The following is a 72,089-nucleotide window of genomic DNA, read 5'->3' as shown; positions in this document are numbered from 1 at the left end:
ACACTTTACCGCACTGACGGAGACTGAAAACTCAGAATTGTGATGGAGGTGCAATACCGAGCTTCTTTTATGAACACTGTCAAGCTGAGAGAATGGACATTTGGTACAATGATAGACATGGTGGGATTGGCAAAGCATCTTTAACTGACAGGAGATAGGGTCTGGCTGAGTTTAAGGGAGTTGGTTCTCTAACCTTTTAAAAATAATTAAAGAATTGTTTCAGTTTCAAAGAGGGTATGTTAAAGTTACAGTAAGCAGACAAACGCGCTGTAGGAGCCCGTTTATTCATGAACGGTGGGTCACACTGCAGATGCTAACACAATCTGGTGTACTTTCCTGTTTTTCAGTTCTCTGGGCTCGGAATTACCATTTGCAAACACAGCAAAGTATCTGTGATCAAAGCTGAGCGTGGAAAGCTCTGACAGTTCAGGAGATAGATGTTTAAATAAAAATAATTTTTAAAAGATCAACAAACATAGACAGAATAATTGCACTTTCTTAATCTCTGATTAATTAATATATCCTTCTACATCTGTCCAAGCAAGGAGCAAGATAAAATCTGTCAATGGCTGGAAGAGGGCCAGATGAAATTCAACACAAATAAGGAAGGTAGAAATGGCAGCACATGCATTGTATGAACGGTGTGCAACTAACGACAGGGGACTGGAGTGATCGAGTGACATTAGTAGATTCAATGCTTAACAGCCTGACTTTGGATGGTACTGGGGTGGAAGGGGCAAAAAATGGGATTAGGACCACTCGTTGGATGCCCACCCACTTTTACAGCTGTCAGATTATCCGTGTCACTTCCGCTGGATGTAATTTATGCCAACAGGCTACGAAAAGAAAGAAAGAAAGATCTTGCATTTATATAGCACCTTTCACGACCTCAGGACGTCCCAAAGTGCTTTACATAGAGTTACATCGAGCCTGCAGCACAGAAACAGGTCATTCTTTTTTTTATTCGATCATGGGATGTGGGCGTCACTGGCGAAGCCAGCATTCATTGCCCATCCCTAATTGCCCTTGAGAAGGTGGTGGTGAGCTATCTTCTTCAACCGCTGCAGTCCGTGTGGTGAAGGTTCTCCCACAGTGCTGTTAGGAAGGGAGTTCCAGGATTTTGACCCAGCAACGATGAAGGAACGGCGATAGATTTCCAAGTCGGGATGGTGTGTCACTTGGAGGGGAACGTGCAGGTGGTATTGTTCCCATGTGCCTGCTGCCCTTGTCCTTCTAGGTGGTAGAGGTCGCGGGTTTGGGAGGTGCTGTTGGAAAAGCCTTGGCGAGTTGCTGCAGTGCATCCTGTGGATGGTACACACTGCAGCTACAGTGCGCCGGTGGTGAAGGGAGTGAATGTTTAGGGTGGTGGAAGGGGTGCCAATCAAGCGGGCTGCTTTGTCCTGGATGGTGTCGAGCTTCTTGAGTGTTGTTGGAGCTGCACTCATCCAAGCAAGTGGAGACTATTCCATCACACTTCTGACTTGTGCCTTGTAGATGGTGGAAAGGCTTTGGGGAATCAGGAGGTGAGTCACTCTCCGCAGAATACCCCGCCTCTGACCTGCTCTTGCAGCCACAGTATTTATATGGCTGGTCCAGTTAAGTTTATGGTCATTGGTGACACCCAGGATGTTGATGGTGAGGGATTTGGCGATGGTAATGCCGTTGAATGTCAAGGGGTGGTGGTTAGACTCTATCTTGTTGGAGATGTTTGTAAACAATTTTACAACACCAAGTTATAGTCCAACAATTTTATTTTAAAATCCACAAGCTTTCGGAGGCTTCCTCCTTCTTTAAAATAAAATTGTTGGACTATAACTTGGTGTTGTAAAATTGTTTACAATTGTCAACCCCAGTCCATCACCGGCATCTCCACATTGTTGGAGATGGTCATTGCCTGGAACTTGTCTGGCGCGAATGTTACTTGCCACTTATCTGCCCAAGCCTGGATGTTGTCCAGGTCTTGCTGCATGCGGGTACAGACTGCTTCATTATCTGAAGGGTTGCGAATGCAACTGAACACTGCAATCATCTGCGAACATCCCCATTTCTGACCATATGATGGAGGGAAGGTCATTGATGAAGCAGCTGAAGATGGTTGGGCCCAGGACACTGCCCTGAGGAACTCCTGCAGCAATGTCTTGGGGCTGAGATGATTGGCCTCCAACAACCACTACCATCTTCCTTTGTGCTAGGTATGACGCCAGCCACTGGAGAGTTTTCCCCCTGATTCCCATTGACTTCAATTTTACTGGGGCTCCTTGGTGCCACACTCGGTCAAATGCTGCCTTGATGTCAAGGGCAGTCACTTTCACCTCACCTCTGGAATTCGGCTCTTTTGTCCATGTTTGGACCAAGGCTGTAATGAGGTCTGGAGCCGAGTGGTCCTGGCGGAACCCAAACTGAGCATCGGTGAGCAGGTTATTGGTGAGTAAGTGACGCTTGATAGCACTGTCGACGACACCTTCCATCACTTTGCTGATGATTGAGAGTAGACTGATGGGGCGGTGATTGTCCGGATTTGATTTGTCCTGCTTTTTGTGGACAGGACATACCTGGACAATTTTCCACATTGTTGGGTAAATGCCAAGTTTGTAGCTGTACTGGAACAGTTTGGCTAGAGGCGTGGCTAGTTCCGGAGCACAAGTCTTTAGCACTACAGCTGGGATGTTGTCGGGGCCCATAGCCTTTGCTGTATCCAATGCACTCAGCCGTTTCTTGATATCACGTGGAGTGAATCGAATTGGCTGAAGACTGGCTTCAGTGATGGTGGAGATATCAGGAGGAGGCCGAGATGGATCATCCACTCGGCACTTCTGGCTGAAGATGGTTGCAAACACTTCAGCCTTGTCTTTTGCACTCACGTGCTGGACTCCGCCATCATTGAGGATGGGGATGTTTACAAAGCCTCCTCCTCCCATTAATTGTTTAGTTGTCCACCACCATTCACGACTGGATGTGGCAGGACTGCAGAGCTTTGATCTGATCCATTGGTTGTGGAATCGCTTAGCTCTGTCTGTAGCATGTTGCTTCCGCTGTTTAGCATGCATGTAGTCCTGAGTTGTAGCTTCACCAGGTTGGCACCACATTTTTAGGTACGCCTGGTGCTGCTCCTGGCATGCTCTTCTACACTCCTCATTGAACCAGTGTTTTTTTTGTGTTGATAAATAGTTCTTCACATTCTGTTATGAAATGGTTGTGTCCTCTATTGAAATAGAGGGCTATGTAGAAAACCCCAAATGTTTCACTGAGATAAAACAGATCAGGCCTGAATTATAAAGAAATAGCAAATTAAAGAATCGAGGATTTTGCTGTTCTTCCTGAACTGGGTATGACTGACTCAGTTTTAAATTGGTTTGAAAAGTCAGAAAGCCTTCTTCGTGTGTTAGTGACACCTCCTCACGCAACTCAATTTCCATGAGCCCAAGGCATGAATCACAATTTTTAAAGTAGTAATAATCTAATCAATAAAAGTTTCCCCATGTGTTTAATTTTAGGGCAACAGTCAATTCATCACAGTTTTAACAAATATTTTAATAAACCCAACCAGCCACATATAACCTGCCAGTTTCATATTTCTACGACTGACATAATGATGATTTGAAAAGATATGTTGCTGTTTTTATAATTTGAATAAGCCTCTTTAAATATACCTGAGTGCATTTATTTAATTTGGATAATTTTGACTTTGGGCGATAGTGTAAAATGGGCAATATTCGATCAGCCGCCCGTTATAGATTGCTCCTGATTTTCATTTCCATTGATGTATAATGGGCGCCTGATCCGATATCACCCATTTTATTCTATTGCCCAAAATGACCCTCATGTGTCTAAAGTTTAGCCAATCTTTGATTTATTTCCATATATCTGATGTCCTGAAACAGTTATATTTGTTACTATTGACCAGAACTCAGTCCTTCACTTCCAAACAGTTCTTGACTCCAATTACCACTGAGATAAAAAAAAATGATTTTATAGTAATTTCAATATTGTGCAACAGTAACAGGCACCTGAAGTTCAGTTCCCTAAACAGACCAGTCACATTCCAGTGCGGAAGACCTGGTCACTATGGCAATGTAGTGCTGGTGGGATTACACCAACAGGGGGTAAAGGAGCCGCCATTTTCATCTTATAGACAGATAGTGCATTGACAATGTGTGCACTGTGACCCTGAACATTATTAAACTAATGGGGAGGGGAGATAGAAACATAGAAACATAGAAAATAGGAGCAGGAGTAGGCCAGTCGGCCCTTCGAGCCTGATCCACCATTCAATATGATCACGGCTGATCCTCTATCTCAATACCATATTCCCGCTCGCTCCCCAGGCCCCATGATGCCTTTTGTGTCTAGAATGAGATGTACTCATGTCCAGAGTTGTGGGTTTGGTGTAAATGAAAGAAAGACTTGCATTTATATCATACCTTTCATGACCTCAAGACATCCCAACGTGCTTTACAGCCAATGAAGTACTTTTGAAGTGTTGTCACTGTTGTAATGTAGAAAATGTGGCAGTCAAATTGCGCCAAGCAAGCTCCCACAAACAGCAGTGTTATAATGACTAGATAATCTGTTGTTTTCTGGTGTTGGTTAAGGGATAAATGTTGGCCAGGATACAGGGGAGAACTCCCCTGCACTCGTTCGAAACAGTGCCATGGGATCTTTTATGCCCACCTGAGAGGGCAGATGGGGTCTCGGTTTAATGTCTTATCTGAAAAACGTTAAAAATGTGACACAATAGTTTTTTTTCCGTGAATGGAGATTTAAGGTTATAAGAGATATAGGATACTATAATATTTTTTGAACTTCAGTACATGTCAGATGGATTGCAATGATCTTCCAATTTAGGACAACACTATGTTTCCATGTAAACAAGCATAAAGAGAAAACAACCATGTTTAAAATGATTTAAAGAAATTGGGAAAGATTGACCAATCTGCATCTCTTATATGTTTAAAAACACTGAATGGTCACTGCAGTCTGAAGGTAATACTGAGGAGGTCTGCGACAAAATGCAGGAAGACATTAATAAACTTGCAGAATGGGTGTGTAATTGGCAAATGAATTTCAATATAGATAAGTGTGAGGTGGTACATTTTGGTAGGAAGAATAAGGAGGCCACATACTGCTTGGATAATGGGGTTAGAGGAACAAAGGGATCTGCGGGTACAGATACACAAATCATTAAAAGTAGCAATGCAGGTTAATAAGGCCATTAAAAAAAAGCAAACCAAGCTCTGGGGTTCATTTCTAGAGGGATAGAATTGAAAAGCAGGGAAGTTATGTTAAACTTGTATAGAACCTTAGTTAGACCACACTTGGAGTGCTGTGCACAGTTCTGGTCTCCATATTATAAAAAAGATATAGAGGTACTGGAGAAGGTGCAAAAAAGATTTACTAAGATGATACCAGAACTGAGAGATCATGCCTATCAGGAAAGATTAAACTAGCTGGGGTCTTTCCTCCAGAAAAGAGAAGGGTGACCTGATAGAGGACTTTAAGATTATGAAAGAGTTTGATAGGATAGACATAGAGAAGATGTTTCCACTTGCAGGGGAAACCAGAACTAGGGGCCATAAATATAAGATAGTCTAGGAAATTCAGGAGAAACTTCTTTATCCAGAGAGTGGTTAGAATGTGGAACTCACTACCACAAGGAGTAGTTGTGGCGACTAGCATAGATGCATTTAAGGGGAAGCCAGATGAGCACACGAGGGAGAAGGGAATAGAAGGATATGCTGATAGGGTTAGATGAAGAAGGGTGGGAGGAGGCTCACCTGGAGCATAAACACCAGCACAGACCAGTTGGGCCAAATGGCCTGTTTCTGTGCTGTACGTTCTATGTAATTCTATGTTTTTCAACCGTAGGTCATACTGTGAGCATAATGTTATGTGACAGGGCAACTTAATGCCAAAATTAGTAACTCATCTTTGGAATCATGCAATAGAATAAAAATCCTAAAGAAACGGCAGAGCAACTTGAAAAAAATCTGCAAGGTGCTTGACCTCCCTGAGGAAATAATCCCAGTGTGGCTCTCCCCAACACAGACACCACACACTGACCATCCACCTCCCTAGTGAGGCAAAATTTGCAGCCGAGGCAAAAATATCACACCCCAGCAGCCCTGTCACCTCCCTTCGAGGCAACATTCCCTCTCAGGTAACTTCCCACTCTATTTTTCCCACATCCCCTTCCCTCCCTTTCTCTGAAAGCTTCAGAATGCTCTGAAGATTTCTATATTTTAGAAAACGGGAGGAGGAGAAAAAACAATGAAGATAATTTAATTCCAACAGAGCAGAGACCCTTAACAACAGAAACCCATGAGAGATGGGCAGAAGGCACTTAATCTGATAAAGCAGTTATTAAATATTACAAGCGATTTCCCTCAAGCAAGCCCCAATTATATGAGGCTAGGGCGCTCCTCTTTACACTCTGAACATCTTTATTTAATTCAATTTATATATAGATTAAATCTCTGAAAGTCTTGTTGGGCATTTAGAAAATTAGATCACTAACTGCCTTCAGCATAGCTTTCATGAATTAGAATCATTTTTACAGGACATTAAACTCAATTATCTGTTTTCTGGGGCATTAACACTAATGGGATCAAACAAGCATAAAATGCAAAACAATTGTCCTATGGAGTGAATGGCAGTTAATGAAGATGAGAAATACATTTTCCTGATGAGATTTTACTTGCTGTTCCCCATCTCCTTCCAATAGTGGTCACAACAAGAACTATGGCACAGCAGAAGCCTGGATGGAATTCTTCAGTGAGGACACCTCAATGGAACTTGCCTCACCCTGACTGATTGTCCCATTGGGCAGAACTCCTTTAGTTCAGGTAAACTTAATATCCCATCAGCGTAGCTACTTCTAACGCTTCATGTCTTGGGTCCTGACAGCTTGGCTCCCGTAGTCAGTGTTTGTTGGAACTATTGAGGGAGTGTATCTTCCACCCCAGTGCCCTTCTCTTTATGTTTCCTCTTCCTATTCAGGACCACATTGGTTCACCATTCCACCAGAATCTGGTTCAGCCGATCCTCCAGATGGGCTCTTGTAGATGCCAAAACGATTAGCAATGGAAGAAAGAAAGACTTACATTTATATAGCATCTTTCACGACCTCAGGACGTCTCAAGGCGCTTTACAGTCAATGAAGTACTTTTGAAGTGTAGTCACTGTTGCAATGTAGGAAACAAAGATATCATGGGACCTTTCGCTACTTTGACACTTTCTGCCAGTGATAATTCATTTCTTTTTCTTTTATATGACCGAAACCAGAGAGAATAAGCAAAGCTTGCAAAGGTTGTTCTGAACACTACAAACCTGAAAGAGCACTCCAATATTTAATATGCAAAAACAGTTGACATCTTGACAGATTCCTGTGTGATCATTTGCATACCTCTATCAACATGAATAGAACTGTTGAAGAGAGTGACTAAGCATCTATGAGCGTCCACAATTCACACACAATGATTTGCACACTTCTACCAGTAGGATTCATCTGGCAGTGTACTGACAAACATAGCTAAAGCAAAGAAACAGATTATTGCTTTAATGGCAATAGCCTTAGGCCGACCTCCCAAAATGGAGTGCACGTAAATTACCATCAAGTTGGTCCATAGCACAAGTCTATTATTTCACATAAATTAAGGGAATCGTTTTTGATCTGGGTCACCCTTATAAAGTGGACATGCCACTTATCTGCATCCCACGTCTACTGCATTGCCTGTTCAGAAATTTGAATAACAAGTTAATGTGATTACAGCATATAATTCATAACAAAATTCAGAAACACATTGTACAAGTATGGAATGAGAAAAACTCATTTGTCCCACCTCGCCTGCTCCTTTCACAAGCCCTGCATAATCAGTTCATTAAAATGAGGGTAGCAGTGATTACTCGAGTCCTTTCACTTGCTCTTTGGATACTGGGCTAGCACTTCTTCTCATAGTATTCCTTTCCTTTCTTTCATTGGACAGCAGAAAAAGGAGGCAGGGCAGTGGTGAACTCCAGCCAATTTTCCACAGCCACTTAATCCGTAAATAGACACTTGGTGCAGTAGGTTTGCTGAGGGCCATTTCATCTAATTTGGTTCCCAGTCCTCAAATGAGAGTCAGCTTGGCAGTTGCATCAAACAGTTACATTAAGTAGTTGACCTAGAAATGTCATTGTTTATTTCATGGTGTTTTTGGGTTACACTACTGCGACTACTCACACTTCCTTAAAGCTGCACCCCATCTGTCATAGGTGGGTATTAGCCAAGGGAACTGTTGACCGGAGGTCACCGGTTATGGTTATTGGCTTAGTTTGGAATAAACTCAGTAGTTTCTGCAGCCCCTGGCCAACAGAACTATAATTGAGCTCTGTCTAAACAGGACCTATGGGTATCTCACTGGCCACCTTTATAGATCTATTATATATCCCTGTATATCAGAGACTTAAGCACATAATCTGGGTGACACTTCAGTGCAGTACTGAGGGAGTGCTGCCCTGTGGGAGGTGCCGTCTTTCAGTTGGGACGTTAAACTGAGGCCCTCTCAGGTGGAGATAAAAGATCCTGTGGCATTATTTCAAAGAAGAGCAGGGGAGTTTTCCCGGTGCCCTGGCCAATATTTATCCCTTAACCAATACCCCCCAAAAAAAGAGATTATCTGGTCAATACCACGTTGCTGTTTGTGAGACCTTGCTGTGTGCAAATTGTCTGCCACGTTTACTACATTACAACAGTGACTACATTTCAAAAACACTTCATTGGCTGTAAAACGCTTTGGGATGTCCTGAGGTCGCAAAAGGCACTATAAAAATGCAAATCTTTCTTTTTTCTGTTACTGGAGGAGGAAGGGCAGGATCACAAGAGACCATGCAGTATAAGCCAGCCTAGGCATCCAAGATAATTTCACTATCAGGCGAAAATAAAGACCGAGGTTGATGGTCAGAAAGAGAGAGGTAGAAATCCAAATTTAAGACTGATGTCTGGAAGTTCCCTTTCACGCAGAGTGTTCAACAATTGGAATGGGCTTGCAAGTGGGTAGTGGAGGTAGAAGTCTTGGAATTATATAAGAAACAGCTGAATGCTGTGATAGGGAGACTGCAGATTTATCGAGATGGATGAGATGGGCCGAAAGGCCTTTTTGTGATCTTGTGATCATAAATCCATTAAAAAAATATGTGGCCATTTGTTTTTCATAATGAGGTACGTTAAAATTGGTTAAACGAAAATAAGCATCCAGATGAGTGATGCCAGGCAGCAGTGAGTCCATCAACTCACCATTCTTCACGAGCATCAGCAGGTTATTTAATCGTGAGGGTAGGGCATCACAGCAGCACTGTTCTTACCCAACATCCAAGTGCATACACTTTCCAGCAGAAGTTACTGGATAGCAATTACCAGCTGTCTTTTCTCTTGCTTAGCTCTGGGGAGCTGAAGCTGGTTGGAACAACCCTGACTGCCAACCTAGCTGATATCAGCTAACACTGTCCAAAGATTTTAATCAAAGGCTTTGAGTTTTGTTCAAGAATCAATGAAGTTTTTAAGTCCTGGCGTACAGATTAGATTTTACTGTATTGAAGTCAACATTATGAGAAGATCATCAGTCATCTTTATTAACCATCTGCCACTCAAATTACAGTGAAAACTGGCAGAAGTGACTCACTGGAACAGGCTTCAACCTTAGACATCAGCCGCATGAGCAACTATTGGACATTTCACATCATCAAACCAATATACAGCTGTCCCTCTGAGTAAGTTAGTAGACTTAAGTAACCTGGAAAAAAAATTAGCTAACCACTCTTCCATTTTCAAAAAAAAAAATCCCCCCCATATTCATGGATCCAGGCTGCAAGCCCCTCCATCAGCTTTAGGGTAAACTTCCCGTTTGGGTGCCTCACAGGCAAAGGAAAGTGAGATGGGATGGGAGGGCTGGACACAGCCCTCTGGCAGGGGCAGGCCCAAATATCCATACCAAGGGGCTGGAATTAGGGAAAAACCCCTTCGGGCAGAATGTAAAATGATAAATGAATGTAACGCAATGTACTGTATCTGTAACCTGTAATGACTGTAATGATATGAGGCACCTTAGGGTGCCATGAACTGTATGTACAATGTATGGTGCATAACTGTATTGATTGTACCGGGACCGTTGAATTTGTACTGTATGTACCATTGCAAATTGTATGACCCGTATTGTATTGTTTGAAGTGTGACTTGAATTGTATTGTATGTACCTTTACAAATTTTATGAATAAAGTATATTTTGAAATTTTAAAAAAAGGTGCGGGCCCAGTTATGCCAATTTGGGGAATCCCCAAAAATCCCAGGTTGCGTTGTGGAGCAGAGACTGACGCAACAGATATTTGACCCATTTCCTCTCCCCCCTGCCTTGGAATTGATTGTTCTCTAGGCACAATGTAGTGGAAAATCTGCCCTATTGTTTTTAATCACCGTTATTGACTCCTGTGCTTAATTAAGGTAGAGAGAATGTAGGAGAAGGAAAGGAAGAAACACAACGTGGAAGATGCATTAGAGCTGGCCGTATGTGTAGTAGAAGGTCATACTACCTATTCCGCCCCGTGAAATGCATATTTACATATGCAAACATACACATATGACCATCTCAGCAAGAGAAAGCCCAGTGAACTCCCATTGACCTTCAATGGCACCACCATTGCCAAGTCCCCCACCATCAACATCTTGGAAGTCACCAGTGACCAGAAGCTTTTTTAACTTTACCAGCTGTATCTACAGCATGGCTACAAGAGCGGGACAGAGGCTGGGTACTATGTGACAAATGGCTCACCTCCTGCCCCTTCAAAGCATTCCCACCATCTACAAGGTTCAAGTCAGGAGTGTGATGGAATATTCAGCACTCATCTAGATGTGTGCAGCTGCAACAACACCCAAGATGCTCAACAACATCCATGACAAAGCAATTTGCTTGATCAGTGCCCCTGCCACTGAACTCAATGTCCACCCCCTCCACCATCAGTGCACTGTGGCTGCAGTATGTACAATCTACAGGATGCACTGTAGCAACTCTTAAGGTTACTTTGACAGTATCTCCCTCCCCTATGACCTTCTCCACTGAGAAGGAGAAGAACAGCAATGTTGTGGGAACACCATCAGCTCCAAATTCTCCTCCAAGTACGGACCATCCTCATTTGGATGTATATCGTTGTTCTTTCATCGTTGCTGGATCAATATCCTGGAATTCTGTACCTAACATCATTGTGGGAGCACCATCACCACAAGGGCTATAGCAGTTCAATGAGGCCATCACCACCTTTTCAGGACAACGGGCAATAAATGTGGCTTTGCTCGCATCCCGCACAGCATGCTTGCACGTATACACATTCATACTTTATCAGTGTAGAATGTGGCCCAATCTTTGAAACTTCAAGTCTACATTACTTGTGTTTGGTTTAATGTGGTACCCTCATGGCCATTACTATAAGAAGCACGAACCTTACTTCTTTATATCAGAATTAGTTGAACATCTGTTCACAGCCTCCTGGATTAAATCATTAGCTATTTATTGAGTTTCTCTCTGAGCTGCTCTGACAGTTTAGAAGTTTCAGAACACAGGGAATTAGAGGCACTGCACAGGCCTTTGAGAGCGATGGAGGGTGGTTTTAATAAGTGACACTGACAAATGAGTCAGTCTGAGAAACACAAACTGTCACAGCAATAAACCAATGTGTGGAGCCAGATGGGACTTTTCTTCCCCCAAGTCTGTTTCAATATCTTATGTACTGGGACTTGAATCTGTCCCATTAAGGGTGTTATAATTAGAACTCTCTCACTCTAAGTTTCCAAGGGCACAAGTTTCCTTATCTAGCTTTTATGAATTGCTGCTCAACTTTACAAGATTCTAAATGAATTGGCGCCACATCACAGTACCGGGTGGGTGGACCCAAACACCAACATCGCTGCAGTCCCCATTCCACAATCCTGACACTCACAGTATTTTTGGAGGCCTCGCTAAGGGTGTGTGCAGGTCTCATTATCCCCTCAAATTTAATGCAGTTGAAGTTAAACTGGTCGCACAATGAATCCCCCTTATTTTCGGGCCTCTTCACTCTTTATGCAGTGCTGGCCTGTATAAAACAGGTGCTTCTTGGCTTCCATGCTGTTCACTAGCAAACTTGGATTCTTGAAGCTGGGACTAATTTTTATTTTTGCAAGTTGGTTTTGCTGTCTTGTTTTACTCATCATATTGCTACATTTAAATGTTTGCTTTTATATTACTATTTTCTTCAAAATTTTTGCTGCACAGGACTCCTTTTGCTTAGACCTGTAGCCAAAGCACTGTAGCTACCAGCAGCTGCAGACCTGAGCTCTAACTGCACTGCTCAGCATGGGTGTCCCACTGGGCCTGCCAAAGGCTATCATGGATTTGGAGGAGGAATTGGAGTTCAGGTAGAGGGAAAAAAAGGCAGGTGCGCTTGCACCTTGGGGGTCAGGCACCCACTTAACATGGGCCAAGGAACCAAGGTTTCAGACCCAGATACACCTACATGGACAAGTCTAAGGACACCTGCTTTCTCTATCTCTGTTTCATGAGGGAGGCTGTCACTGACTGCTATTTACTGGAGAGCTGACCTGTAGACAACATCTGGCCCTGCCCATTGCTGTGAAGTTCACCACATTGAACGTTTACATGACCGGATGCTTTCAAACAACGAGTCCTGACATTTGCCACATTAATCAGACTTCGATCCACCGATACATCATGCAGAACACAGAACTTGTTTACCAGGGAAACAGTTCTGACCATGTCCCCATGGAATGGAAGCAAGAGCACGACAGGGTGCAGCAGTTTTACCAGGTGGCAGGATTCAAACCTGAGGTTCATTTCTAGATCAATAGAATACAAAAGCAAGGAGGTAATATTAAATTTATGTAGAACCGTAGCTATTCCACACGTGGAGCATTTTGTGCGCAGTTCTGGTCTTTATACTACAAAAAGGATATTGAAGCACTGGAGAAAGTGCAGAAAAGATTTGCAAGGATGTTGCCAGAATTGAGAGGATGCAATTATCAGGAAAGATTGAGCAGGCTGGGGCTCTTTTCTCTGGAACGGGGAAGACTAAGAGGAGACCTGATAGAGGTCTTTACACTTATGAAGGGGTTCGATAGACTAGATGTGGAGAAACTGTTTCCAGTAATTGGTGAGTCCAGGACAAGTGGGTATAAAAACAAGATAGACACTAATAGATCAAATAAAGAATTTAGGAGGAATTTCTATGTGGTGAGAATGTGGAACTCGCTGCCACATGGGGCACGATTTTAAAAGGGAAAAATGGGTGGGTCGGGGGGTTGGGTGGGGGGCAATTACAATCGCTGTTTTTGGGAGCAGGCAGACATCCAGGCTGGAACCCGCACATTTTTGAATGAGACTCAGGCAAATCTGTGTGCGTGCGTACAGCAGTCACCAGGAAGTCTAGCCCCCACTTAAATCTGGTGGGCTGATAATCAAAGGAGCAAATGTACCTCATTGAGGTACTGAAGGTAGTTTATTTTTTGTGTATTGGATAGTTAAAAAGATTTTAATGTTACCTGGACGGCTTTCTCACGGCTTGTCATTCACACCTAGTAAAACCAGGCGGGAAGGGCCGGATCAGTGAAAAATAAACTAAATTAATTAAATAAAATTTCATTTCCCATTGGAAACAAATTAAATAAACATACCTTAAAAATGATGTTGCCTGGACACCCCCCCCAACTCTAATCCCGATGTCCAATGTCTCCCCTCTGATCCCGATGTCCGATGTCTCCCCTCTGATCCCGATGTCCGATGTCTCCCCTCTGATCCCGATGTCCGATGTCTCCCCTCTGATCCCGATGTCCGATGTCTCCCCTCTGATCCTGATGTCCGATGTCTCCCCTCTGATCCCGATGTCCGATGTCTCCCCTCTGATCCTGATGTCCGATGTCTCCCCTCTGATCCCGATGTCCGATGTCTCCCCTCTGATCCCAATGTCCGATGTCTCTACTCTAATCTTTTCTCCCCCCTTCCCATCTCTATCCTAACTGCCAATGAGGTCTCTCTCTCTCTCTCTCTCTTCCTCCGCCCGCCAACTCGGATGTGCAGCTCCTATTGGCAGCCAGCCTGTCAATCAGGAACCTGGAAAAGGGTTTGATTGGCCTCATTTGGGTTGCGACCATTGCAACCCACCTACTTCCCTTCTGGGTTTGGCGCCTGCAAATCACGCCCCCCACCCCGGACTCTTCCTAACGGCATATTAAAATTGTGCCCATGATGTGGTTGAGGCAGAGAGCAATGATGTCTTTAAGGGAAGACTTGATGCGTACACGAGGGAGAAGGGAATAGAGGGCTATGGAGTGGGGGAGGGGGGGCAGCATGGGAAAAGGTAATTAGAGTGGGATGCTGCTCGTGTGGGGAATAAACACTAGCATAGACCAGTTGGGCCGAATGGCCTGTTTCTGTGCTGTGGATTCCATGTAATTCAATGATTCCTTAAAGTGCAGAGCAACACTTGTAGCCATGAAGCCCAACAACCCCATGACATTGATGAACTGAAAAGGCTTTTGTTCCATCAGAGTACAAATGGTGTCAGACCGCAAGAACAGAATATCATAGGTGAATGCGCGAAACCCCAGAAACAGCCACAAGGCTCTGATTTTGTGCCAGTCCACTGTGCCAGGACCATTTCAAGAAGCAGGCAGACTGGGCAGATGGTTGCTAGGGAACCAGGTCCCCCCCCACTGGAACCCTGCCTATTAACACCAATGAGGAAGTCCTGAAGACAGGTTGACAGGAAATACAATATGGCTAATGCCTCTACCCAAAATCTGATGGAGCATATAATAGTCATGTTGAAACAGAGATTCCACTACCTGGACAAATCAGTTGGGTTCCATTCTACAGTCCTGAGAAGTTGTCCAAAATGATTAACACCAGGTGTATCCCGCATTACTTTCCTATACAGAGAGGTGAAACTCTTCAGTCAGGGGAACAGGAAGATAAGCCTAAAGCCTTGTTGGAGAAATGGTTGAAAAAGACAAAGACAAAATGGGTGAGGCTGATATTCAGCCAGCACAACTGGTGCGTTATTCACTGATTAACAGGACTTTCAATTAAAAGCTGTACTTGTGGCTCTGCATTAACAGTCCGATTGTTCTTTCTGTGATATGTAGATCCCATTAATAACTGCTGATCCCTGTTGCCTTTGCTGTCATCCCACCTGTAACATTCAGACAATAAATCCTTCTAAGTGCCATCTCGTCGAGAGGAACAAACATGGTGGAAGTCTGCTGTTTTTCCATGAAGATCTCATGAATCGCACATGGCGATTCGTCTCTTTCTGCTGAGTCATGAGATCACCCTATAACTACGGCAAGCATAACAGCCCCTGCCATGGCTGGCTGCTTCTGTACCCCACTTGTCTCTTCAGCAATTCTCTGAGGGGAACAGCTGGGTTAGATGTCTGGGTCATCACCCTGAGAGGTAAATGACTCATCCATGACTCTTCCAGCCATGGCCCAGCTTCTGGGTGCCCTTTGTAATGAACAGGGATCTATGTGGAGAAACTCCCTTGGCCACCTCCAAGGGGAGTGAAGCCCACCATCAAGGTCCTCTCAAGCTGATCCCCTGGCTTCTCAAGACCAGAAGTCAGAGTCTCTTGAAAATCGGAATCTCAGGTCTCAATAACGACAGACACCATATTGACTGGCAAATCTTCTCTGCACTTGGACCCTCTGTCCACGGTGACTCTCCTGCCATAGAGTGGCCACTTGGTGGACTACAGATTTCCAAAGCCCTCTTGTACATGTGCACAGATGTCAGAGCTGCACTGCTGCATATTTTTAAAAAATTCGTTCATGGGATGTGGGCGTCGCTGGCAAGGCCGGCATTTATTGCCCATCCCTAATTGCCCCTGAGAAGGTGGTGGTGAGCCGCCTTCTTGAACCGTTGCAATCCGTGTGATGAAAGTTCTCCCACAGTGCTGTTAGGTAGGGAGTTCCAGGATTTTGACCCAGCGACAATGAAGGAATGGCAATATATTTCCAAGTCAGGGTGGTGTTTGACTTGGAGGGGAATGTGCAGGTGGTGTTGTTCCCATGTACCTGCTGCTCTTGTCCTTCTAGGTGGTAGAGGTCGCGGGTTTGGGAAGTGCTGTCGAAGAAGTCTTGTCGAGTCGCTGCAGTGTATCCTGTGGATTGTACACACTGCAGCCACTGTGCGCCGGTGGTGAAGGGAGTGAATGTTTAGGGTGGTGGATGAGGTGCCAATCAAGCGGGCTGCTTTGACCTGGATGGTGTTGAGCTTCTTGAGTGTTGTTGGAGCTGCACTCATCCAGGCAAGTGGAGAGTATTCTATCACACGCCTGACTTGTGCCTTGTAGATGGTGGAAAGGCTTTGGGGAGTCAGGAGGTGAGTCACTCCCCGCAGAATACCCAGCATCTGACCTGCTCTTGTAGCCACAGTATTTATATGGCTGGTCCAGTTAAGTTTCTGGTCGATGGTGACCCCCAGGATGTTGATGGTGGGGGATTCGGTGATGGTAATGCCATTGAATGTCAAGGGGAGGTGATTAGACTCTCTCTTGTTGGAGATAGTCATTGCCTGGCACTTGTCTGGCGTGAATGTTACTTGCCACTTATGAGCCCAAGCTTGGATGTTGTCCAGGTCTTGCTGCATGCGGGCTCAGACTGCTTCATTATTTGAGGGGTTGTGAATGGAACTGAACACTGTGCAATCATCAGCGAACATCCCCATTTCTGACCTTATGATGGAGGGAAGGTCATTGATGAAGCAGCTGAAGATGGTTGGGCCAGGATACTGCCCTGAGGAACTCTTGCAGCAATGCCCTGGGGCTGAGATGATTGGCCTCCAACAACCACTGCCATCTTCCTTTGTGCTAGGTATCTCCAGCCATTGGAGAGTTTTCCCCCTGATTCCCATTGACTTCAATTTTACTACGGCTCCTTGGTGCCACACTCAGTCAAATGCTGCCTTGATGTCAAGGGCAGTCACTCTCATCTTACCTCTGGAATTCAGCTCTTTTGTCCATGTTTGGACCAAGGCTGTAATGAGGTCTGGAGCCGAGTGGTCCTGGCGGAACCGATATACCATTTAGGAAGCTCCAAGATGATTGATCAGTTGGTGATGCAGATGACATAATTTGTGCCCCAAATGTGCAACAACATTAAAAACATTTGCTGAACAATTTGCAGCGATAACAATGCCACTTTAAGTAGTATGATCTACGACCTTTAACCTTTCACTTAACGCATTAATACTTCAGAAAGATTTATGGATCCGGCTTAAACAGCGTTATCACCAGGAGCGTAATTTATTTTATTTAATGAACCTCTTTTATTCTGATTTAATGATGCGGTTAATTGTATCTTCAGCGTTTTGTTATTAAGTTTGTGGATGTAAGTGATTAAAATGCTGAGTTTATTTGGTTTGACGGTTACTGGGTCAGGGTCTTTAGGCAAGTTCAGTGTTCATTCTTTTTTAGCTGGTCAGGTAAACCCGAGGTATTGAAATAAACTATTTATCGATACCTCCATTGATTCCATTGGAGAATCAATGTCCTGACGAACACAACCTAACTGGTTATTGTTTTAAGATTAGTTGCCATGGTCTACTCTGACAAAGTGCTGGGATCACTGCATTGCTCTATGAGTACAGGGCTGGTAATACCATCCTCGCTGCTTAAACTACTGGGATCACTGCATTGCACGGTGGCTACCAGCATAACTGTACCAGTTACTAGTTTTCCTGCACTGCAATGTGCGTAAGAGGAAGTGTAACAAGTTTAGGGTCTGCTTTATATATTCTCTCAGGTACAGGGGTGCTCCCAAAGTAGTCTGAGCGTCTTATGTTCAGGAAGGCGCCATACTGTCCAATATCTAAATATATTTCGAAGAAGAGCAGGGGAGTTCTCCCCGGTGTCCTGGCCAATATTTACTTCTCAACCAACATCACCAAACAGATCATCTAGTCATTATCACAATGCTGTTTGTGGGACCTTGCTGTGCGCAAATTGGCTGACACGTTTCTTATATTACAACACTGACTACGCCTCAAAAGTACTTCATTGAATGTAAAGCAGTTTGGGATGTCCTAAGGTCATGAAAGACGCTATATAAAAGCAAGTTCTTTCTTTTTTTCTTTCTCTATTGTATATTCCAACCCATCTTTTATCCTGTGTATATTAGACTCTTTGATACATGCAATTCTTTATATAACGCACTCCAGAATATGTTACTGATTTTTTAAAAATGGGTCGAGAGTGATTCTCTTTTTAAACTAGCTCTGGAAAATCTGTTTTGAGACCCCCCCCCCCCCCAACCCCACTCTGCCTGAATAAGCTGCAGTTTATTTCCTCTGTAATGCTTTTTCTCTTCACCTGGCATTTATTTGGCTAAGTGTCACAGTGACCCCAACAAAAAGCCACTATATAAAGAACTACACATTAAGCCAAACTAAACACTGACCACCTGTTTAAAATTAGCTTTGCCTTACTGGCATAAATTCATTTTAACAATTCCTACTAGACAATTCCTCATGTGAGGAACTTAGCGTTCATCCTCATTTATTCCCTGACTGATGTTTCTCAATTGTGGTTGTGTAACTTTTCTAAAGTTTTGTGAGTCATTCAACTCAATGTTATTGATTTCAAGTTTATAAAAATAAGCCGATCACCTCTACCAATAGCACAGTTGGTAAATGTGTTGCCCTGTGTTGAGCTGAATTGTGCAGACCAGGACAACCCCCAGTCTGATCTCAGGTGTCCAATGGTAGGGGTGCTTGGCTTGTGGGCAATGAAGAAGAAACATCAGGCAGCGTTCCCATTGATGATCACTACTGTAACTGTGGACATTAAATAGCATTCCATTATGATTCCCCCCTCACATTGTATAGTCAGCCAACATTCACTATCTAGGCTCACACACGAAGATTAGCCACTTAGGTGATCTCCAAGCCAGCAGTGATAGAACCATAGACAACATAAGTCAACGCCTTTGAGAGAGAAAGAGAGAAAACTGGAGGGGGAGAAAAGAGACAATTGTGAAGTTGCAAGCCCAAAACAAATCTGCTAACCAGAAATGGCAAGTGCTTTTCATGAAAATAAGAGCCCCTTCTTACAGCAGGAGTGCAGAGGAAGAGGCTATCAGCAAAAGTTGCTCTTTATTTCTTAACAGGTTTCTTCTTTTTAGATCATGCATCCTCAGAATTGAGTAAAGTGTGAGGAATTGTACTGTTCAAAGAGAAGCAGCCAGCCAGTACAGCAACTTGCATTTATAAAGTGCAATTAACGTAGTAAAATGCCCCAAGATGCTTCACAGGGGCATTATCAGACAAAATTTGGCACCGAGCCACAGAACAGGTGACCAAAAGCCTGGTCAAAGAGATAGGTTTTAAGGAGCGTCTTAAAGGAGGAAAGAGAGGTAGAGATGTGGAGAGGTTTAGGGAGGGAATTCCAGAGCTTAGGGTCTAGGCAGCTGAAGGTACGGCCGCCAATGGTGGAGCGATTAAAATCGGGGAAGCACAAGAGGCCAGAATTGGAGGAATGCAGCGATTTCGGAGGGTTGTAGGGCTGGAGGAAGTCTTCCCAATATTTTTTCACATATTAATTCACTAAGTTTCTCCCCATAACTTATTTTTAGGTTCCCTTTTACCGCTAGTATTTTATCCTCTTCCTCCACTGTGAAAATGGATACAAAGTACGCAATTAACAAGTTTGCCATTTCTTTATTGTCCATTATAGTCTCACCTGCATCTGTCTTTAATGGGCCAGCATTCCCCATTACCACTCTCTTTCTCTTAATATATTTATAAAAACTTTTGCTGTTAGCTTAGATATCGCTTGCAAGTTTTCTTCATGTTCCCTTTTTGTGCCTCTTATTACTTTTTTTGTATCCCTTTGTTTTTTTTTGTAGCCTTCCAGTCTCCTCCATCTCCCAGTCTCCTCCATCTCCCAGTCTCCTCCATCTCCCAACATCTATTCTTTGTTTCCATGCAACATCTAATCTTTGGTGTTCCCTTGCTGCTTCTCATCTGTACCAAGGTAAATTTTGGTTCCTTACAGCATTCCTTCCCTCTGGTTAAAATCTGAGTAACAGCTATTGAGGACTTTTTTTCCCTGAAAGTTGACTTGGCATGTTCCAAAATGTCAAAAAAAACATTGCTTCCAGAAATATTCCACAGAAATCCTGATGTAAGTAGAATCCTGATCTGATCCTGATCCAAGTATAATCCAGATTCAAGTTCAATCCTGATCCATGGATAATACAGATTCAAATATAATCCTAGGCTGATCCAGATCCAAGTATAACCCTGATCCCAGTATAATCCTGATCGGATCCTGATTTAAATAAAATCCTAATATAAGTATAATTGGTTTGGCTGTGTTGGTAGCACGCTCTAGTTTGATATTCCAAAGCAGTACTGGAGTAGCGCTGTAATGGCAGAGACACTACCCTTTGGAAAAGATGTTGAACTAAGGCCCTGTTAGGCTGTTTTGGTGGGTCAGGTAGGTTAAAGATCTCATGGCACTTTCTGAAGAAAAGAAATATGGCTCCCTCAGCCAAAATTTTAAAAAATGGATTAACTGCTCATTCATCTAATTCTTGTTTGAGGGATCCTGCTGTGTGCAAAATGTTATATATAATGGAGCTCTTAAAGGGGAACAGATTTTGAATGTATTTTTGTCAAAATGTTTACAGTATCTTTTTAATACAGTGTTTTTATTAGGTTTTTTCACTCTTCATGAAACTTTTATTAACAAATAGTTTTGGAATCATTTTGGGGGAACAATTTTTATTTACTATTTATGATAACTTTGCTGAAACATCTTTTCAAAAATAGTCCATTACGACACTGAAAAGCAGGCTGTAAGTGAATCATTTATAAGATTTCAGCAGAACAGGGATAGATGAGGGCGCCTGAAAAGAAATTCTTCTGATGCCAACTTTTACAGAAGCTGAGGGAGTCATAGGGCATCTCGGTGAAGGTTGCAAGTCCCATGATGGATGGCAAGTCAAGGTCAAGTTAATGATTGCAGTTGGTTTGTATGTGCTCTCAATACAATGTCGCTGTTGAAGTAGCACAAGAGTAAAGGGAGATCAGCAGGGAATCTTAATCAAGGCAGGACCGTAGCAGAAACGTGCCCATAATTCAGCACAAATTGGCAATCTTACCGAGAGAGGCCACAGCTGTGGCTGGTGTAGATATATTTACACTGGTGCAGTAAGGGATGTCTTCTAGAAGTTGTGGTTAAAGCACATTGGTGGGACAAAGTAAAGGGAGATTAACCCTTCACCTTGCCTATGTCATACCTGACCTGGGGGGGGTGATCAAAAGTGACGAAATAATTCATTTCCCAGCATTTTCATGAGCACCAGAATTCACTGAAGACATTTTAAAACAAAGCTATACATGTTCACAAGTATTCAGTTGTACACATGTAAAAGATAAAAGGTGTCATAACTCTCATCAGTATAATAAAAATCTACAATGCAGCATTGACCTGCTATAACTAAATAATCTAAATATAACTACTGTGGATAAAAAATCATCTAGTAGCAGATCATTATTAGACACCAACCTTTTCTTCACCTGGACTCCTTGAATCTCTAACATCTTCCAGTTCTGATGAAATGTCATCGACCTGAAACGTTAACTCTGTTTCTCTCTCCACAGATGCTGCCTGACCTGCTGAGTGTTTCCAGCATTTTCTGTTTTTATTTCAGGTTTCCAGCATCCGCAGTATTTTGCTTTTGTCCTTGAATCTAATATTGGATTCATTAAAATTGGACACAGATGTTTGAATAGACTCTTAACAGAATCCTAGATCCAGCTGTGATTCCAGGCAGCCTGTTAAAGCTCAGAGTACAATTTCTAATACGCATTTTCAGATTTAAAAAAAAGCAGATTGGACATATCGTATAAGATCTAAATCTTGAATTACTTTGCCTCCTTATAAAATAAATTATGTTACAGGGACTTAACCTTTAGTGCAGCAAAAAGACATGAATTCCAATTGTGCTCCCACTGCCCCGCTCACACTCATTCACATTAAAATGAAAAATTATTCTGATAAACCAACAGCTCTGAATTGTAGCTCAGACTCCATAAATTATATAAAACATGTTATTTACAAATGTATATCATTACTTGAATCATATTTGAAAAATATTTGGTAAAGAAAATCTTGAGCTGTGAAGCAACACTAAAGTAGTTCTTAAAATGTATTTAAAATGGATGAATGTGTATAAAGCAGAATTAAATTAATGTAAAGCGAAGATATGTAATGCTTTATCTAATTAGCCAACTTTTTTGAATTGCCCCTTTCTAATTTATTTTGAAATTCTAGGAATGAAAAGCATGCCACCAGTACCAATTGGACAATATTCTGTTGAATAATTATTTGGACTGCATTTAGAATTACGGCCTTTATAGAAATAAATGGAAACCAACTCATTGGCAGAGGAATTTTACTCAGAAGTGTTAACCAGTTCATGGGCTGGGTGTTCCTTCATTGTGTCCTAATTTGATACCTAGGTCGCAGCTCAGTGGTCCGTCCGGTTTTATTCTTCTTATTCTTTGTAGCGGTATCCAATTTCATGGAGGGGGCCTAAAACAGACTCTAGGCCCGTCATTTACGCATGCAGCAAGACCTGGACAACATCCAGGCTTGGGCTCATAAGTGGCAAGTAACATTCGCGCCAGATAAGTGCCAGGCAATGACCATGTCCAACAAGAGAGTCTAACCACCTCCCCTTAACATTCAACAGCATTACCATCGCCGAATCCCCCACCATCAACATCCTGGGGGTCACCACTGACCAGAAACTTAACTGGACCAGCCATATAAATACTGTGGCTATGAGAGCAGGTCAGAGGCTGGGTATTCTGCGGAGAGTGACTCACCTCCTGACTCCCCAAAGCCTTTCCACCATCGACAAGGCACAAGTCAGGAGTGTGATGGAATACTCTCCACTTGCCTGGATGAGTGCAGCTCCAACAACACTCAAGAAGCTCGACACCATCCAGGACCAAGCAGCCCGCTTGATTGGCACCCCATCTACCACCCTAAACATTCACTCCCTTCACCACCGGCGCACAGTGGCTGCAGTGTGTACCATCCACAGGATGCACTGCAGCAACTCGCCAAGGCTTCTTCGAAAGCTCCTCCCAAACCCGCGACCTCTACCACCTAGAAGGACAAGAGCAGCAGGCACATGGGAACAACACCACCTGCACATTCCCCTCCAAGTCACACACCATCCCGACTTGGAAATATATCGCTGTTGCTTCATCGTCGCTGGGTCAAAATCCTGGAACTCCCTTCCTAACAGCACTGATGGAGAACCGTCACCACACGGACTGTAGCGGTTCAAGAAGGCGGCTCACCACCACCTTCTCAAGGGCAATTAGGGATGGACAATAAATGCCGGCCTCGCCAGCGACGTCCACATCCCATGAACAAATTTTTAAAAAGGAGCTGAGACCTCTTTTAGGCAGCCGCCAGGAACCCCTGAAAAATAGCTTGACCCAATATCGGGTTCGATATCTTTCACGTGTACTTTGAACATGGGACATTGGTCCCCGAAATTGACCCTTGTGTCTGTTTTATGCCAATTTCTACCCCCCGCAGTGTGTAAACGTATAGGACTAGCTCCCTGTATTTAGTCCACTGTAACAGGGCCTTAACCCAAAGTAGTGCATTTCCAATTGATCCTTCAGCCATCTGAAATATTAATCTGTTTCAGTTTTTTGTGCACCCTGTGCATTCCAGATGGACACTTACCCTCCTCTCTCTTTCTCTTCTGTATCTGATCCCGCATCCAGTCTTTTCTTTAAAGCTTCCTAGATAAACTGAATATTCTGGAGAGTCACCTGTTTTCCAGGGGGAGAGGCTTAAAATGCATAAAATCGCATGCTTTAAAGTTGAATTTTATCAAATTCTTGCAGAAGAGACCATCATGTCTCCAGAGTAAGCAGAGTTTAGATTCAGCCCACCTCTAGTGTCTGACTGTGCCCACTGTGTGCACTTTGTTTAAATGTTTTGTACCCCTGAAAGTTAAGCAGAGGGAAAGGATTTTAAATTGGAAGCGTGATGGTCAAAGAAATAAATACTGTGGAGCACCAGCAGAGACTGGCCTTTGGCAGTGTGTGCTCAAAGCAATCTCCATAGGATTCATCAGACAGATAAGAGCCAACTTGGCTGATTTTTTCCTTTGAGAGAGACTAAGATGCAAGAACTTTTACATAAAATTCTGTGACTAACATTGTTCAAATCGTGAGATTATTGTTCCAATTACCTTCCAGTTGTTCACAGCTTCATAAATCTTATTGGTTATTCAGTTCAACTGTTACTGGGGAACAAGAAATTCTCTTTTCCCAGTAACAGCTTGACCCGAATGACCAAGAAGATTTATGAAGCTATTGGCCAAGCTTTTATTAAGTCCCTTTTATGCTAGTAATTTTTTATTGTTGGGAAATTTAGGGGGCGGGTAGGACACCACCAAGTGTAGGTGGGAAGAGAAGGTGAGATAAATCAAGAAGTACTTGTTGGGTTTTAAAAGTCTGCAGATTGTTGGAGGAAGTGAAGACTGGGGAAGACAAGGAGTCACACAATTTCAACATCTTGGTAAAGAAAGAATAGGAGACGGTACAATGAATCTCGATTTCAATGTAGTGAGAATGCAGGAAGGAAAAAGAGCATGTAGGTTTGCATATTTGGAGCTTTGAATAAATAAGGGAGCAACAATTGCCATAGTAGCATTAATAAAATAGGGAAAGGCAAGAAAGATTGCAAGGAGGTTGGGTTAATCCCGAAATCAATCATAACATGGTCTGCATTACTCTGCATTTGCATGAGTCCCAAGCAGAGAAACCTACCTCACTTCCACAAAGTGTAACCAGCGACAACCTGGGACGTGGTGTTCCACAGGGATCACTGCTGGGACCACTGTTGTCACAATTTACATTAACGATTTGGACTCGGGAATCAGAAGTACAATTTCAAAATTTGCGGACGACACGAAATCGGGGAGTATGGTTAATGCAAAGGAAGAATGCGTCAAAATGCAAGAAGACATCAATAAACTTACAGAATGGGTGTGTAATTGGCAATGGGTTTCAATATAAGGTAAGTGTGAGGTGATACATTTTGGTAGGAAGAATAAGGAGGCCATAAACTGCTTGAGATAAGAAATTGAACAGGATAGAGGAGAAAAGGGATCATGGGGTACAGACACACAAATCATTAAAAGTAGCGACGCAGGTTAATAAGGCCATAAAAATGGCAAACCAAACACTGGGTTCATTTCTAGAGGGGTAGAATTAAAAAGCAGGGAAGTTATGTTAAACTTGTATGGAACCTTGGATAGACCACACTTGGAGTACTGTGCACAGTTCTGGTTTCCATGTTATAAAAAGGATATAGAGGCATTGGAGAAGGTGCAAAAATGATTCACAAGGATGATACCAGAAATGAGAGGATATACTTGTCAGGAAAGACTAAACAAGTTGGGGCTCTTTTCTCTAGAAAGTAAAAGGCTGATATTTTCTCTAGAAAATAAAAGACCTGATATATGTCTTTAAGATAACGAAAGGGCTTGTGGGGGAGTCCAAAACTAGAGGTCATCAATATAAGATAGTCACTAATAAATCCAATAGGGAATTCAGAAGCAACTCCTTTACCCAGAGAGTGGTTAGAATGTGGAACTCGCTACCACAAGGAGTAGTTGAGGCGAATAGCATAGATGCATTTAAGGGGAAGCTAGATAAACACATGAGGGAGAAAGGAATAGAAAGATATGCTGATAGGGTTAGATGAAGCGGGGAGGGAGGAGGCTCGTGTGGAACATAAATGCTGGCATAGACCAGTTGGGTCGAATGGCCAGTTTCTGCTCTGTAGACTCAATGCATCTTGATGTAAGATAAATAATTGATGAGAGCACAGGAAGATTCATAGAATTTGAAAAATCCCAGCAGTGCATCGCTCAGAACTGAGAGCAGTGCCCACTTATAGAACAGAAAGGTAAAAGCAAATTTTTATTTAATTATTTAACTTAATCATACAAGGACTCACTTATTGGCCAAAAGGCCATTTCTCACTCCAGACTTTCTTATGTTTTTATACCAATGGATAAATCAGAGGTCTGCTGGAGTTCAATACATACACCACCAAATCTGGTTCAGCAAATGACACGTGGAGATCTGTATGCAATGGACAGAACTGCAGGTAACAACAATGCCTGGGGCAAAGTTCTACAAGGCAGGAAAACCAGCATGTGACACTTCTCTCACCCCCTCCCACATAGGCTTTCCACCCTCCATATTTTTTTTTTATTCGTTCACGGGATGTGGGCGTCGCTGGCAAGGCCGGCATTTATTGCCCATCCCTAATTGCCCTCGAGAAGGTGGTGGTGAGCCGCCTTCTTGAACCGCTGCAGTCCGTGTGGTGACGGTTCTCCCACAGTGCTGTTAGGAAGGGAGTTCCAGGATTTTGACCCAGCGACAATGAAGGAACGGCGATATATTTCCAAGTTGGGATGGTGTGTGACTTGGAGGGGAACGTGCAGGTGGTGTTATTCCCATGCGCCTGCTGCCCTTGTCCTTCTAGGTGGTAGAGGTCGCAGGTTTGGGAGGTGCTGTCGAAGAAGCCTTGGCGAGTTGCTGCAGTGCATCCTATGGATGGTGCACACTGCAGCCACAGTGCGCCGGTGGTGAAGGGAGTGAATGTTAAGGGTGGTGGATGGGGTGCCAATCAAGCGGGCTGCTTTGTCCTGGATGGTGTCGAGCTTCTTGAGTGTTGTTGGAGCTGCACTCATCCAGGCAAGTGGAGAGTATTCCATCACACTCCTGACTTGTGCCTTGTAGATGGTGGAAAGGCTTTGGGGAGTCAGGAGGTGAGTCACTCGCCGCAGAATACCCAGCCTCTGACCTGCTCTCGTAGCCACAGTATTTATATGGCTGGTCCAGTTAAGTTTCTGGTCAATGGTGACCCCCAGGATGTTGATGGTGGGGGATTCGGCGATGGTAATGCCGTTGAATGTCAAGGGGAGGTGGTTAGACTCTCTCTTGTTGGAGATGGTCATTGCCTGGCACTTATCTGGCGCGAATGTTACTTGCCACTTATCAGCCCAAGCCTGGATGTTGTCCAGGTCTTGCTGCATGCAGGCTCGGACTGCTTCATTATCTGAGGGGTTGCGAATGGAACTGAACACTGTGCAGTCATCAGCGAACATCCCCATTTCTGACCTTATGATGGAGGGAAGGTCATATTTACCCTATACCATCTGATGCAAATAATTTTAGGGCAGTTTTGAACAGGTTCCTAGTGTGCACAAGTCCACAGAGCAGCTAGTCATTAAACCATCAATCTTAATCCGTTTATCGGATGAGATGTTAAACCGAGACCCCGTCTGCCCTCTCAGGTGGACGTAAAAGATCCCATGGCACTGTTTCAAAGAAGAGCAGGGGAGTTCTCCCCAGCATCCTGGCCAATATTTATCCCTCAACCAATATCATTAAAACAGATTATCTGGTCATTATCACATTGCTGTTTATGGGACCTTGCTGTGTGCAAATTGGTTACTATGTTTCCTAAATTACAACAGTGACCACACTTCAAAAGTACTTCATTGGCTGTGAAGCGCTTTGGGACGTCCTGAGGTCGTGAAAGTCGCTATATAAATGCAAGTTCTTTCTTTTTTCTCTTATTGAGAGAGGTCCCAAGGACTTAGAATGTGGGGAATGGAAATGTCACATTGCTGCAGTAGGCTGTGCCATTCTGAGGTTGGCGTTAAGAAATTGTTGAGCAGAGTGGGGAAACCTTACTCTCCATTTAACCCATACTGCACCTGATCTGGGGTGTCGCATGTTGATTATGAGTGACAAGAGTGGATGAATAGTTCTGTTTCCTAGGAAGTTGAAGAATGGTTAGTTTGGGTGAACACAGAGGGTAGCCATGCATGTGCAAAGTATGCAAATGCAGACATTTTTTATGCTCTGGGGTGGCAAATCAACTGTTGGAGCGTAAGTTCACACAGCGACTGCTGATTTGCTGCACCACGGAATCAGGTGGGATGTCACTGCTCTCCATTCACATTGTTGCTTTGGGATCTTGCTGTGCGCAAATTGGTTGCTACGTTTCCTACATTACAACAGTGACCACACTTCAAAAATACTTCATTGGCTGTGAAGCACTTTGGGACGTCCTGAGGTTGTGAAAGTCGTTGTGTAAATGCAAGTTCATTCTTCTTTTTCTTTTTAGAGTGTTGCTGTGAACTGGGGATGAGAAGTTGGATGGGAAGAATGTCTTTGTGAACAGTTAGAGGAGGAGAATGTTTGTGTGAATTGAGGGGGAGCGATTAAAGGGAAATAGAGTACCTTGATGAAGGGAGGAAGAAGAATTCATCTGTGAAGGGGAGATAGAATTGCCCCTGTGAAGAGGAAAGTGACTATTGAGATCGTTTTTGGGGAAAGTGATAGTCTGGTTGGTTTGTTGATTAAAATCTATCAATCGTGAAGTAAAGATTTGTTTAAAATTAACCTGTTCTAACTTAAAAATGTTACATTTTCCAGGAACCATGGCCCCCAATTCCCTACCCCCACCCACCAATCCCAAAATGTGTTGCCGGTGGATGTTGGGCAAGTGGGACAACATTTGGAAAGATTGTGCACCATTCTAAATTTGCTGCCTAAGTCCGTGAATGAATGGAATACTTTTCAAGCATTACCTGGTCTGAGTGAGCACCAATTTATGGGACGTTTTGCCTTCTGTGCTCAAGCCCAGAAGCAACTTGGTTGAGACTATTCCAGATTGACAGGATAGGATTCGAGAGAGAGCATTAATTCCATCTGTCTGGACTGGATTCAAACCGAAGTCACAGATGTAAAAAGTCAATGTTCTAACCCACTGAGCTACCCGTGCCCTTGGATCACATAATCTGACGCATACAAGTTTCTGCTTTGTTACATTGCTGGCATATATCTGTCTATACAAGGCAATAATCCAACTGAGGTGGAGTCAGGTGAATTCATAAAGCACAAGAGCAAAGCTCAGGCTTGTAACTGTCTTCTGAACCCTGTTTCATATGCGTCATCTGTTACTATTTATTAACGATACCAAATGGTGAATTTTTTTTTTTTTTATTCCCCCTGGGAGGTGGTGACTAGAGGTGGGCTTTGGTTTTACAGGCTTCCGCCATCTCATCCAAGTGGCTATTCTTCATGTGTAAACCCTGGTCAGTAAATGGCAGCACCTTATTTAACTAGGGAGACATTACAACCGAACCCAATCCACACACACTCCAGGAGGGTAGTATTCAGGAGCTGGGACCCCGTGAATATTCTTTTTTCCCCCTCCCTAGCCCAGGATGCTGAGGTCAACTCTAGCCTACTCCTACTGAAACCACAGCTGTGATCGGTTAACTTGATGCAGACTGGGTATTGAACCCGAGGCCTTGCACGTCTGTATGGCGAGGCACCACACCATAAGAAATAGGAGCAGGAGCAGGCCATGTGGCCCCTCGAGCCTGCTCCGCCATTCAATCAGATCATGGCTAATCTTCAACCTCAACTCCACTTTCCTGACCGATCCCTTGATTCCCCTAGAGTCCAAAAATCTATCCATCTCAGCCTTGAATATATTCAATGACTCAGCATCCACAGCCCTCTGGGGTAGAGAATTCCAAAGATTCACAACCCTCTAAGTGAAGAAATTCCTCCTCATCTCAGTCTTGAATGGCCGATCCTCTTATCCTGTGACTATGCCCCCTAGTTCTAGACACTCTAGCCAGGGGAAACAATCTCTCAGCATCTACCCTGTCTAGCCCCCTCATAATCTTATGTTTTAATGAGATCACCTCTCATTCTTCTAAACTCCAGCGAGTATAGGCCCATTCTACTCAACATGTAATTCATTTACCTAAAAAGCCGATGGGGCAGCTCAGTTAAGTGGTTTTCTTATTGTTGCAATGGTTTTAGGTGGGCTTTCTGATGACATTTGAAGATGAAAGTGATACTGCGTGGTGTGGAACGAAGATTACATTATTGTCCTGTATATTTCACTAACTCAATGGTATAGAGCAGTGGTACTTACAATATTGCCCGAGGGTGATCTACAGATCACTTCCTCATCATCTGTGTTGCTTGGTAGATCTGCTGCTCCATATATCTTTTGATTTCTATTCATGGCCCACCAGGCTGAGGGATGTTACCACAGCTCAGGTTCAATTGTTTAGAGCTATTCTCTCTTCTCTCACTGCACAGAAGAGTAGGAAACAAGGGAATGTTATTTGAAGATGGGTCTATCTCAATATCCATAACAAGTGAACGGGCACAACTATGGGCCTATTGTTTTGATGGATCTACAGGCCCTTCAGCTTTTTTCCTCCTTGAAAGTAGTTTGTGATCAGAAGGGGGCTTGCTAGTGTGGCAATTTATCCTGATACGATTGAACCACTGATTCTGTGGAGCACATACCTGAAATCAGCCAGATAACATAACTGTTGTGTGATGCTCAGCATTCAAGATGATAGTCTACCCTTAGTGATGACACAGCAGACGGAGTAGAAGTTTCGAGCTGTTGCAATTTCTCAGTTTCAATCCTAAGAATTGGATCTTATATATTAAAAAATATCAAATTCAGGGAATTAGAAAATACTGATCTTTGAAAATCTGCACCAGATTTGACACTAATTTCCATCTTATTACTAACATCAACATTTAAGTGTGTAGATGAAAGGTCACCATCTCAAATTTTATGTTTCAGAACAGGGTTCTCTGCAAATGTACCACAAACCAAATGTTACAAAAATCTCAATTTGAAAGGGAAAGGGATATGTAGAAGAAAGGAGACAGAATTTGGAAACCAAGTACTTGTGAAGTAAGGTACATAGGCCCTTATGTTCCCTTATACAGTTAGTTTCAAATCACACCTACATTTCAAGATTAATCTTTCTCTAAAGAACTGTTGGGCAGAAACCAGCTGCTCAGTGATTTATCAAATTCAATTTAATTTGCCACTGGCATTTTATGATGTACATTTACCTAAACTCTGCTAACAGTAAATTTAAATAAAGATTACTGCTTATGAAAGGCCCATGTTCAGTATATGGTGTGTTATTAAATTCGATTTCATCTAAAATTTACAGACAGATTGATACAATAACTTCTAATTTCCAATGAATGATTTCATGTCGTCCCCGTGTGGCTAAAGTAAGCATAGCAGGGATAATCAGACTCAACACCTAGGCACCAAGGATCAGTGGACACTAATAGTGTAGCTCCAAGCTCTATCCTGCATCTTTATATACATGTACAACAAGAGCCTTTGATAGTGATCAGAAAAAAGGAATCCAGGCTAATTTATGCCCCTCGTAATCTGGACACCGGTACCAATTGTAGCATCCACACTGTACCCAGGATTGTAGTCAGGGGTTTGTGCAAAAAAAAACCCAACCACTTACCATCGGCTGGCTTTGCAGTGCTTGAAAATGGTAATTTTGGGGGGGAGGGGGGGGCAGAAAGAGGGGAGAGAAAGAGAAAAAGAGAAAGCAGAAAACAAAAAAAAAGCAAGAAGCAGAGGGGAGAGATATCCCACCAGCCATATACACACCAGCAGCACTCAGGTAGGAGCGGTGGTGCAGGGAGAGGGGGGGTGGATCTGTCCATTGCCAGCAATGATTAGGGCGGAGTAGTACTGAGAAGAGGGGAGGGAAAAGACAGCAATAAAGGAGAGGATGAACAACACTAGAGGGAGGGAAGAAAGGAGAAGCTGGGAGCAGCATTTTGGGGAGGGATATGGGTATTACAAGGGTAGGGGGTGGGGAAAGAGAGAAAGAGTACCAGCATGAACTGAGTGTTGGAGAGGTAAAAAGGGCCATCTTTAACTTGGGGGGTGTGGGGGGAGATATAGTCTCAGCTAGAATGGAGTGTGGAAGAATACCAAGGTGAACGGTGTTGGAGGGGAATTCCAGGATGAAGGGGGGGGGGGGGGAATGGTGATGATGTGAAGAGGGACAAGGGTGTCTATATGGTCTGGGAAGTTTGGAGAAGGCAAGAGTATCACTGTGGATGAGAGGGAATGAGATGTGAGCTTGGTTGGGGGGGTGGGGGGTTGGTTTGGATGGGGGATTGTGGAGGTAGCTTTGGGGGAACATGATGTTTTGGTTGATCTGTTTAAAATCAAATTGTTTCCCATTGTAAAGGATTAAAAACAGCTTAAAACAACAAGAACGCATCATTTTAAATGCAACATCCAAAATTTTCCAGGGTGAGCATATGCCCGGGTTCGTTGATCCTATTGCCCATCTACAGCAGCCTCGTGGGCCAGTCAATCCTGCAGGCTCGACCAGTTCACTTTTCGACAAGCACATTTTCTTTCTGGCTTTTAAGCAGTGCAGCATTGGTGTATGCTGCAGTATACCCACTTACAGTTCTGACTATAGATATAATAGATTCTATTGCAAAAAATGCACAAGTCGAAAATGAAAATTTTCTGGGAGAATCATCAGACAACCTGCCCCTATATTCACATCTAAAATTGTTATTGCGCGACTGAGTGTGGCTATGAGTCATGATAATTCAGCACATCACCATGAAATACATTTACTAAGCTAAAAGAGCAATAGAAAAAGATCTTTCACAGTAATAGGTTTATTGGTTAAAGGGTAAATAAATCAGGTATGAGTGTTTGGATTTTGGGACATAATTCAATCTTACACAATAAAGTGGGAATTAAACACAGACATTAGACCAGTCACATAGCTTCAGCCCTGCTGTAAACTAGACTATATGCATCCCAGCATCTTCCTTTAATGAATAAACTAGCAGGGAACATAAAAACTGACTGTAAAAGCTTCTATAAATGTGTCAAGAAAAAGGTTAGTGAAGACAAAATTTAGGTCCCTTACACTCAGAAATGAGGGAAATTATAATAGGGAACAAAGAAATGGCAGAACAATTAAACACATACTTTGGTTCTATCTTCACAAAGGAGGACACAAATAACCTCCCAGAAATGTTAGGGAACCAAGGCTCTAGTGAGAGGGAGGAACTGAAAGAAACCAGCATTAATAAAAAAAAAAGTGCTAGAGAAATTAGTGAGGCTAAAGGCTGACAAATCCCCATGGCCTGATAATCTACATCCCAGAGTACTAAAGGAAGTGGCCCCTGGAAATACGGGATGCATTAGTGATCATCTTCCAAAATTCTATAGACTCGAACAGTTCCTACAGATTGGAGGGTGGCAAATGTAATCCCACTATTTAAAAAAGGAGGGAGAGAAAAAACGGAATTACAGACCAGTTAGCCTAACATCAATAGTGGGGAAAATGCTAGAGTCTATTATAAAAGATGTGATAACAGAACACTTGGAAGGCATTAACGGGATTGGACAAAGTCAGCATGGGTTTATGAAAGGGAAATTATGCTTAACAAATCTACTGGAGTTTGAGGATGTAACTAGAATAGATAAGGAAGAACCAGTCAATGTGGTGTACTTGGATTTTCAGAAGGCTTTTGATAAGGTCCCACACAAGAGGTTAGTGTGCAAAATTAAAGCACATGGGATTGGGGGGAATATACTGGCATGGATTGAGAATTGGTTGACAGACAGGAAACAGAGAGTAGGAATAAACGGGTCTTTTTCCGGGTGGCAGGCAGTGACTAGTGGGGTACCGCAGGGATCAGTGCTTGGGCCCCAGCTATTCACAAAATATATATATATATATATATCTCTCTCTATCTATCTCTCTCTATGATTTGGATGAGGGAACTAAATGTAACATTTCCAAGTTTGCAGATGACACAAAGCTGGGGTGGAATGTGAGCTGTGAGGAGGATGCAAAAAGGTTCCCATGTGATTTAGATAAGTTGGGTGAGTGGGCAAGAACATGGCAGATGCAGTATAACATGGATAAATGTGAGGTTATCCACTTTGATTGTAAAAACAGAAAGGCAGATTATCATCTGAAATGATGATAGATTGGGAAAAGGGGAGCTGCAATGAGACCTGGGTGTCCTTGTACACCAGTCGCTGAAAGCGAGCATTCAGGTGCAGCAAGCAGTTAGGAAGGAGAATGGTATGTTGGCCTTCATTGCAAGAGGATTTGCGTACAAGAGCAGGGATGTCTTACTGCAGTTATACAGGGCCTTGGTGAGACCACATCTCGAGTACTGTGTGCCGTTTTGGTCTCCTTATCTGAGGAAGGATGTCCTTGCTTGGATGGAGTGCAACGAAGGTTTACCAGACTGATTTCTGGGATGGCAGGACTGACATATGAGGAGAGATTGGGTTGACTAGGCCTATATTCACTAGAATTTGGAAGAACAAGAGGTGATCTCATCAAAACATAAAATTCTAACAGGATTAGACAGACTAGATGCAGGGAGGATGTTCCCGATGGCTGGGGAGTCCAGAGCCAGGGGTCACAGTCTCAGGATACAGGGTTTGCCATTTAGAACAGAGATGAGGAGAAATTTCTTCACTCACTCAGAGGGTGGTGAACCTGTGGAATTCTCTACAACATAAAAGGCAGTGGAGGCCAAGTCATTAGGTGTATTCAAGAAGGAGATAGATATATTTCTTAATGCTAAAGAGATCAAGGGATATGGGGAAAAAGCAGGAACAGGGTACTGAGTTAGACAATCAGCCATGATCATTTTGAATGGCAGAGCAGGCCTGAATGGCCTAGTCTTGCTCCTATGTTTCTCGGTAATAACTGTTGTATTGGCAGATACATTCTCCATTTCAATTGTAGGCTTTAATATTTTTTAAAACTAATGAGTATTCACAGTGCTTGTACAAGTTATATTTTCAAAGTATTACAAGTCGAAGTGTCACTTTACTGCATACTAAAATATATATAGTTTATGGTCTGTGCTAAGAATTTTTTTTTTTAAAAACCACAATACTTAGATTTTCCTTTCCATTGGTTTCAGTGAAAAAGAAAACTACAGATGCTTTCTATAATGGCCACCTGACATCAGATTTACACTCCGGGGTAAATTGAAAATGACCCCCTAGGAGTCATACCCAGAGATGCGATTCAAACTATGGCCACTGGATGTAAACCTTCAAAACTCTTATTAAAATCACCTACAGCAGTCAGTGCTTCCAAAGCAAGCTTTATTTTCCCTCTTTCACCCACCCTTCAGCTTTCTTGGTGGGGAGGAGAATGTCAATGGTGGGAGAGAACACTTGCCTATGGCATCAGTATTGATCACAAGATACATGCTACTCCTGACAATTTGCTCATCAACCATATCCCAAAAAGGGTACCTCTTTACTGTGAAAGGTCATCGTTGGGGACATTTCTTAATGCTTGTGGTCCACATCTGGTAGTGATTTGGTTGAGGCTGCCCAAAAATCCTTCATTTACAGTTGGAGACAAATTCCAAATCACTGAGCGGAATTCAAATCCACTCCAAGGAGGAGGAGAGGGGAATATGAACTAACCTACTGTTTACAAAACTAGTTGCAAACTAAGCAGAGGCTACAGTATCACCTGGTTAAGATGGAGGATAAAAGAGGCAGTACAGCTTTAGCATACAAAAAGGTGAGAAAAGACCACGAGGTCCATCCACTAGATGCTGCAAGCTTGCACACCATCCTCTCCAGCTGTTAATAATGCTGAGTACTCAGGGTAGGGAGGTGGGGGGAAAGTGGGACAAAACCCATGGCCTAAAATGTCAAGGGATGCAACTAACCTTCAGAAAATATACTGACAGCATCATGTGATGTTGATAAATTTTATTTGTTTAGAAGTTTTAGAAACATAGCATGTATATATTATATGTGTACACATTTGAAAGAAAGAGCAAGCAAGTCAGACAGAGGAAAATTACATGTTAAATTGAGGCAGCAGCAAGTTGTCAAATTAATTTGACTACAAAAAACAATCCATATAGATGCACACAGTCACACAATCATCACAGACAAAAATAAGATAGACTGAGCAAGTTGAGGCTTCACACTTGATTTTCAAATGTCAAGTAATACTGCAAGATTGAGTGTCAGCAACCCTGGGGTCACAATTCAACCTGAATATTATAAAGTTATCTAAAATTTAGCTGACAATTCAGAGGTTGGTCGACAGATGCACATTTTGGGTAAATTTAAATTGAGACACAAGTAATTAAAAAGCTAATAAACAAATGCACATCACTAAGTAGAGTGACTCTTTCCACAAGATCCTTTTAACATGTTTGAAGGATCTTTCATTAAGGCACTTTAGGAACAGACAATAAATGCAATTGAAATTGTGCTGCATTTGAAAGGTGCAACCAAATTCATATTGGGCATTTTAAAAATGTTGTATGTGCTGCTTGTAAGTAAACAATTCAATCCTGCCTCCAGTTCAAATTAACTTGCATATATACTTCTGCATTTTTACTAATTGAGTTATTGCTTAACCATTCAAATCCCAGGCAAATGTATTACATTACTAGTAACATAGTAGGAAGTTAGATTGCAAGTATATGGGAAAGCAATTGTGGACAACACTTCACACAAGCACCAACTTTGAGTGTCAAACAAGGCTCTAAATATTGGATTCTTGTTCTGGGACAGGTGTGGGATTTTCTTTCTGTTGTCGAAGAGCAGCATTTTCCAGCTCCAGCATAGCAACCTTCCCCTCCAACTCCTTAATTCTTCTCTGAAGCTTTGCTGAAATGAAAAAGGCTTAGCTTTAGGAATCAGGCCCAAATCCTTCACACAACAGAACCCTCAATAGGTTATGCAAATGAGGTCCAGTGCACAATCCAGCCTGCAGATTCCCACACTGACTCTCTAATTCAGTGGGATTACTCAATATCTAGAGACCATACATGGGAGGGGGAAAGGCAAAGGACACCAAGTCTGGCAATAGGGCATGTGCCAAAACAATCATTAGGAGAGGCCGAAGGGCAGGCCATGTCTAACCTCTCAGCAACGGATGAGGCAGAAGACAAAACCACCATGGGATCCTGATATTATCCATAAAAGCAAAGGGTCAGCTTTTACATTTATTCTGATGATACCAAGCCCTACTTCACAACACTTCGACTCCCTCTGGCTGTTGCTTATCCAACATCAAGTCATGACAAATTAGAACTTTTTTCAGTTCAAGATTGGGAAGATTAAAACCAGTGTCTTCAGCCCCCGTCACAAACTTCCTCACCACTGACTCCATCCCCTCCCTAGCCACACATTCAAACCCATTCACAAGCTCTGGCTTTAAACCCCACATACTATTTATCGCTAAGACTGCTACTTCCATCTCTGCCCTTAAAGCTGAATCCTTTATAAATGCCTTTGCCACCTTCAGACACAATTCATCTTACACTCTCCATACTGGCTCCCATCCTGCATCTTCCATAAGTTAACTTGCCACATGCAGACATCCATTATCCTTTACACCAACACTCCATCCAAACGCATCAGATTTAAAATCCTCATCTAGAAATCCCTCCATAACCCCATCCCATCTCTGCAACAGACTCCCACCCTGTACACCATCCCAAATACTCTATTCTCAAATCTCCTCTCCTAGGCACCATCCACCTAACTCCCTTCGCTGCCCTAGTCCTATTCTCAGACTCCCTCCCTAACCCACCTCTTCTTTCTTGGCTTGACATTCATTTCCTTACTCCTAATATGAAGCATCTTGGTACATTTCCACATAACTGGAAGTTTGTGCTATTGTGGAGAAAGAAATATCAGTTTATTTCAAAACAATCCACTAGAATATATATTTTTTTAAAAAACAGGCTTAAACAAAATTCCAACATCAGAGAGTCATGTATTGGCCTGGACTGAGGGGCCATTTATTCTTCCACTGAGTTAGTTTTACATTACATAAGGATATAATGAAGGCCAGAATTTCTCTCCTTGTCCCATTGACAGTGATACCACAAAGCAATGTGGGTGGGGCTGGACATACGATCCTTAAGCATTTACAATAACATGATCATCTAGGGCTGTCATTACACAAGCTAAGGGCTCATGGGATTGGAGTGGGGTGGGGGGTAACATTAGCATGGATGGAGGTTAATGGACAGAAAACAGTAGGGATAAACAGGTCATTTTCTTCAGGTTGGCAGGCTGTAATTAGTGGGGTGCCGTAAGGATCGGTGCTCGGGCCTCAGCTATTTACAATCTACATTAATGACTTAGACGAAGGGACCTAGTGTAAGTTTGCTGATGATACAAAGCTAGGTGGGAAACTAAGCTGTGAGGAGGACACAGAATCTGCAAAGGGATATAGACAGGTTAAGTGAGTGGGCAAGAAGGTGGCAGATGGAGTATAATGTGGGGAAATGTGAGGTTATTCACTTTGGTAGGAAGGATAGAAAAACAGAATTTTTTTTAAATGGTGAGAAACTATTAAATGTTGGCATTCAGGGCGATTTGGGTGTCCTCGTACAAGAAACACTAAAAGTTAATATGCAGGTACAGCAGGCAATGAGGAAAGCAAATAGCATGTTGGCCTTTTTTGCAAGGGGGTTGGAGTACAAGAGTAAGGAAGTCTTACTACAGTTGTACAGGGCTTTAGTGAGACCTCACCTGGAGTACTGGGTACAGTTTTGGTCTCCTTATCTAAGGAAGGATATACTTGCCTTGAAGGCGGTGCAACGAAGATTCACTAGATTAATTCCTGGGATGAGAGGGTTGTCCTATGAGGAGAGGTTGAGTAGAAAGGGCCTATACTGTATGGAGTTAAGAATGAGAGGTGATCTCATTGACATATATAAGATTCTGAGGGGGCTTGACAGGATAGATGCTGAGAGATTATTTCCCCTGGCTGGAGAGTCTAGACTAGGACAGTCTCAGGATAAGGGGTCAGCCATTCAGGACTGAGATGACGAGGAATTTCTTCACTTGGAGGGTTGTAAATCTTTGGAATTCTTTACTCCAGAGGGCTGTGGATGCCGAGTTGTTGTGTATATTCAAGGCTGATAGAGATAGATTTTTGGACTCTAGGGGAATCAAGGGATATGGGGATTGGGCAGGAAAGTGGAGTTGAGGTCAAAGATCAGCCATGATCTGAATGAATGGCGCAGCAGGCTTGAGGGGCCGTGTGGCCTACTCCTATTTCTTGTTCTTATGTGAACACTTCATATATGATTAGTGTTTTAATTAACATCTTGAAAGACCCTTTATTCCAGCACTAGTTTCCTGCCCAGATTTTGTCACAATTGCCAGATGTCTCACCCATCATCTCCCAAGTGCTAGCTCAATAGCAACATTGATATAAACCTGTGTCATCTGCCCACAGAACAGTGTGGGGCATAAAGACACCCAAGGGAAAAATGACTGCCAGTGGAGCACAGGGAGCTTCAAATTCCCAATACATGATACAGTTCAATACATCAATTAAAAACTGATCAAACATGTGCACATGATTAGAATGTGCTCTGCTCACTGATCCCAAAGGAAGTGAAAAGCAATTTTCTACAACACTAGTTGACTGTATGCCCTTATTTGAGGCAATGACGACTGCACTTTCACTGCATTGCAGTATTTGCTGCATCTTAAGACAACAGGAATTGATGCAGTCATGTTTTCTTCTAGTGGGGTGTGAACAAAAAAATGTCCTCCCTCTATATAGATATTCTCAAGGATGACCTGCAAGAGGCCATGCACTGAAATCAAATACTTTTGCTCAAATTACTCATTCTACATCTGATGCGCAACCAACTGAAAACGGTTTCTAGTCAGATCAAAGAATTTGACAGTAACCACTACCATCTGGCACTCTAGAAGAAAAATCATACCCCAAATCTTTTGCCAAAGCACGACAGTTCCCCTTCAGACTAGAGAAGTTGGTGTTGTACACTTGATCTGATGGATGAACCATGCTCCCAGCTGGAAAAGCCACAGCTTGATTTCCTGATAAAAAATTAGGTTGCTTGGTCTGTTGTGACAAGAAATAAAAATCAAAACTCTTACCCACTTCAAGTTCCTGTTTGGATTCAGATTCCTCTACTGCAGTTTTATTCTGCAAAGACAAAGACAAAACCCATTCTGATTAACAGAGCCCATCATGTCAGATTTTAAATTTTTTTTAAAAGCACTGGAAATACACAACACAAAAATAAACAGGTATTTATTAAATTAGGTGCAGAAATATTACTGGAGATCAGAAAGCCAAAAAAAAGATGCTAGCAGATGTTTCTTGGAAAGGGGGCAAACACAGAAAATATGCCCCCATTAGGGGTGAGAAATCCCAAACACAATCCAAGCAAACTAGGGCTCAGCCAAGAGAGTCTGGTTTCTCTGCCCAGATATCAATCTTTTGGGGGCAGGAATGAGGAATGTGGTGGTGGCAAAGGAAAAAAAGAGCGCAAAAGAGATAATGAAGCGTCAGGTGACAGTTCTACAGATTTAAGGGCCATTTACATAAGCCAAATTTAACTTTCAAATCAGTCTCCTTGTGAACCTGGACAAGGGAAAGTGCATGCACAAAGTGGCCATGACAATAATAGTCATGGCATTAACTAGTTACTGCATTAAGAATTAAATGTGTTGTTAAGAGGGAGTGCATTTTTTTTTAGTATTATTGGCAGTCAAGTGGAGAAAAACAAAAGACTTCTCGGCCATCGGTTTTAGTTTCATGTGGTCACTGGCTGTGGGTTTAAAAAAAAGCAACAAAGACCACAGCAACAAAGTGTCACACCAGACTGACTTTTGGTTCTGAAGTTAGACTGTCTCCTGCCTTCACTCCCATCTTCTGCTTAGATTCCAATGGCGACAACGGTTTTGTTCCACTTTTCTTTGGGAATTTGGCAGTCACCTCTCCTGCAACAAAATAAACCAAAATATAACTGAGGCAGAATAAAAAAAGACAAAACAAACTGGAAACAATTTTTCATGTGCACAATTGAGCACTGTGTGTGGGGGATGGGGGTGGTGAAAAACATCTTCACCGATATGCAATTCATGATACCAAACTGGAAAAGCCACCAGCCTAAACAAGAACCCACAAAAAGATTCAAATACAGTCTTATGGACCTCCGGGTCAGTGACCACACCCATGATAACCAGCAGCAGAAAAAAACCTCCATCCTGTGATTAAAGCAAAAAAAACCTCCACCAACTCAGTTAAAATCAATGCGACTGCCAACGCTACGTGCACAGCTACTCTACTGCTCCAAAAACAGTAGTGCCAAATCCAAAAAAATGCAAGTTGCTCCAAATAAATCAGTACACTCACATGCACAGACCATGCAATTGGTGGCCGTGCAGATGTAATAGTTATATTACAAATGGAAACAGAAGGCTACAGAGGATGAGCCTCAAATTATTACCCAGACATCTCAAAACAAGCCTTCATGCAAAGCCACTCAATACTCAAGATAATGCCACAGCAAGTTTAATAATGTTTTCATGAAATGTGCAATCATTGTCTTTTCATGTGTTCCTGGTAATTCCTCAGTTTTCTTTTTGATGCAAATCTACTTCCTCAAATATGAATTGCAGCTCATTTGCAATTTATGCCAAATTAAAATGAGAACTTTGCATATACTGGAACACTTAAGCTGCTAGACAAAATGTGAACACACCTCTTTAATAAAGTATCAGACTTAAACAGATGTGATGAACCTCAAAACAAGTCCCACTTACTTTTCCAAAAAAAAAATCTGCAAATATTTAACTTTTCATGGTACCTTTCAACAGCTGTGGATCAAAAGGATTGCAGCAAAGTATGCAGGGCCAATGTATCCATTTATGGTCTGGGTACAACAGGTCTGAAATAGTGGCACAAAGCTACTGGCAAATTGCAAGTTATGACAGAAAATGAAAGTTATTTAACCCATACCAACTGCCTTGGATCTCTTTGGGGATGACCATACTCTTCTTTTCTGTTCCATTGCACTGCCTGGGCGCTTTATTCCAGTCACAATATTTTTGGAGGCCAAAGCTGAAGATTTGTGGGCACCTTTGCTGAAACTTGGAGGACCACCCATACCTGTGTGTAAAAAAAAAGTTTTAAAGAGTGGTAAAATCAAATTTAGGAATAGTACTCATTTTTCTATTTGTGCATAAAATTGGATTACATCTGCCATCCAGTGATAAAATCACTGAACATTATGTTGGAAGAACTTAATGAATCACGTAATCACCTGTGCTGTACTGTGGGGAAAGTCAGCTCTCATTTCTCCTCAGTTTATTTTGCCAAAAGGTAACTACAGAACAGATCATGTGTGTACAAAAGGAATAAGCTTAAACTCCAAACCAGAAAGAAAAGGGGGAAAAAGAAAATCCAAGTACTTAATAAATGTTAAAGGAAACATACACTACAGCCATCAGCATTGTACACAGATGGTAAACACTTGAGACAGCATATTAGTCAGCACAGCTGAATCCTGCTCTGACCCCCTCCACTCCCATTCCTCCAGAGTCCAACCCACTGGACAGGTCTGGCTTCTCCTCTTCACGCTGCTCCTAATACCAGTAGCCTGGATTGCTGTTTGTAGAAGTCAAGTGGGAATTCTTGCAAGAACAGGAGTTTCCAATCTCTAGTGCAGAGGTGGCAATTGGACCATTAGCACTGGGAGCAGGAATGGGGCAGATATCACTAACCTCAGGAGGGTGGAAAAGAACAAAAAAAGGGGGAAAATGGATGCTGAGGGGCAAAAGATCCTAGATGGGACTAGGTGCCATATAAAAATCCACCACCAGATGGCATAGATCACTTACTTAACAGACTGGTGTATATCCAAAATAGACCTCAAGTTTGCAGGTTTATTTTGGTTACATGCCGGCTGCTTATAGTGACACCACTATTCCCGGCCAGGATGGAGATGATAGGGGAAATCCCCTGATCACACCTGGAGACCGCACTGCTGTAAGTGACTGGGATCGATTTTACGCACATAATTTGTATTATGTAACTGTCCTCCACTCACTGCATTCTCAGAGCAAAACATCTTTCCAAACAGAATTTGGGAACACAATTTAATACACCAGTAATATCAGGTGCAACAAAATATTGCATGGTGCCAACTGAAGACTTCTAGTAAGCCAGGCACAGCCATACGGAGGTCACCCAGACAAGCAGTCAGACACACTGACTAGGATCGAAACCCACTGGGCTATTCAGGAAAGTAAGTCTTCTGTATAAGCAAAAATCCCCTCCCAACACCACTGGTTAAGAGGAAAAGTGCTGCAAAAATGATAATCTGCAAAAAAAAAAAAACTTATTAACCAATTCCTTTTTTTGAAGATCTACTTGTAAGCAGAACAAGATAGCACTATTAAAGAATTGGGGGGTGGTGGGGAACTTGTGTGGGTAGGAGGAGAAAAAAAATTAACACTTTGTATAGTAAAGTAGCAGGAGATGACCATTTGTGGGGCTCTGGCAAGAAAACTCAAAAAAGGAGAGATTGTCCAATTATTTTCTCCCCCCTCCAATTGCATGGCAGACCTCAACTTTGTGTATATGACCACAAAACATATTGGAACACTACAGCTTTATTTTGGATTCAAAAATAGTACATTAAGTCAGAGGAAATGATCAAACTGTCGAGCGTACACGTTTCCAATCCTGCTCAAGACATTCAAATGTTGAAGGCAGTGCAGAGAGGCAGGAGGCTGATCCCTGTGCGAAAGACCAGAAGGGGAGGGGAAACTGGAGAAATTGAAGTTTTACAACCCTGAAAGGAGCTGTTTGAGAGATGATCCTGAGGCATTCAAGGTAGTAAATATATGAACACATGAGAACACATGGAAAATTATTTTGAATTAAATTGCAAATGTAGAATAAGATGGCACAGATCCAAGGTAAATTTAGGATCAATATCAGGAGGTTCTTCTTTGGACACAGTGATCAATAGTTGGGACGAACTCCCAGATAGAACAGTGGAGACAAAAGTCTTGGAATTATTTGAAACAATTGGATTGGCAACAGTGGGAGGCACTTTAGGATCTTTCTGGATGGATGTACCAAGATGGATCCAATGGCCCATAATTATTCTAATTATCATGTGATCTCAATACCAAAATTTTAAAAGTCTAATGTACCATCAGCATGTACTGCCATTATGCACAAGTCTTGATCAAGGAATATTACTTTGCATACTTAACTTTAACTTTTATTTGGTTAAAGTTATGTTGAAATTCAATTTTAATAAGCACATCATTCCTGTACAGTATCTTATTACAGTCCATCTAAATTAACACCTCTTTACACATCCCAAAACAAAAAGATCTTTTACAGACGTTCAGTTCTGCTTGCTTAAACTCCAGATTGCACCAGGTGAAACGAGTACTAGAGAGTGAACAATCACAGTATAAAGTGTTACAGCAGCTCAGCAGATTTTTTGGCATCCTTCCCTAATTTATTAAGCAAAGATGCATCAACCCACTACAATATTTACAGCATATTGTATTTACCTAAATTAAAGAGTTCAACCTGTTTGGACTCTGCTTTTTGCGTTTCCGGCACAGGTAGTTTTGACAATGTCTGTGGCGACCTCTTTAATCCAGGAATCTGTGTGGCAGCTTTAGTTGAAAGTTGATTAGGTTCTGCTCTAGGAGGCATCTGAAAGAGACATAGTTTTTATAACTGAAAGATTTTTCTATTGGAGGTATTGCTCTAGTGAGCAAGGATATTGTCTAGAAATGGCCTAATTTGTCCAGGAGGTATTGTCAGTACATTATACTAGGGTATATGGGCTAAATGCCTTATTCTTTAAAAATGCAGTACAGCACTACTGTTAAAATATCATTGATAGTGTTTAATACTGATAGTGTTAGATGAAGAGGGGTGGGAGGAGTGTGTGGAGCATAAACACTGGCATAGACCAGTGGGGCCGAATGGTCTGTTTCTGTGCTGTAGACACTTGTAATTCTATGTAATACCTCCATTAGGCAATACTGCAGATGTGCAAATAAAGTGATCCTCAGTTCCCAAAGACCTTATGTCACACTAGAAATGCTCCAAAGATATTCATTACCAAGCAACTAAAGAAAAAAATCAAGCTTTTCTTCGCAAGGACAAAAAGCAAAATACTGCAGATGCTGGAAATCTGAAATGAAAACAGAAATTACTGGAAAACACTCAAATCAGGCAACAACTGTAGAGAGAAAAACAGTTAACGTTTCAGGTTCTGCTGACAAGATTATCGACCTGAAAACACTAACTCGGTTTCTCGCTCCACGGATGCTGCCTGACCTGTTGAGTATTTCTAGCATTTTGTTTCTCTTTGTGAGAAAGAGTTTTAAAAAAAAGCTACCCTCCGTCCCAATTTTTCTGCCTCCTAAAACAAAATGACGACTATTGATCATGAGAAGCGAGTTTGCCTGGAGAACTTAAATTCCCTCCTGCCAGTTAATAAGCCCAAGTGATAGTAAATAATCCTCAAGACTCTAACTCTTTGCCCCCAAGGCTCAGTAACTTGCAGTATCATCTACAATTGAATCATCAGCACTTCCAATTCTGAGAGAAAAAGAAACTAAACACATTTTATTTTTCCCCCCCTTTGGGAATCTTAAAGTGAAGCAGGTTACCAACCAACTGTGAATGGAGCAAAACGTTGTACTTTTTGTACCCAATACCAGCCACTACATACAAGTTACCTATCTCAATGAAATACAGAACTGTATGTAAAGGTAGCTTTGAAAATTCACTTACTTTAGTATTGGTATTGACTCCAGTCTGGCATGATGCAAGCTTGTTATTATTGTTGCCTGCAATTTTCCCAGTTCCTATTACACTATTCAGCCTTCCAAAGACCAGACGAGGCTTTGGAAGGCACATCTTTGAAAAACTAGGTGGTTGTGTTGGAGGTCTTCCATCTCTTCCCATGACAGACAAATCCGGTCTGGTGGTTCTAGCAGCAAGAGGTACAGAATGCTTTTCAGCTCTACATTTTTGTGCTTCAGACACAGGTGCTAAATTAATGTTTTTTCTTCTGGCTCCAGGGAGATTGGAAATAGGTTTTGAGGCACTTGCAGTTACTACTTTGGTTTGCAGTGATCGCTCTCTAGGCCTTGGTGCATTTACCAGTTTTCTACTACAGGTTTTAGTTTCAGTCACATCAGTGCTGGTGCTTCTCGAGTTATCTTTGGTCTTAACTTGTTTATCTGGGCACTCAACAACTTCAACATGCGTGTCATCCTGAAGGGAGGAAGAAGTCTGGAAGGAATGGTCAAATGGCAGATATTCCAGACAACTCTGTTTCATTGCAACAGAGGATGGTGTAGACATGCAATATGGGGCCCATTCTGAACCCACTAGATCATGAACTAAATCTGCACCACTCACACAATTATTTAGTTCCTTGTTTTGTGAGGGGTCTCTCAAATGTTTTACTAGAGCTGGAGCTCCTTTATGCAGTTCTGCAGAACAGCTCACGTCACCATCGCCACCTTGATTTGCTTCACTTTGCCATTTTTCAGTGCAAGTAGAGTCATCCCCCTTCCCTAAATTCAGAGTAGAATTTGAATCTTTTGAGTTATGATTTTCAGCATGGCACTCTACTCGCTGCAACTCTGGTACAGAATCCAAAGCACTTCCTTGATGCCCTTCACATTTTCTGACAAGTTTAAGATTTTCAGAACTCAGTGGTATGATTTCAATTGAGCCTCCTGAAGGTGGAGATGGCTGGGAATTGGACAAGGCAGTTGTTTTGTTGGGGTCATTCTGCAAACTGTCTTCATGCTTTGATGCATCAAATGTAGCATCTTTACAGTCAGTCACAGTTCCATTTAACTGAATGACATCTCCCATAGATAGAGACAACTTACAATTGGATAAGGCAGTTGCTTTACTAGCATCATTTCTGATACTACCTTCATGCTTTGATGCATCAAATGTTGTATTTTTATGGTCATTTATAGTCATGGTACCATTTAACTGCACTATATCTTCTGTAGATAGAGACAACTTGCAATTGGACAAGGCAGTTACCTTGTTGGGATAATTTCCCAAACTGTCTTCATGCTTTGATGTAACAAATGTTGCATTTTTATCAATCACTGTCATAGTCCCATCTAATTGCACTATGTCTCCCATAGATAGGGAGACCTTACAACTGGACACGGCAGGCTCCTGGAGGTCATTTCCAGAACTGCCTTCCTGCTTTGATGTATCAAATGTTGCATTTTTGTCATCTCTCACAGTCATGGTTTCATTCAACTGGATTAAGTCTCCTGTAGATAGAGATGACTTGCAAAGCTCATTTCCAAAACTGCCTCTGTGCTTTGGCACAACAGTTGTGTTTTTCTCACTTAGCATGGTTCCATCACAAGTGAGCAAGTCTATCTTAGACAGAGGTGACTTGCAGTTAGACAAAGTCTTTGCTGGCATGGCATCATGCTTTGTGCCTAAAGATGGTGTATTTGATGCATCACTCAGCACTATAGTGCCATCCAACTGGATTAAATCTACTGGACACAGAGATGACTTATGACTGGATACAGTGAGTGGCTTGCTCAGGACATTCCTAGAAAAGGCTTCATGCTTTGGTGCACCAAGAGCCCCATCTTTGTGGTCACTCAGCAGCATGGTTTCATTTGCCGGCAGCAACTTTCCTGAAGAGGAACAGGGCAGAGTTCCAGTCTCAATATAGTCATTATTCATCTTCACACTAACAGATGAGTCTTCAGTTTTTATTTGGGTGTGGATTTGTTGACAACTGGTATCCTTGAAGTCATTTTCTTGAGATTTTGAAGTGCAGCCAAGTTGTAGAGATTTTGCTGGTGAGGTGTCTGAACAATTGGAGTATACCGAACAGTCAAGCGGTATAGATTCCTCATTTATTATGGAAACATTGGTCACTTGGACTGGATTTATTGCACCAACCGCACTGACAGAACAGATGTCTCTTTTATTAATTAACTCAGCAGCTATATGTAAACACTCTTCTGCAACAAAACTGGTTAATAAAGGTGACAAGTTACTGGGCTCCACAAGGGGAATTGGGAAATGGGCTGATTGTGTGCTAACACATTCAGGTATACTGTTGGCAACACTGATGTTGGGCAAGCACTGTTGTACCGTTACCACATCTAAATCCTTTGTTTTTAGAGGAATCTGCCCTGTATGTTTGCCATCAGAACGTGGAAGAAAATATGTTGCGTTTAGTGGATTTTCTTTTGGGCGTGCAGCCATTTTAAATTTGGTATCCACCTTTCTGATTGAATTCAGATTGAAGGAGCCTGTGCTGAAACGCCTATTTTTGTCAGTTAAGACACGAGGTGCTTTTGGCACTTGTTTCTCAAAAGATTTCAAATCATTAGTACCAACAGTCTGTTTCTCTAATTCAGTTAGTGGCTTTTTTGAGCAACCTTGAAGTAAGTTTCTTCTGTTCTTCAGTGGCAGTCTACATTGTGATGTTTCTTTACCATTCACCCTAGCAGCTGTGGAAGAAACTGCATCCTTTGAGGTTCTGGTAAAAACATTTGTTGAAGCACGACGCTTTGGTGCAGGCAGTGAAGGCCTCATTGAGCTCAATCTGGGTAATGGTAACATTTTTCAGCCGAGGGATTTTGAGCAGGGTGGGGGGGAAAAAAAAAGTGCATTAGCTGATCAGCAACAATTGCATTTTTTTTAATAAACTGTATACTCAGGCTTTTGAGACCACAGAAGGAAAGTATTAAATAAATAGTTATTTGAAGAAATAATAGCGTACTGATGAAGGATATCCACATGGTTGTGTATGAGTTTTCAAAAATTAAATTTTGAAGCCAACTAGAGTAAACGTTCTAATTGCTTACACCTGCAAGATTAGAATTTCTAACAGCTGCAAGACAGGGCAAACCAGAAGATAGTGTCTTTCCTCATTAGAATTTGATTATTTAAAAAAAAGTTAAATTGTGAAAGCAAACAATTTCTGAGGCAAATAATTAGGAAATAGGAGGGATGGGAAACAGGTTGAGGGTGGTCTCGAGAGCACGAGCGAGATTCTCCCCCATAACCCCACCCCAAAAGCAGTCCTCAAAGAGTTGATGTTGCCCACCATCCGAAAAGAAAAAAAGGGCACAGAAGCAAATAGTCAGGGAGGCAGAAGATGAAAAGGGATAAGAAACAGCAACAGACAATCGAGACAGGTATGAGACAGACTGTATTCTCCTATTTACTCTAAGGTCACAGGAGATCCAGTAATGAAACACTAAAAATCTGAGTCTTTTGTGATTTCAAACAAGACAAATCTGATCTGCCAAATAATTGAGACAAAAACTCAATCATTCTAGAGATATTTAGAAGCTGTATTTGGAGATGGTGTTCGAACTTGAGACTTTGCACAATTGGGAAGAATGATCAAAAGTCATCCAATCACTTAATTAAATTACCAGAATATAATGCAATCACTGTTAAATCCTGGTAATTTAATTACACAGTGATTGTGTAATTAAATTACTAGGATTTAATGCAATCATTGCAAGAGATACAATAAACTAATCTCAAGAGTCAGATAAATATTAAACTCTAAAATCACAACCAGAGATCCTTCAGCACTACTCTCAGATTACAATCAGACTCCTACATTAAATACCTTTGTCACAAGTCCTCAACTATTTCACAAGTCAAATTCACCCTTTGATTATTGTTGAGTCCCCAAAACACAATGATATTGCTTAAATGCCAAAATCAGAGGCACCATTTTATATTCTGAAGTACATTGTAGTCAATTTGGGGCATTGCAAAAAGACCAGAGCTCAAAACCCAACTGATTTAAGGTGCCCAAAATACCTCTGCAGAATGCAGACATCCTAGTAGATGAAGTACTGGATGCAGTTACAGCCACACAACTCTCATTCCCCATCCAACTAGAGGTATAATTCTCTCTTCCAGCATCAGGGTCTACTGGAAAGAAACCCCAAACTTGCAAAATCACTTGAAAAGATTGAGTGTTATGCATAAAGGTGGATTTTGCAGTCATGACATCTATCCTCAATATTAAATGCCCAAAACAAACTCTAACGTGGCTATAATTGTCTTTCTCTTACTGATGCCAGGGCATGCATGACTTTATCCCTTCTCAATCACTACCTGAAAGGGTGGTGGAAGTAGATTCAATAATAATTTTCAAAAAGGGAATTGAATGAATAAGTGAAGGGGAAAAAGTTGCAGGTATATATATGAGGGGAGGGAATGGAAGGGTAGGGGAGCTGGGCTAATTGTTATAGCTCTTTGAAAGAGCTGGCACAGGCACGATGGGCTGAATGGCCTCCTTCTGTGCTGTATCATTCCTTGTCCCCGCCTGTCTGTTATTTCCCTCCCTCTCTCTCTCTCTCTCCCCCAAATTGAGTGACTGCTGACAAGACACAAACAGCAATGCGAGTAACGCCAGCAGCCAACCCCCAGAGTCCAGGCAGGCAGGCAGTTCCCCCCACCCTCCCGGTACAACTAACCCCCCACCTCAGGTATAAATTTTAAAAAGTGACCCAAAAAATACAAGGATACAAACCCCACCCTGACTTCGATCCGCCAAGTAAATCCGGCCGAGTGGGCCCGGAGAGCCCGTCCGCAGCGGGCCGGTGCCCAGGTCCGGATCAACCGGGCAGCGAAGGGTCGAAGCGGCAGCGCCTCTTCCTCTCTGTATGTGTTCCGGGCCCGCTGTTCAGACTCGGCCCGTCGCTTTAAACAGCGGCAGCGGCCGGACTCGGAGCCGGGTCAAAGCGGCAGCGGCCGGACTCGGAGCCGGGTCAAAGCGGCAGCGGCCGGACTCGGAGCCGGGTCAAAGCGGCAGCGGCCGGACTCGGAGCCGGGTCAAAGCGGCAGCGGCCGGACTCGGAGCCGGGTCAAAGCGGCAGCGGCCGGACTCGGAGCCGGGTCAAAGCGGCAGCGGCCGGACTCGGAGCCGGGTCAAAGCGGCAGCGGCCGGACTCGGAGCCGGGTCAAAGCGGCAGCGGCCGGACTCGGGCTTTTAAATCTGACGCCCCACGGCAGTCTCGCTCTCGCGAGATTTCAACCTTCTTTCCCCCGCCCCGCCCATTCCAAATTAGGAGGGAGTCGTCATTCATTCACAAATCGCTCCAGATGGGCATTTGGTCAGGAGGCACATTTCTTAGTACATCTGGGTCCCAGGTCTTGCTTGTGGCATGATGCCAATTTATAATTGGAACACAGAACAAAACAAAAAAAAACAGTATTTTTTGCCCTGGAGATCATAGTCAGAGATAGGTTTAAGAGTAGTTATGAAAAAGGACAAGGAACAAACATGAAACCACTCAACCGGAGGAGGGCTAATTTCAGTGAGTTGAAAGGCAATCTGGCCCCATTAGAATTGGAATCAAAGATTGGCAGGTAAAACAGTAAATGAGCAATGGGAGGCCTTCAAAGAGGAGACTAGACACATTCCCGTGAGGGGGGGGGAAAGGAAGGGCACCAAAGCTGGAGCTCCCTGGATGACTAAAGATAGAGATTAAAATGAAACAGAAAAAAGGAGGCTTATAATAATACAGTAGAGAAGCAAGCTGAATACAGAAACTCTTTACACCTTCCAGTTCTGAGGAAAGGTCTTCGACCTGAAACGTTAACTCTGTTTCTTTCTCCACAGATGCTGCCTGACTTGCTAAGCTTCTCCAGCATTTTCTGTTTTTATTACAGAAAGTAGAGGAGAATTGAAAAAGGAAATGAGAGGGGTAAAGAGAGTGTATGAGAATAGATTAGCAGGCAACATAAAAAGAAATCCAAAAGTCTTTTATAAACATATAAATAGTAAAAAAGGGTAGTCAAGGGAAGGGTGGGGCTGATTAGAGAACCAAAAAGGAGATCTTCTAGTGAAGGCAGAGGGTATAGTGGAGATACTAAATGAGTACTTTGCATTGGTCTTCACCAAAGAAGAGGATGCCGCCAATGTCACAGTAAAAGGAGGAGGTGGTAGAGAAATTGGATAGAATAAAATTAGGCAAAGAGGAGGTATTTTAAAGGTCAGCAGCACTCAAAGTAGAAAAGTCACACGGATGGGATGCATCCTAGGTTGCTGAGGAAAGAAACATGGAGATTGTGGAGGCTCTGGCCACAATCTTTCAATCCTGCTTAGATATGCAGATGGTGCCAGAGAACTGGAGGATTGCAAATGTTACAACCTGGTTCAAAAAAGGAGGGATAAACCCAGTAACTACAGGCCAGTCAGCCTAATGTCAGTGGTAGGGAAACTTTTAGAGGCAATAATCCAGAACAAGATTGTCACTTGAAAAAATATGGGTTAATAAATGACAGCATGGATTTGGTAACGGCAAATAGTGTTTGACTAACTTGATTGAGTTCTTTGATGAAGTAATGGAGAGGGTTAATGAGGGTAGTGCAGTTGATGTTGTGTACATGGACTTTCAAAAGGAGTTTGATAAAGTACCACATAATAGAATTGTTAACAAAATTGAAGCCCGAGGGATTAAAAGGGTAGTGGTAGCGTGGATACAAAATTGGCTAAGGGACAGAAAGCAGAATAGTGGTTGTTCAGGCTGGAGGGAAATATACAGTGGTGTCCCTCAGGGGAGGGTATTAGGACCACGAATCTTTGATATATATTAATGACACAAAACTCAAATGTAGTAAACAGTGAGGAGGATGGTAACAGACTTCAAGAGGACAGACACATGGCAGATGCAATTTAATGTAGAGAAGTGTGAAGTGATGCATTTTGGTAGGAAGAATGAGGAGAGGCAATATAAACTAAATGGTACAATTTTAAAAGGGGATGCAGGATCAGAGAGCTGAGGGTGTACGTACACAAATCTTTGAGAGTGGCTGGATGAGTTGAGAAGGCTGTTAAAAAAGCGTATGGGATCCTGGGCTTTATAAACAGAGTCATGGAGTACAAGATGAAGGACGTCAAGCTAAATCTTTATAAATCATTGGTTAGGCCCTAGCTGGAGCAATGACCGATTCTGGGCACCACAATTTAGGAAAGAGGTCAAGGCCTTAGAGGATGCAGAGGAGATTTACTAGAATGCTACCAGGGATGTGGGATTTCAGTTGCGTGGATGCTGAAGCTGAGGTTTTTGTCCTTAGAGCAGAGAAAGTTAAGGGGAGATTTAATAGTGTTCAAAATCATGAACGGTTTTGATAGTTTCTTGTTTACACTATTTCTGGTGTTGGTAGGGTCAGCAAACAGAGGACATAGATTTAAGGTCATTGGCAAATGAACCAGGTGAGATGAGGAGAATTTTTTTTTAAAACAAACACAGCAAGGTCCATTATCAATAGCTCACAAATAAAGAGAGAAAATGATGGTAATACACAGCAGGCTGGTCAGTACCTGTAAAGAGAAAGGAGAATTTGATCTTTTGGGAATATAGCATTCAAGAGAAGTGAAGTGAAAACTAAAATATAAGTATCAGTAAGGCTGAAAAAAAAGGGGTGAAACATCAAGCCAAAGGAAATTAATGGCTTGAATTAAGTGCAAATGGTTGAATAGAAAAAAGGTTACATATGAAAGATCATCCCAGTGAAGTAATGAGAACACAATTTTAAGATTGTGTTAATGGTTAAGGGAATTAAAAGATCACACCAATAAAAAAGGTGAAAATAAGCAGGAGACCTGGAGAAAGAAAAGATGAAAAATTACCCACAAATGCAGGTCTGAAATGTAAACAGAAAATGCTCCACCAAAAAGAAAAACTTGCCAACACCACAGGTCACTAGCTTAGACCCAAACCACAAATGGAGGAGACATTAAACAGAGGCCCCTGCTGCCTTTTTACGTTAATGTAAAAGATTCCACGGCACTTTTTCCCCCAATGAGCACAGTTCAGCCAGTGTCCTGGCAAACATTCATCCCTCCATCAATAACAAAATGCATTAACTGGCTATTCATCTCATTGCTGTGATCTGATCTCATCACCCCTGTACTCGCTGACCTACATTAGCTCCTGGTCCGTGAGCACCTCGATTTTAAAATTCTCATCCTTGTTTTCAAATCCCTCCATGGTCTCGCCCCTCCCCATCTCTAACCTCCTCCAGCCCTACAACCCTCCAAGATCTCAGCACTCCTCCAAATCTTGCCTCTGGCACATCCCCGGTTTTAAATCGCTGCACCATTGGCAGCAGTGCCTTCAGCTGCCTAGACCCTAAGCTCTGGAATTCCCTCCCTAAACCTCTCCTCCTTTAAGGCACTCCTTAAAACCTACCTCTTTGACCATCTGCCCTAATACCTGCTTATGTGGCTCGGTGTTGAATTTTGTTTGATAACACTCCTGTGAAGCGCCTTGGGACGTTTTACTATGTTAAAGGCGCTATATAAATGCAAGTAGTTGTTGTTTGAGAGAACTTGCTGTGTGGAAATTGGCTGCTGTGCTTGTCTACAAAAACAATAACGACTACACTTCAAAAAGTAATTCGTTGGCTGTGAAAAACATCCCGAGGACACGAAAAGTGCCCTATGAATGAGAGTTTTTCTCTCATGTGGGGAGAAATAAAAAGGCAGAGCAGTTGGGTCCAGTATGTAGGAGTTTTGAAACAACGTGCTGTCATTGCACAAATGGTGCAAACAAGCTGGTATGGGATCAGACCACGCCAAGTGCCGGCCTTTCAGTGAACCACTGCATTCATCAAAAAAAGAGAAAAAAGCTCCTGAGCTCAAAAACATTCTTTTTTTCGTGACATTAAGATTTTTCACCCCTCCATAATAGAATTAGAAATAAAAAAAATTACAAGTAACACTAAAAGTGGAAATTATGTCTTAGTAAAGATGGCTTTTTGCATGGCTTCCAGACTTCTGTAGTATGTAATTGAGTGACTTTGGCCTGAGAGATCAGCACACACGGCCCACAGCTTTGACAGTTGTCACAGGTAGTGGTTTCTTTTTTCAGCTCACTTGTCAAGATGGAAGTATATGTTGCTGTGTGGCATTTTCTACTGACTCCTATTACACATCCTCCCTCTGCCCTATTATGTGCTCCTACTCCCACAAGACTTAAGCAAAATAGAAAAAGTTGTTTTAAAAATGTTCAAATTTACAAAACACAACACCCATACCTGTACAGTCTACTCCTGATAGTGCAAAAAAAACCCTGATCTAAAAATTAAGTTATCTAATAATTTTAATTAAGCAATGTAAACAAAAATAGAAAAGTTGGGATTTTGCACTTTAATTAGATAAATTGAATTAAATGACCTTGCATTAAGAGTTCATCATTGCCACTTTACACTCATGGACCTATCAGGTTCTCTCAGCACATTTCAAAAGGCGCTCTCTCACTCCTCATTGGCCAGGTGTCTCCCTTCCCCTGCCCCGCCCCTAGCTTGTCTACCAATCAGTGCCGCACTCACGACAGCGGGCGCAATGATGCATTTCGATTGGTTATTTTAATCCAATCGGAATCCAGGGTTGCGAGCACTTCCTGAAAGGTCCAGTTGCCGGTTTCAGACAGCTGTTGAATCGCCCTCAGCCCCCCCCCCCCCCCCCGGTCACTGTAATTCCACCACACCTGACCCTCTGACCCTCACCTGCGCCCAGAAAAGGTGAACTGTTCACGGGTATAAAACCCTGGCCGCCAACCTCATAACCCCAAATAACTTAGTTAATATTCGCTAAAACTCAGCTGAGTTTAACACTCTCCATTAGGTGTGTTTTAAATCTCACCTTGTATTCACACCGGAGCTGCTCCTCTCGGTCTCCGGCAAAGTTAGTGCAAAGCGGCTACAAAGTCCCCTTTTCAGACCCGTCCGCCCAGCCTGACAATTGGCCAGAGGCGATTATTCAGCGTCCGGGGTTCTTTTTGATTGATCGGAACCCCGCAACAAGCATGGACGAAGCACGTCCGCCCTACTACAGAGGCACGCACATGGTGTATTCGCAGTACAGGGTCTACCATTGTGGGTCGGGCCTTTCAACAAGCATAGCCGCGGCGTTGTCCAATTACAAAAGAGCTGGGCGAGCTTGTTAATGTTCAAATTGTGGGATGGTCTCGGTATTCGGTTATAACCGCTCACCATGGCACACACTCAAAAGACAGGAGGCAAACTTAAAGAAATACCACAGCTATATTTTATACGTTAATTCTTCGTTAGGACAAAGTTCTAAGATGCATTTATGTTTTAATATATAGGTATAATCTAGATTTTGTATATGGCTATCCACTAGGAGTGGTTTGGTGCTGCCAATTTTTCTTTTTATCCTTGCCGCCTCCTATTGCCCCTTGGCAATATCATCTGAAAACACAACGTCAGGTTTCACATGTAGGCTGACTATATCCATCTCCATCTCATCACCATCCCTCTTGAACCCCCCCACTGCCTCTGTGTTGTCAGACTGCTTGTCCGACGTCCAGTCCTGGATGAGATGAAACTCCCTCCAATTAAATGTTGGGAAGACCAAAGCCATTCGGCCTCCGCCACAAACTCCATTCCCTAGCCACCGATTCCACCCCCCCCACCCCACTTGGCCACCGTCTCATGCTGAATCAAACTGTTCGCAACCTCGGCGTCTGTTTGACCCTGAACTGAGCTTCCGACCCCACATCCTCTCAATAACCAAGACCGCCTACTACCAGCTCTATAATATTGCCCGTCTCCACTTCTGCCTCAGCCCTTCTGCTGCTGAAACCCTCATCCATGCTTTTGTTATCTTCAGACTCAACTATTCCATTGTTCTCCTGATTAGCCTCCATCTTCCACCCTCTATCAACTAAAGCTCATCCAAAAATTTGCTGCCCGTATCCTAACTCGCATCAAGTCCCGTTCACCCATCACCCCTGTGCTCGCTGACCTACATTGGTTCCCAGTCCACCAATCCATCGATTATTAAAAAAGTCATCCTCGTGTTCAGATCCCTCCATGGCCTCTCCCCTCCCCATCTCTGCAACCTCCTCCAGCCCTACAACCCTCTGAGGTCTCAGCCTTCAGCCTTCTAGGCCTTAAGCTCTGGAATTCCCTTCCCAAACCTCTCCGACTCTCCACCTCTCTCTCTCCTTTAAGACATTCCTTAAAACGTATCTCTGACAAAGCTTATGGTCACCTGTCCTGATGTCTCCATCTTTGGCTCTGTGTCAATTATGGTCTGATTACACTCCTGTGAAGCGCCTTGAGACGTTTTACGTTTAAGGCAAGTTGTTGTTGTAGATTATAGGAGGAAGTATAACTACCAACAGTCGGAAGTGAATTTTTAAAAGTTTCTAGGTGATCTGTGACTTTAATTTTAATCTTTTAATGTTAGCAGGGAGCCAATCGTTCAGTCAATTCTTCACTCACATAAATGTTTAATCTGCATTTGGATGCCAATAATTAGCAAGCATTATTGGCAAAAGAACCAGAGGAATTTTTTTTTACGCAGTGAGTTGTTATGATCTTGAATGTACTGCCTGGTGGTGGAAGCAGACTCAATAGCAACTTTCAAAAGGGAATTGGATATATACTTGAAAAGAAAAAATGTGCAGGCCTATGGTGGAATGAGCGGCAGGGTGGGGGTGGAGAGGTGATGATGGCTTTGGACCTAATTGGATAGCTCTTTCAAGGAGCTCGCACAGACACAATGGGCTGAATTACCTCCTTCTGTGCTGTATGATTCTATGAGTTAATATGTCAGGTATCAGGATAAAAATTGGAAGAAAAATTCAATGGCACAAAAAAAATGAAGAAAAACATTTTGATACATAATGTATTCCTTTAGTCTCTTTTTGCAATTATAGATGAAGGCATCTGCTGTGGCACTGAACAGCAGAATTATTTATGCAAGACACAACAATTTATGAACACATAGGACTGCTGCATTTTCCTGGCAGCAGCTCCATGAAACCTGTTCAGGAATTTAAGCCGCATTTTAGGCGTCGACTTCATCAGAACTAGAAACTGTGAACCCCTAATTAGAATTGAACAAAACAAAGTGGAGGGAAGGAAAAACAACAGGTCGGAGTTTTGAATCTACCACAGAGAAGAGATAATGGGTTGAAAGTCCAATAAACAGGTTCTTTGAACAGCTGGAATAATATGAAAACTGGTGGATGATATATGAACATTATCTTAGTATGGCAATGAAAAGTCATAAAAACATGAAAATAACCGAGTAACATAGGGAAAAGGCACGGGCAAAGTGTAATGATTATTTACGGTACGGCAAGTTGTGAAATTGAATTCAATAAACCTGGTAATTTGCAGGCTAGAATCAGAAAAAAATAAGCATGAAAGTTGCCAGATCATAGAAAACATCCAACCTTCCACCCCGCCCCTACAAGTGACTCCATTTCCAAATTATATGGTTGACGCTTAATACCCTCTGAAGTGCTCTAGCAAGTCACTCAGTTGTAAACAGTTGCCATGAAGCACCACTGTGGGAGCGACATCACCACTGCTCAAGAAAAAGACCCACCATGACCTTCTGAGGGCAACTAGGGTTGGGCAATAAATGTAGCCTTGCCAGAGTCACAACCCCAGAGCAAACCTGCCAGAATGTCAAGGTTGATCATCAGGAAGACCCGTTGAAATCAGATCATCCTTGTGGCCAGCCCCAACAAACCCCACAAGGCTACTCTGGGACAGCTTCTGGCTGTGCGAGACCCACACCCTGGTAACCAATGGTTTCAACACCCCTGCAATAACAGTACAAAAACTGCTCGAGAAAAAAACAATTGGGTAAATAAAAAGAAACAAACTGCAAATGCATGAAAACTGAAATAAAAGCAGAAATGCTGGAAAACATGAAACATCTCCCTAGCTCAAAAGGAGAAAAGACAAGTCAATGCCTGTGAGCAGACCCCCTGCTACACCAATACCATCAAACCACCTCCTCTTCTCCCCACATACTGACGGCCCCACTGTGGATCCCCATTCCCCAGCACCCCAGTTTCTAAGGAAATGGGAGAGACAGCTACATTCGTAAGCTGCTAAATTCTGTGTCCATGTCAGTGGGTTGCTGGCTGCCCAAGAGAAAGATGAGATATTCGGCTGATTCCTCCCAGTGAGGAGCAACACTCACAGGGAACGCTGGTCAGGAAATTGTAGACAGAGAAAAGTAGTGATCTTAGTCAACGCACTTTGTCTGATTTCCATTTATTGTCAATATTTATGCTTTGAATTTACCACAAATTTGTATTTTTGTGCGTATTTATCCAAAACTTTAATTTGCATTCTTTAGGTCCATTTTCCAATCCAAACACTTAGCTTACAATATTATGTAAATAATATATTCAAGGTGGTACATTTGGCTAAAACTGCTCTACTGAGTTGCGTAGGTGTTTGAGTAACAGAGTGGAATTCACCTCCGGCATCCCACCTGAAATCAGGCCTGGATGCAGCAGACAATGTCAGAACATTTAGAGGGTGAGACCTACTGTCACCTCACTGCCCTGACCATGATTTCCCTCCATTACCTCTGCTGGCCACTTCTTCCCTGCCCGCCTCATGGTGGTGGGGGTGGGTGGGCAGATCCCCATCAGATTTCCCTCCTTTCTGTCCCAGTTACTACTGTTTCCGGGGCTGCCACGTGGAAGGTAAAGGCCTCCTGTTCCCCCAATGTAAGGGAGTGGGCCTTGTAGCAGGCTCCTCTCCTGCCAGTGGGTGCCAAACATTTGCTTACTGTCTCAGCTGAGGCCTTCAGTGGGGAGCCTTCCTTCTGGTCTTCAGGCCACTATTTAAGGACCCTCACCACCTCTTCTGGTGCTACATCGGCACCCCCATTGCAGCACTGCCAGAGTTTCCTTGCTCGCTCTGGTGGGCTCCCTCTTGACAGCAGGAATCCCCTCACGCCCTGAGCCCACCATGCATACAGAATAAGTCCCGACTCAGGAAAATGAGTCAGAGTTGAGGCAGGTACAGAAGGGCAGGCGGAAGTCCCACCTCGCTGGAACTCTGCCCCAACGAGGACAATCTGCCCTATGGAGTCCACAGTGAAAATGGTGCTATTGCTTTTGCTTATTCTTGCTAATTATACAATTATATTTTCCCAACATTACGAATGCTTTTGGGAATTTTGCTGGTTCATTACTGCGCAGGTGGTTTGGAATATTTTAAACTGCTTCATGAACAGCACCAGCTGGATTCTAACACAACTGTATACTTTTATGTATTTATTATATAGTTAGGAAGTAATTTGTCATTGTGCAATATCCTGCTGCAAATCCCCAGAATTTTTACACTTACCATGTGTACTCTGATTTGCTGCCCAGGTACCAACATTGTGCATAAAAAGTCTAGGAGTCAGTGAAAGTGCCACTTTCTGAGCACATCTGAGTGATAACAAATCATTTGCAGCAACAAGTCACTTGATTATTTATATATGAGTAAATTATATTTTCCCTCAGGCCTTGCACTGATTGCAGCCTAGAGGATGAATGAGCAACCAGGTCCCAAGACAATGCAGCACTCAGCCAGTCATTAGGACACTGTCAGTCTTATTTTTCCACCATTCCCTATGAGGAAGTGGCTTGCCACCATAACGACGCTAAGATCGGGACATCAGAGTCAGGTGGGATAGGAAACCTGCATCCTGCCACTGGTGCATGTTGACGTTTTTTTTGATGTCATGTGTAAAGCTGCAAAGTGACAGCTTAAACTGGGCCACTGGGTGGCAATGTAATCACTCAAGACCTCATCAAGTCAAACTGTTGTAAATTAAAAAAATTTGCAGCACAAATGCAATAAATAAAAAATGTAAGTGGATGTGCTGACTGAAAACCCTGCCACCAATAATGGAATGGAGGGAGAGATGGACATACAGTAGGTCAGAGTCAAGAGAGTGGGGCAGTCGTGCTGCAACATAGGACTGGAGATGAGTGTAGAGATAGTGTGGAGCAAGCTATAGAGGGATTTGAAAATGTGTGTGCAGAATGCAAACTGAAGAGATGTAAACAGGGAGGAGGCGAGCATAAAGTTGGATGACAATTCAAGGACCTCAGATAGGAAGAGAAGGTTAAAGAAAGAAGAACTTGCATTTATACAGTGCCTTGCACAACCTCAGGGAGTCCCAAAGCACTTTACAGCCAATGAAATACTTTTGAAGTGCAGTCACTTGTAATGTAAGGAAACATGACAGCCAATTTGCGAGCTGCAAGGTCCCACAAACAACAATGAGATAATGACCAGGTATTCTATTTTAGTGGTGTTGGTTGAGGGATAAATATTGGCCAGGACACCGGGGAGAACTCCTCTACTCTTCTACGAACAGTGCCATGGGATCTTTTACGTCCACCTGAGAGGGCAGACAGGACCTCGGTCTATCATCTGATCCAAAAGACAGTGCAGCATTCCCTCAGTACTGTACTGAAGTGTCAGCCTAGATCATGTGCTCAAATCTGTGGAGTAGAAATGAGCTGGTAGTTGAAGAGGACCATGGAGTCGAAGGTGGATTTATTGAGGAGGAGTTTGATGGCAGCAATTTTGACAGTGGAGATTTTGATGACATTGGCAAGCATTGAGGCTAGGAGAGGTAACTGAGTGTTCAGAAACTGGGTCAAGACAGAGTTGAGGGAGTTAAATGGATCTCATGGAAGAAATAAGTTGATGCGCTGGGGGTGAAGCGGGGGGGGGGGGGGGGTTGAAATATCAGATCGTTGTGGGGTGTGGCTGGAGTAGAGGAGTTGTTGGGAGAGGTCAGAGAGCCAGGGGTGCTCAATCAGATAGTCTCAATTTTGGAGATGAATAAATCCATTAGGTCTTCATACGCTTTGTTGGAAGGGGCAAGAGAGAGAAGCCAAAGCAAGCAAATAGTGATGGAAAAGTGGAGCCTGTGTTTGTCCTTATGCTCTTCAACACCTCAACTTAGATCAGGAACTCATCGGTTGGAAAATAATGGTCCAATGGGCTTTTATGGAATGCATGGTTTATTGTTTGTATATTTTAAAGCATTTTCCTCAGCAGTTCAATACATACACATCTCACAACTTACTGAATAGTTTCGGGCAGTGACATTGATAACAACGGGTTTCATATTTTCTAGCAGCAAATGAATGTTCCATTTGATTTTTCTAAATCAATGGCACTGTGGAGATGCAGGTTCTTCTTTGCAATTAACCACTACTTATGGCAAATTGGATTTAACTTGAGATATTTCTGTAATGGTGGACGGCAATTTTTTTTTCAACAATAACAGTTTATTTAGGCTTACAATGGTAAATTGAAGTGTTAATTAGCTATACAGAGATAGAATTATTAGAAACAATCTCCAAACTATCAGGCCATGAAGAGAAGATGCTCCATGTGACAACTGAGGTTCCAGGTGTCATTCCATTTGCACAGCAGAGGGGGTTGGGGGTTGTGGCTTAGTTGAGCAGATACTGGGAAGACTCATGTTCACATATCAAAGGATGTGTTTTCACCTCAGGGTAGTAACTTTGATTGATAGCTCAATGGGCCGAGCCCCCATCTCATGAACTAAAGGTGGAGCAGCCTTCAGCCTCTCTCACTGGCTCTCTCTCCTTCCTCCCCCACCCCAAAATGTAGAGTGGTCTTTGTTCTTGCAGAAGCAAGAAACTGTCTGAGGCAGTGTGTAGAGAGTTTGTGAGCCCATGTGTACAGAGTTTGTAAGTTGAGTCTTTATTGATTGTACTCTGTGAAAACAGCATACTGTTTATTCATCTGTTATTTGTTAAAAACCTAAATGGTCACAACATTCCAAAGTTATTACACAATTAATCGCATGCCCCCCTCAACCCAAAATGAGGCAAAATTATTGGTGATTCCCCACAACTCAGGAATCACACCTCAACTCTCCTCCTATGGCTGAGGCATAAAATCAGAACATAGCCCCTACCCCCCCAAGCAAAATTAGCTCCTCGGCACCCTTCCACTGAAGCAAAGCCCATCTTACTTCTTCACTGACCCCTCCACCCCTTTTCTTCCCCTCCCCTCCTGTCCTCCTCCTCTCCCCTCCTCCATGTCCCTTGTCACCTCCTCTCCCCCTCCCCTCTTCTCCCCTCCCCCTCTCCTGCAACCCTATCCTCTTCTCCCGCTCCCCTTCACTCTTTATCACTCCTTCTCTTCCCTTCCTTCCTCTGGCCTCAGGCAAATGGCGAGAGGTCGCAGAACCCAGGTCGCCAGCGGAGTTCCTTCCTGACGATGGGAATCCTGCCGGCAGCCCACCAGGCACATGCATTGAGGGACGGGCAGAAGTACGGAGTGACGGGCAGAAGTCCCACTTCCAGCCCCCACCCACCCTGGCACTCGCCCCAAAGATGTGAATGTCCCCTCCTGGTGCTTCACTGGAATGAGAGAAAATTAACAGATGGATAATCCATGGGCCCCTCTCATGCATCTCATAGAAAACAACAGTTTCAGGTGGAGATATGGGACCGAGTCACCTGCCTGTTCTCTCAACCATGGGCAATATCTGTTGTAGGTGACAGCAATTGAGAAAAAAGCAGAGAAAGTAGCTTAACCAGAGACAATGCTTTCTTCAAAAAGTATTCTGAATAAATACTAAAAAGTAATAACTGACTCTGGTCAGAAAAGATTAGTAATTCTGGACGCATAACTGTGCAGTCTGGGTTTAATCAGTTAATATTTAGTTTTAAGATATGGGTATTCCAATTCTCAAAGAATATTTACAACACTTTAGATGTCACTGGCAACTTGATTTCTTTGTCTCATTTTCAGCATTTCTCAGCTAAAAAGTCAAACTTAAACCGTAGAAAATTCACTTAGAGTCAATCCTGGTGATCGTAAGCCAGAAGGCATTATGGGCATGATTTTAAATGGGAAAAAATGGGCGGGTTGGTGACGGAGGGACAGTAAAAATTTTTAAAATCTAAAACCCGTCCCAAACCCGCCTCCATCCCGCCCACTTTTGGTTTTCACCGAGGCGGGACGAGGGGCGGGCGACCAACCCGCTCTTAGGAGGTGGATCGGTCAGTAAAAGCTTTCAAGGAGGCTGCGGGCCTCCATTTTGGCAGATTTTTTGTATTTAGCCCCTGGGTGCCCGAACTCTCGGGCCTTCTCCTTCACGCGAGAAGACGCGAGAAGGCCCGAAACTGCAGGTAAGTGCCTTTATAGCACAGCTTGTGGGCCCGGAGGAGCAGGGGTGCTTCCCCTAGGCCCAACAAGCCTACGTGCAGTGACCAATCCCTCCCATGAACTCCGACCTCCCCCACAATCTCCGATCCCCTCATGATCTCCGACCCCCCACAATCTCTGACCTCCTCCACGATCTTCGATTCACCCCTCCACGATCTCCAACCCCTGCGATGACACCTGACCACCCCCGATGACTGAACCCCCCCCCGATGACTGAGCTCCTGACCCCCCGATGACCGATCCCCAGTGACTGAGCCCCCGACCCCCACTATGACCCAGATGACCAAACCCCCAATTACGGAACCCCACAATGACTGAGCCCCCCTGATCTCGACCCCTTCAATGACTGAGCCCCCCGATGTCTGAACCCCCCGATGACTGAACCCCCCGATGACTGAACTCTCCGATGACTGAACCCCCCTGATGACTGAGCCCCCCGACTCCCAAGCCCAATGACACCCCCCACCCCCCCCCACCCCCATCTAACTCTAACCTTTTAACGTCCTCTTTCTCTTCTCCCATCCGACTGAGGCCAGCCTGTTGGCGAGGAAACTGTCAAAACACGTCCTTATGTCAAAATCGTAAGGATGTCCAGGAAACCCGTACTTCCGGGATTTCTGTCAGGAATTCCACATCCCCCCCCCCAATAAAATCATGCTCTTCGTTTTTACTTTGGAGACGTCAACTAAGAGAAAAGGGGCTCAATTTTACGGGGAAATGGGTGCGTTGGGGCCAGGGCAGCTCCGAAAAGCGCAGAAATCCCGTTTGGGTTCAGAAGCCGACTCCAACCCGCCAACTTCGGAGTTTCCCAGGGACCTACCTGTGTTGTGCGCGGGCAACCTGAAATCAGAAGTCCCGCCACCTTGACAGTTAAAGAGCCAAATGTATCTCATTGAGGTACTTAAGGCACTTTACTTGTGACAGATTAAGTGATTATAACAATTTTTAAATTACTTGGGCGGCTTGCCCACCGTGTCTGATTCACGCCTGGAGGGCCGGATCAGGGAAAGAGAAATAAAATGAATTACATCAAAAATCATAGAAGGAAGTTAAAACACAAAATCAACCTACCTTTCCACCCTGCTCCAATGTCCGATGTCTCCCTCTTCGATGTCCCCCTCTTCACTCCCCCGATGTCCTCCCGATATCCCCCTCTTCACCCCCCTGCGATGTCCTCCTGATGTCCCCCTCTCCCCCCTCGATCTTCCCCTCTCCCCCACCAATCTCCCCCACGATCTTCCCCTCTCCCCCCCCCCGATCTTCCCTTCTCCCCCACCGATCTTCTACTCTCCCTCCCCCCCCGATCTTCCCCTCTCCCCCCTCGATCTTCCCCTCTCCCCCACCAATCTCCCCCACGATCTTCCCCTCTCCCCCCCCCGATCTTCCCTTCTCCCCCACCGATCTTCTACTCTCCCTCCCCCCCCGATCTTCCCCTCTCCCCCCCCGATCTTCCCTTCTCCCCCACCGATCTTCTACTCTCCCTCCCCCTGATCTTCCTCTCTCCCCCACCGATTTGCCCCATGATCTTCCCCTCTCCCCCCCCCCAACCTTCCCTTCTCCCCCACCGATCTTCCACTCTTCCTCCCCCCAGATCTTCTCCTCTCCCCCCTGATCTTCTCCTCTCCCCCCCAATCTTCCCCTCTCCCCCCCACGATCTTCCCCTCTACCCCCCCAATCTTCCCTTCTCCCCCACCGATCTTCTACTTTCCCTCCCCCCCGATCTTCCCCTCTTCCCCCCAATCTTCCCCTCTCCCCCGCCCCCCCCCGATCTCCCCTCTCCCCCCCGATCTTCCCTTCTCTCCACCCCCCCAGATCTTCCACACTCCCTCCCCCCCACCCCGGTCTTCCGTTCCAGTGCCGGATGACGTCTCGCTCTCTCTCTTTCTCTCCCCCCACCCCCCTCACGTTGCAGCTCCTGACGGCAGCCAGCCTGTCAATCAGGCTGGCTGCCGGCCGCGAAACCCGAAGAGCACGTTAATCATCAGCAATCACCATGCGATCGCGCCGGAAACGGTGAGTTTTGTATATGCGGGTTTGCCACGCGCACCTTCACCCCCCCACCCACCCCCGCTGCCAACCCGCCACCATTTCAAAATTGAGCCCAATGTGTCTATTTTGAAAGGTGAGTATTTTGTTCAGTATTAAAAGGGTTAATACTGAGAAGGAACAATTTCCACATTCCTAGTTATCTGTCAGGAAGTTGCTGCTTAGAAATCTCAGGTTCAATGTTTTGCACATAGCAAAGAAGGATGTCACTTGTTGATAAGAATTACAATAGGTATCGACCTTGCCAAAGTACAGACTGTTGACTGCAGAGCTCCTTTGTGCAAGCTGGGAGATGTAGTTTAGTTAAGAAGAACAATCAGAAAAGTGCAAAGATGATTCCAGCTCGGTAATAACATTCACTGGTTACAAACACTAACTTTATTGTCCAAAAGTCCTAAGTGAACACTTTAACTAGATTAGGCAAGACTTTGGATCGCTCGTCCCCAGTGTTCTGACAAGTCATTTTTTACAAGCTGAAAGTTCTAGATTCTTAGATTTGTTTCTTAAAGCATGATGTGGAGATGCCGGTGATGGACTGGGGTTGGCAAATGTAAAGAATCTTACAACACCAGGTTATAGTCCAACAATTTTATTTGAAAATCACAAGCTTTCGGAGGCTTTCTCCTTCACCTGACGAAGGAGAAAGCCTCCGAAAGCTTGTGATTTTCAAGTAAAATTGTTGGACTATGAACTGGTGTTGTAAGATTCTTTACATTTCTTAAAGCAGATCAGCATCTATTGTTTTATCTCTGAAACTGTCTCAGCTGAACTTTACTGTAAACCTTTAGATTGAGTTTAGCTATTAAAACACTGGAATCTTCTTCCCTCTTTATCAGATATAAATAAAGAGGGAAGAAGATTCTCTCTTTATTTGTAGATCTATGTGGGGATCTATTGCTCACAACATCAGAGAGCAACGGCATTGAAACTACTGGGTTACATCGGAAAACTTTTAGGCTCTGTTGTAAGAGTCCTTCAATATAGGATAGCTGTAAAATGATTGGTTGAAGTTGGTGCCAAGGCACAGCCCCAGGGAGTGGTGGCATACATGTATGTGCCCTCATTCCCCAAACTACCGAGTTCCCAATCACAGATGGGTTGTTGTGAGGAAGCCCGAAGTGGAAGTCGGGGGATAAATTTTAACCCCCAGTAACGGGTGGGTTGGGGGCGGGTGGGCAGTGAAAATGCTAAGTTTTGGGAGCGGGACCGCATCCCGGCTCCAACTTATCGACTTCCGGGTTTAACCCAGACATGTCTTAAACCCGGAAGTCCGGTGGGACGATATTTAAAGGGCCAATTCAAGTACTTAAAGAAGTTAAATTTTTGTGGTTTGAACTACAAAAGCCATTTTAACTGCTTCTGAATGTGTCTCCCCTGGCCTCTGAAACACATCATGGAAACGGAGGCGAGTTGCAGCCGGCAGCCATTTGCACCTTTAAACCAGTGATTGACACATGAAGAAAAGTTGAGTTTTTGCAGCAGGGCAATCAGTTCTCTCAGACATACCTTTGGCTGGGAGTTCTTTGTGTTTAGTCTGAGATTTCTTGGTTCACACTCAGAATTCTTGTGTTCACACATATTTACCTACGTTTTGGATCCCCTCAAACTGACGACGTCAGGATTTATTCTACAGTACATCTGAGGAGGAGGCACATCTCCATCCGTGGCAGACATGGCGTGCAGTTCTGGGAGTTGCAGGGGTACAAGACAGAGGTGCGCCACAAGGACCCGGAGAAGAGCAGAGAGGGGACCAACGGAGGGGTTGAGGTCACAGGAGGCACTATTCATGTGAGAGGGTCTACAAACAGAGGCTGAGCTTCCTGGACCTCTCTGAAAAGCAGTGCCTACGAAGGCTCAGATTGAGTCACCAGGTGGTTGCAGACATTTGCAGGCTCCTTCACGCAGAGCTGCTCCCGGCTGGGCCTGGTGGCCACACATTGCCCGTCGCAGTTAAAGTGACCACTGCCATCAACTTCTTCACCTTCAGATCCTTCCAGGGCGGCACCGGTGACATCACCAGGATCTCTCAGTCATCTGCACATAAGTGTATACGACAGGTCACGGATGGTTTGTTTACCAGGGCATCCGACTACGTCAACTTCCCCATCGATGACATCGGCCAGACTGAGAGGGCGGTGGGTTTCTACTCTCTGGCTGACTTCCCATGGGTACAGGGTGCAATTGTTGCACACACGTAGCAATCCGAGGACCTGCACATGAGCCAGGACTGTTCATCAACCGAGAGGGATATCACTCCATCAATGCGCAGCTGGTTTGCGCCCACCGGAATAGGTTTCTGCAGGTGTGTGCCAAATTCCCTGGCAGCTGCCATGATTCCTTCATTTTGCGCGATTCCAACATCCCATGCCTCTTCCACACACAAGACAGACTTAAGGGCTGGCTCCTTGGAGACTAGGGTTATCCCCTCTAGACGTGGCTCATGACACCTGTGAGAAACCCCACCAGCGAGGCAAAGCAACGTGACAATGACAATTACATCACCACCAGGTCTGTCATTGAACAAGCCATTGGAATGCTCAAGATGCGCTTCAGGTGCCTGGATCGATCTGGGGGATCCCTTCGATACTCACCAGTGAAGGTGTGTAGAATAATAGTTGTGTGTCGCGTCCTGCACAACATCACTCAACAGAGAGGGTTATAGGTGGATGAGGTCCCATGCACTCATGAAGCACCCACAATTGCCATCAATATTGAAGAAGATGAGGAGGAGGAAGAAGAGGAGGAACAGGATGAGGAGGAAGGGGAGGAGGACAAGGACAAGGTTAAGGAGGAAGACAACGGGCAACCCATCGGCAGAGCAGCGGTACAACTGGCTGCTCGTGATGCCAGGGAATCACTCATATTTGATAGATTCTCATAAGGAGATCTGCAAAGTGAAGATAGTGAAGAACTCAGACCACCTGGAAAGACCACCACCACAATGCACATAAAGGGCAAAAGAGTAACTAGGGAGAGAGTAGGGCCTCTTAAGGATCAACAAGGTCATCCATGTGCGGAACCACAAGAGATGGGTGAGATCCTGAATGAATATTTCACATCGGTATTTACGGTTGAGAAAGGCATGGATGTTAGGGAACTTGGGGAAATAAATAGTGGTGTCTTGAGGAGTGTACATATTACAGAGAGGGAGGTGCTGGAAGTCTTAACGCGCATCAAGGTAGATAAATCTCCGGGACCTGATGAAATGTATCCCAGGACGTTATGGGAGGTTAGGGAGGAAATTGCGGGTCCCCTAGCAGAGGTATTTGAATCATCGACAGCTACGGGTGAGGTGCCTGAGGATTGGAGAGTAGCAAATGTTGTGCCTTTGTTTAAGAAGGGCAACAGGGAAAAGCCTGGGAACTACAGACCGGTGAGCCTGACATCTGTAGTGGGTAAGTTGTTAGAGGGTATTCTGAGGGACAGGTTCTACAGGCATTTGGAGAGGCAGGGACTGATTAGGAACAGTCAGCATGGTTTTGTGAGAGGAAAATCATGTCTCATGAATTTGATTGAGTTTTTTGAAGGGGTAACCAAGAAGATAGATGAGGGCTGTGCAGTAGACGTGGTCTACATGGACTTTAGCAAAGCCTTTGACAAGGTACCGCATGGTAGGTTGTTACATAAGGTTAAATCTCACGGGATCCAAGGTGAGGTAGCCAATTGGATACAAAATTGGATTGACGACAGAAGACAGAGGGTGGTTGTAGAGGGTTGTTTTTCAAACTGGAGGCCTGTGACCAGCGGTGTGCCTCAGGGATCGGTGCTGGGTCCGCTGTTATTTGTTATTTATATTAATGATTTGGATGAGAATTTAGGAGGTATGGTTAGTAAGTTTGCAGATGACACCAAGGTTGGTGGCATTGTGGACAGTGAAGAAGGTTATCTAGGATTGCAACGGGATCTTGATAAATTGGGCCAGTGGGCCGATGAATGGCAGATGGAGTTTAATTTAGATAAATGTGAGGTGATGCATTTTGGTAGATCGAATCGGGCCAGGACCTACTCCGTTAATGGTAGGGCGTTGGGGAGAGTTATAGAACAAAGAGATCTAGGAGTACAGGTTCATAGCTCCTTGAAAGTGGAGTCACAGGTGGATAGGGTGGTGAAGAAGGCATTCAGCATGCTTGGTTCATTGGTCAGAACATTGAATACAGGAGTTGGGATGTCTTGTTGAAGTTGTACAAGACATTAGTAAGGCCACACTTGGGATACTGTGTACAGTTCTGGTCACCCTATTATAGAAAGGATATTATTAAACTAGAAAGAGTGCAGAAAAGATTTACTAGGATGCTACCGGGACTTGATGGTTTGACTTACAGGGAGAGGTTGGATAGACTGAGACTTTCTTCCCTGGAGAGTAGGAGGTTTAGGGGTGATCTTATAGAAGTCTATAAAATAATGAGGGGCATAGATAAGGTAGATAGTCAAAATCTTTTCCCAAAGGTAGGGGAGTCTATAACGAGGGGGCATAGATTTAAGGGGAGAGGGGAGAGATACAAAAGAGTCCAGAGGGGCAATTCTTTCACTCAAAGGGTGGTGAGTGTCTGGAACGAGCTGCCAGAGGCAGTAGTAGAGGCGGGTACAATTTTGTCTTTTAAAAAGCATTTGGACAGTTACATGGGTAAGATGGGTATAGAGGGATATGGGCCAAGTGCAGGCAATTGGGACTAGCTTAGTGGTATAAACTGGGCGACATGGACATGTTGGGCCGAAGGGCCTGTTTCCATGTTGTAAACTTCTATGATTCTATGATTCTAATGCCAGCTCCCCACCACCCCCCTCCCCTCTGTTTGCACAAAACAGTCCTACAACCACACATACACCCATTGTAAACGCGCCCAATGGGTGGCAACAAGTCTTGCCGTTCATGATGAAGCACATACAAGGGCGCTTTCACGAAAGGGACTCAAGAATGGACAAGACGTGGCAGTAGTGGTTACAAGTATGACATTTATTGTGAATGTAACAAAACACAAAGAGAAATGAAAAACATGACGTTTAGTCAGACGCCCTTGTGCATACCTTTGGTAGTCACAAAACCTTCGCCTTCCTCTTCCTACTACTTCTACGGGGTGTATCCCTTGTGGCTTCAGCAGAGATAGTGGCAGGTTGCTCATGTCCCTGCCCTGACTGCTGAGATGCTCTTGGCCTACGCCCTATGGGTTTTGGAGCCTGTGAGGGCACAGCCAAAGACTGCTCCACCTGCACCTGTGCAGGGCCATCGGGAGAGGAGGCAACATTGCGGGTACCGGTTGAGGGGAGGGGCAACAGGTGAGAAGTGGGAGCGCTTTGAGTGGAGTCCCCACTTCTATGTCCCCTCTTGCCATCATCCCTCTCCAGGGCCACAGCCACATCTCTCCTACTACTTTGCTGGACAATAGCTTGGAGGACATGTGTGATGCCTTGTAATGGTCACTGTCATAGTATCTGTCAGGCTGTTTAAGGCAGCAGAATGTTGGTCACCCTGAGTCCGCATGGCTGTTGTCAGGGCCTGAATGGACTCATTTGTGAGCAGTGCTTGAAGTTCAATGGAGGCTGCCATTCTCTCCATTGCAGACATTAATGCACTTACCTGCACCGCCACATCACTACTGCTGGAGATGAACTCCTCCATCCTCTCTGCTATTGTGGAGAGTGTGCGTGGCACGTTTTCCAGTACGTCACAAAGGTGCATCCTTTTCAAGGATGGCCTCCGGGGATCAACATCTGTGTCCAGCTGAGCACAGCTTGGAGAGGAGTGCCCCCACTGACACGGATTCTCCACAGCTGCCCCTGCCACCAGTGTCTGTTCGTGCTTACTTGTGAGTGGTGAGCCCCCAGGTGACAACCCAACTAACTCTGTAACAGGACCCACTGAGGTGTGAGTATGTGTGTTGGTGTATGGATTGCTATGATGCGACGGTGTACCCTCATAGGCATGGAGCTCCTCTAAGGAATCGCCCTTGTCCACATCGTGTGCCTCTTCATCAATCCTTGAAGGCCCTGGAAGAGAACATACAGAAATATTAAGAATCATCGCAGAAGTGATGCTGCGATGAGCAGACTGAGGTGTGCAACAGGTCAATCATTGATAACATCAATTCATGTTGTGCGTGATGGATGTTAAAGTTCTGTCACCAGACGTTTGCAGGGTGCCAGTCTCAGCATCTCCAACAGCCAGACATTC

The 72,089-nt window shown here is 43.7% G+C and overlaps 1 protein-coding gene across 1 annotated transcript; it reads right to left on the bottom strand.

The window, feature by feature from the left end:
• Window positions 1-35,766: 35,766 nt before the first annotated feature.
• On the bottom strand, window positions 35,767-55,610 carry LOC137332762 (uncharacterized). The gene is made up of 7 exons (XM_067996697.1): window positions 55,518-55,610; window positions 45,617-48,440; window positions 44,377-44,524; window positions 41,801-41,950; window positions 40,667-40,779; window positions 39,931-39,979; window positions 35,767-36,666 (listed from the first exon to the last, which is right to left on the bottom strand). Exons 2-7 carry the CDS (start codon window positions 48,428-48,430, stop codon window positions 36,542-36,544), a joined length of 3,399 nt encoding a protein of 1,132 aa, XP_067852798.1. The 5' UTR covers window positions 48,431-48,440; window positions 55,518-55,610; the 3' UTR covers window positions 35,767-36,541.
• Window positions 55,611-72,089: the final 16,479 nt, after the last annotated feature.

This window comes from Heptranchias perlo, chromosome 15, assembly GCF_035084215.1.
Source record: "Heptranchias perlo isolate sHepPer1 chromosome 15, sHepPer1.hap1, whole genome shotgun sequence".
NCBI lineage: Eukaryota > Metazoa > Chordata > Chondrichthyes > Hexanchiformes > Hexanchidae > Heptranchias > Heptranchias perlo.
Note: the sequence above shows the minus strand (reverse complement) of the source record. Positions and strands in the feature narration are given on the sequence as shown.

Bases quoted from the DNA above. Each gene is read 5' to 3' on its own strand.
- LOC137332762 (XM_067996697.1), bottom strand. From the start codon at position 48,430: ATGAGGCCTTCACTGCCTGCACCAAAGCGTCGTGCTTCAACAAATGTT. The intron at 39,980-40,666 runs GTCAGTCTGGTG...TTGTCTTTGCAG, and splicing joins GTCTAACTTCAGAACCAAAA to AATAAAACTGCAGTAGAGGA. The intron at 36,667-39,930 runs GTAAGAGTTTTG...TTTTCATTTCAG, and splicing joins CAAACAGGAACTTGAAGTGG to CAAAGCTTCAGAGAAGAATT.